This window comes from Xiphias gladius, chromosome 20, assembly GCF_016859285.1.
Source record: "Xiphias gladius isolate SHS-SW01 ecotype Sanya breed wild chromosome 20, ASM1685928v1, whole genome shotgun sequence".
Classification (NCBI taxonomy): domain Eukaryota; kingdom Metazoa; phylum Chordata; class Actinopteri; order Istiophoriformes; family Xiphiidae; genus Xiphias; species Xiphias gladius.
Genome location: NC_053419.1, coordinates 1,642,305 through 1,703,392, shown reverse-complemented (window position 1 = coordinate 1,703,392; position 61,088 = coordinate 1,642,305). Strand labels below are relative to the sequence as shown.

General features: G+C 38.2%; 2 protein-coding genes across 4 annotated transcripts in view; one reads left to right on the top strand and one right to left on the bottom strand.

Moving 5' to 3' along the window:
• The first annotated feature begins 7,997 nt into the window (after positions 1-7,997).
• On the top strand, positions 7,998-39,157 carry LOC120806682 (endophilin-B2-like). Of its 3 annotated transcripts, XM_040158057.1 has the most exons (11): positions 7,998-8,211; positions 10,280-10,421; positions 15,067-15,195; positions 15,812-15,945; positions 16,238-16,330; positions 20,025-20,087; positions 25,838-25,861; positions 25,992-26,081; positions 27,626-27,726; positions 35,890-36,130; positions 38,834-39,157. In XM_040158057.1, the coding sequence occupies exons 1-11, from the start codon at positions 8,149-8,151 to the stop codon at positions 38,939-38,941; spliced, it is 1,188 nt and encodes a 395-aa protein (XP_040013991.1). In that variant the 5' UTR covers positions 7,998-8,148; the 3' UTR covers positions 38,942-39,157. The 3 variants fall into 3 exon arrangements, with proteins under 3 accessions (XP_040013991.1, XP_040013992.1, XP_040013993.1); XM_040158058.1 differs by lacking the exon at positions 25,838-25,861 and having other exon boundaries at positions 8,001-8,211; XM_040158059.1 differs by lacking the exons at positions 20,025-20,087; positions 25,838-25,861 and having other exon boundaries at positions 8,001-8,211.
• Positions 39,158-59,621: 20,464 nt separating this feature from the next.
• The window catches only part of pip5kl1 (phosphatidylinositol-4-phosphate 5-kinase-like 1), a 25,541-nt gene continuing 24,074 nt past the window's right edge, over positions 59,622-61,088 (bottom strand). The window contains exon 9 of the mRNA XM_040158035.1: positions 59,622-60,066. Coding sequence (XP_040013969.1) covers positions 59,622-60,066 — 445 coding nt within the window. The remainder of the gene's footprint in view (positions 60,067-61,088) is intronic.

Genomic DNA, 61,088 nt, shown 5'->3' with positions numbered 1-61,088 from the left:
AGGATAAAATTATATATAAAAAAATATATAAAATGAAATAAAATACATGAAATTAAAGTAAAAAATAAGTATTAGTAGTAGATGAGCAATACAGAAAGAGTGCATTTACAGTGCAGTAATAAGTTGTAAGTTGCCCCAAACGAAACAAAGGAAATAAAAGTGCAGTAGAGAAATCAATCAATCAAAAGTTATTAATTCTGATTTTGAGGTGGATTTGGGGCCACATTGAACATCATCAGGAAGTTGGTTCCATCTGTGTGTAGCATAGTCGCTAAAAGCAGCCTCAAGCAGTTTGGTTCTGTCTCAAGGTTCTACCAGCTGACTGCCTCCAAATGATCTAAGAGCTCCGCTGGAGTTATTTTCTTCAAGGAGATCAGAAATGTATTTTGGCCCCATATTATTGAGTTTATTATTTTTAAACTAGCAGCAGCCCTTTAAAATCTATTCTGTAGGTAACCAATACTTAAGTTTAAAGATTTAAGTACAGGAGTGATGTGCTCAGTTGTCTTGGTTATTGTTAGAACTCTGGTAGCAGCTTTGTGCAAGAGCTGAAGTGTCCTAACAGTCTTTTTCTGAAAACAAGACAAAGGGAGCATTACAATAGTCCACCCTACTGTAGATGAGTGCATGTATGAGCTTCTTTAAATCTTTCTCTAACTCTTGCTATTTGTTTGAGATGATAAAATACTGAGGTATTTATTGCCTTGATGTGGGTGCTGAAGGTCAGATCTGAGGTTTCATAAGTAGTGTTAAGATCATAATTAAAAATGTCTTGTTGGTAAGAGAATATTCACACAAAGCAGAGTTCACCTTCTTTTTCTATTACCTATTAAGGCAGTAACAGAGAAAGCTACTGGCACACTGGGTCTGCGTTTGTCCTGGAAAACATTTATGAGTGGCATCATTCTGGTCAGCTGGACCCAACAGATATAAGTTGGAGTTTGCTGTATTGTATACACAATCAGTTATTCTAACTGGACATGTTGTGCTTGTCCAGTTAGAATGCTTTTATCAGGCTGGTTAGACAGAGGATGATTCTTACGCCATTGTGGAGGAGGCATTGTAATTTAGACACATATTAAGCTGGCTGACGACTTAATTCTAGTGGTGGAGGTCACAAAGGGGGAGTTACAGGACAGAAAATAGGAGTTGGGCGGGGGAAGACACAAGGGTACGTTTGGTCCCAGCATTTCATTCTTTCATCTGGTCAGTGAACTGGTCAGGCACCTTGCTTCTAGCTAGCTTCAGCTAATCCCATGTTTTCCAGTCACTGTAGATCGGTATAATGGCCCAGCGAAAAGGCTTGGGCTGTTTGTAGGCCATGCTTGCATAGTACTCATAAGTAATAAAAGTGTTACAAAAATGGTTGTAGCCTTCTATATCTTTCATAAATTAAAACCCCAGTGATTTTTAAATATCCGGGAGCCGGTTTGTGCACTTTTTAGTATGAGAAAATAAACAAAGATATCCGCAAAATAATGTAAACAAAGCAGAAAGCAAACAGCCAGGCGGCTGAATTGGGAGCAGGAAGTACAGCGCTGCTCACGTGTTTCCCACGTGTTGTCACGTGAGCCCAAGGTACAATCAGAACAGGGACCCACTCCCACACTAACATGGCCCGAACTACTGAGTTTCATCTTCATAAGGCGTTGAGATCATTTTCAGGACATTCTGAATTAGGACATTCCTCTGAATACAGCATTCACAAGAAACGTCCAACTTGAGGAAGTGCTTGGCTATTGACAGCAGAATTAAAAAATAAAAATCTCAACAGTTCCCGTCTGAATGGGGAACAGTTGCGTTTAGCTTAGTGAGTGGAATACCTGCTTGGGCATGGCTATGCACACCATTTTACTGTTTTTAATACCTTGTTTTATTACTTAAATGCTAAACTTTTCAGAATGCTCATTTTAGATTAATGGAGTTAGTACAAAGACACTTATGAGTATACTAATGAGTTCCATTGTTTACCATAACAAACTTGATATAGAGAAGGCCAGCAGTAATACACACCAGATTTGGTGTATGCAGTGACGGAAGTTGCCTTTTTAACGTTAGCAGGAGTTTTGACACTCAGTGGAATGTTAAGTAAATACATTTACAATGTGAATCAAATAGGGCAGCTTTTTTGTTTAAGTCTTCTTGCCTAATTGTGAGTGGAAAAATGTTTTACGGGAAAAAAGAGAAAAAAATTAATATGATAAAATGGAGTCTGTATATTTGTACTGATAGTATTAATTCATTTTTTTCAGCAACTATTATCTCCATTATTCATCTATTCTTTTTTTTTTATTTTCAATTAAACTATTAATTGTTTAGAAAACTGTGAACAATGCCTATCATAAGTTCCCAGAGCCCAAGGTGGCATCCTCAATTTTTTTGTTCTGTCAGGCCAGCAGTCCAGATCCCAAAGAGGATTCATTTTACATTGATACTAAACAGAGATAAGAAGCTATTATTAATTATCAAAACATTTCAGATTTAAATTTCTGTCAGTCAACACTTGAGCACAGTTTAATGTATTTATCTGTGTGTAAATACAGTTTATTTTAGGTCAGTGCTATTTTTCCACCTTGCTTTAATTGGAGCATAGCACGTTGCCATTGTAATTTACTTTCACTTTAGTAAATGACCTGAATGGACAGTTTGAGCAGGGATTAAAGACTCACTTCACCTACAGCTGTGACTGCAGTGCTGATGCTGAAAATAGGATTTGGATGGTGGGTTGCAGCGGGTAGCTTTCATTCACATCAATGCCATTCATTGCCCTCCTGATCCAGGGATATCTGAGACCTTAACATTCATGCCAGTGAAGGAACATACATTGATAGTCATTTTCTCCTCCAGCTGTAAAATGTGTTGGTTTATATGAAACAGGTCAGACACATTGCGCAGTGGTTTCTAATAATAATACACTGGCACCACAGTGTGTGTAGCTCTAGCTGGTTCCCAGTATCAGCCTCTGTACAGTGTGTCATTCTGTGTCTCCTACATACATACATTTCAAGATTATTTTCATGAGTGATGCCTAACTGATTTATTTTTTTAAGCTATTTCATATCAGTTGTATTGGGTTTTATTCACTGACCTGATATCCTGGTTGTCATGTACAGTTTTTTTTTTGTGTGATTTATGGGAATCTAATCGGTACAGTTCTGTTTTTATTGCTATTTCACAGTTCAGTCATGGTGAAAATTAATCTTCGAGTAGGCAGTGGTGTGAGATGAAAAGCTTTATTACAGACTCACTAAATGTTTCGGTCTGAAATCAAAATGTGTGGATATGAAGAGGATTTACCGTGATTTCACATATGGTCAAAACGAAATCTGTTGTGAGTTTTTAGTTCTTAAGAATCACACAGTGTTTAATTAAAGATCCTGGAAGTAGAGGTGTGCACTTTCTGTAGAGAAAGTAGATGATCTACTGGACATCCTCAGTACAATCTCCAACACTTACTCTCTCTAATTTGAAGTCATTGTTTCAGTTTATGCTTTCAATGAAGAAATGATGACTTCAGTGACAGCAGGTAGCTACTGTGGGGTGTTGACTGTTTCTGATTATTTATAAAAGGTGTATGTGCTGAAAATTTAAAAAAAAAAATGTAGTGAAATACTGCTTCAGGAGAACTGCTGTGTCCCAAACCGTTTCAAGTTCCATTTGAAGTCTGTCAACACTCTGTTATTGATTTCTTTTGTAACTGCTAAATGTAATCCAAAACTGAGTGAAGAACATTTGATCCAAACAGTGTGGAATTCCAGTTTTCCTGATATAAATAGTACCAGGCCATTTGTGTAAAGGTATGAATAAGCAATAAAAATGGAGTGGTAAAAATTGGTATCTTGAGTTGTTTTCTCTTTTCACTGCAGGTTGTTAAACCGTGATTACTAACTAATGAACCAGTGGTGAGTGATGATGAAATCACATCTCCAAGCACAAGATCATTTCCACTGAGGACAGGACAGGACAGGACGTGTCCCCCACACTTTTCAAAATCCCTGTTTTGTCCCTCCCACATTTCTGTACATGCACTTCGAGTGCTTGTACATGGGGAATGTTAAAGCACACTTAGTCAAAAGCATCCAACAAACAGTACAGCTGGCCACAATTACAGTTATCCAAAAGGAAAATCAAAACCCAGATGATCCATCCTTAGACATATTTATAATCAAAATTTTAGCAGTCTTCTTATCAAAACTGTTACCAAGAAGACTGTATTGACTAATCCCCAACTCATACCCGGAGTTCAAACAGGATTCATCCCAAGACAAGTATTGGAGTATTGGGAGTTATGCCTTATATTCAAAACAAGAACAATAATGCACATATTGCAAGTTTGGCTGCTGAGAAAGGAATAATAGAATAGAATGGCACTACCTTTTGAGGTTTTGTTTAAAATTTATTTTTCTGATAGGTTCAGTGAATATACTCTAAATCAACATCATCCATATTTACAGTTAACAGAGGGACTAGAAAAGGTTGCCCCTTGTCACCACTGCTACTTGCTCTTGTCATTGAACCTCTATCAGAAACAATCAGAGGTAATGACAATACAAGTAGTATACAAAATAATGGATATATAAACAAAATTGCCTTGTATGTGGACAACATTCTCATCTTCCTTTCAAATCCAAGTACTGCAAATGATTGCATTTACTGATGAATTCAGAGGCTTTTCTGGATATAAAGTTAATTTGCAGAAATCTGTGATTTAAAGAGGTGGTCTGCTCTACTTTTCGATATCTGGGCGAATGACAATAATAAAAATGAATGTGTTGCCAAGAATTTTGTATCCTATCCAAATGTTACCCGTATATATTCCAATTAAATATTTTAAAGATTTGCATAGATACAGTATAACAAAAGCCTGAGATTTCAGTTGACCAAATTACAACTAGACAGAGGGTCTCTGTCCCTAATTTTATGTACTACCACTGGACCACACAGATGTGAAAGATTGGCTAGATAAGGATTCTAAGAGGATCTTTCCTGTTTTAGAAACAATAGGTTGTGAAACACTACTGCTGTCTGACCTACCATTTATAGAGAACCACACAGGTGACATCTAATATGGTCAAAGATAATTTCTTGGTTAAAATATATTATGCTCCTGGTAAGAAAAAATATATAAACACCGTGGGATGGTGGGATCATTACCCCTTCTTGCACCTGTGGTGAACAACCCTCACTTCCACCTAGCCTGTACACATGCTGGATTCGGGGTGTGGTGGAAAGTGGGGTTGACTCGTAACAGAATTGTACTGAAATCATTCTCTCAGTCGCCAACAGAGCTTGGATTTAAAGAAGAAGAACTATTGATTAAATTTCTTACTGTTCATTTTTATAGTGAAATCGTCAACTGGGAGAAATCTTGGTGCTCATAGGAAGACATTTGGAGGACAGTAAGCATAGATGACTAGAAATTAATATTATTGAATAACTTGTTCAAATATGTCTTATGAGGTACAGTATAAGATCATCCATAAATTACATGTGGCCTTGGTTATCAGATCCATGTTTGAAAGTGAATGTACTGCTGTGTACGAAATGTAACTCGGAGAAAGCAACATATTTACATGTCTTTTAGACTGGTCCTAAGATTATAGCTTTGTGGAATAATGTCACAGCAGATTTATTACTTGCTTGATGTCACTGTAAAACTGAAACCCTTTTTAGATACAGGTATCTTAGGTTTGGATGATACTGCAAAACCTGTAAATACAGTGTATTTTGAGAATATGCTGTTATGTGGCAGGTTTAAGCATTCGTCAGATGTGGATCAGTGACAAAGGCCCTTGATGTGTTGATGTGGTTTGACAAATCTCTGAATGTTATTCCATATGAAAGGCCATCGTATTTATCTCAGAACAAATTGTACCACTTCTTAGACATCTGGAAACACGTTATAACTAGCACAGGGAAAGATTCACAAATGAGGCCTTTAATGTACATGAATTTATCAGTGGTGAAAGTATAGTCAAATTAAACCGTGGTTAATTATTGTATTTAGGAGGTAGAGTATATAAGCTTGCACTTTGTATATGTATGTATATATATATATATATATATATATATATATATATATCGTATGTATATATTTATATATGTATATATGTATATGTATATATACGTATATATGTATATATATGTATATATATGTATATATATATGTGTATATATATATATACGTATATAAAAAATATATATATATATATATATATATACGTATATAAAAAATATATACTGTATATATGCCATTAAATATATACAACATTCAAAGTATTCAGACCCCTTCACTTTTTAAACATTTTGTTATGTTGCAACCTTATTTAAAATAATTTCAATTCATTTTTCCCCTCATCAATCTACATTCAATACACCATAATGACAGAGCAGAATATTAGAAATGTTTGCAAATTTATTAAAAAGGAAAAACTGAAATATCACATTGACATAATTATTGAGACCCTTTTCAATGACACTCCTATTTCTCTTGATCATCTTTTAGATGTCTCTACACCTTGATTGGAGTCCACCTTTTGTATATTTAATTGTCTGAACATGATTTGGAAAGGCACACACCTGTCTACATAAGGTCTCAAAGTTGACAGTGCATATCAGAGCAAAACTCAAGCCATGAGTTCAAAGGAACTGCATGCAGAGCTCAGACAGGATTGTGTTGACGCACAGATCTGGAGGAAGGCTATTAAAAAAATACTGCTGCATTGAAGGTTCACAGGAGCACAGTGGCCTACATAACTCTTCAATGAAAGAAGTTTGGAACAACCAGGTTTCTTCCTAGAGCTGCCCCCCCAGCCAACTGAGCAACTGGGGGAGAAGTGCCTTGATAAGAGGAGGAGACAAAGAACCAAATGGTCACCCTAACTGAGCTCCAGAGTTCCTGTGTGGAGATGGGAGAAACGTCCAGAAGAACAACCATCACTGCAACACTTCAACAATCTGGGCTTTATGGCAGAGTGGCTGGACGAAGCCTCTCCTCAGTGAAAAGCACAAGAGAGCTGCTTGGAGTTTGTGAAAAAGCACCTAAAAGACTCTCAGACTATGAGAAACAAGATTCAAGGGAGCCTGTTTATCAGGTAAGTAGATCAAGTCTGTCTGGCTTTCTGTTGAAACACTGTTATCCAACCAGCATGGCTCACCACTGATAGGATTCTGATAATTGATGACACATTTGGACCATTTGATGTCACCTTCATGCATCGATTGACAGCCATTCTCTGATGGGTTAGAAGGATGAGACTGGCTCAAAAACTTTCTAAGGCAATATCTCTGCACTGTTGCCAGGCTGTGTCACAGAAGCCTCTTACAGCGCCTCTCCAACTTAAGATACTCTATGTTTCAGAGAATGTTTCAACTAAAAGGTAAGATAGAGTAAAAAAGTACAAAAAGTTACATACTGTGGCTTTAAAGTCACAACTGAACCATCCAAGGAGTCTCCTTGGTCTTGTTGCGACGGCAATTCATAGCTCGAGGGTGTAGCTCAGTATCTTCCTCTCAACAAAACATACCGCCCAACTTAAATAAGTGTCGACAATTCCACATTATATTTCCAGCTTGAAGTTCATGAATAACTCTTTTTTTATATGAAAGGGTCGATTCACCCATGCATTTATCCATGCAGATAGTTTTAGTTATAGGGTACATGTCTAGGTTTTGAGACATCTAGGATTCTGCCTCCTCCCCATTACAGTGGAGATCAATTGTGTTTGTACTGCTCAAAGTGATAAAATAAAATGAAACACATTTAAAAATTCAGCAGCTGTGCATCTTTGCAGAACCCCTTTGAATCGTCTGCACAGAATGCAGATGAATTCAGTTTTCACTGGGACTGATTTGTACCGCAGACACAGACCCCCATGAGAACTGCTGACAGATAATGGCTGTGCCCATAACCAGAGGTCAGGGTGAAGGTGTAAGACGTGCTGCAGGGGAGACGGGGAGATTCGTGACTCGCAGCGCGGTGTTGCGGGCTCTTTAAACGCAGGGCGGAGAGCAGATTTCCGATTGCCCATGAAGCGGATTACGGTTTCAGTATTGCGTCTGCGGCTACATCATCTCAGCTGATCCGGAGTATTTCCTCCACGGGGACGCAAACAAGCCCTGCCTGTTTGCTCGGCTCCGCACAGCACCATGGACTTCAACGTGAAAAAGCTGGCTTCCGACGCCGGGGTCTTCTTCACACGGGCAATGCAGGTAAAGCCGGAATCATTCGCTGGACCTCCCCGGGGCAGGGCGAGCAGCCCCCGCTTGTATGCAGACGGATTTTCTCGTCACACGGCGTCCTGCATGGACGGAGAATAGCTGCGGGCCACGATGCTCGGTTTATTCAACACACGCAGAGCGGTTCCGGGTGTTTGAAGTTATCGCTGCGGAGATGTGAGAGGGTTTATCTTGGGGTGCATTCGGATTAGCAGCGGGCCGTTGCTGTAAAACCGGTAAAGGTTTGCCAAGCCTCGACCCATTATTGATGGCTGTGGTCCAGTGTGCTACCCATGTCACTCAAGCTGACCCTGCTCCCATTCATCAACGGGGAAGGGCTTCGTTATGGAGCAGACAGCAGGGACAATAGGCTCTTTGCTTGATAATATATTTTTAAAATGGCAATTTAACGATTCCCTGTTGTATTACGAACTGTACATTACGAGTAGAACCAGACCTACGTCCACTCACGAACCAGTAGGGTCAATTTGAAATTTCGGGGCATCCACAAGCAAATTAAATTATCTCGGTGAACCATTTGTATGCCAAATGAATCTAAACTTCCTATAGATAAGTCGACGGTCTTAAGTCATGTTGTATCATTAAGCTATTTTTGCCGATTATCTGGAAAGCTTTTAAGTACAAGATTTTGCTAGGGAGTTCTTGCAAGGGCCACCTGACACATCCCCCATTATCACGGACACGCTTCACATAGCTTCTCTGACAGCTTGTATTGAAGTAAACCGTCTGCGAAATTCTGGGGTGGTACCTAGTCATCCAGCCTTGAATTGACACAGGCTGTGTCCTATAGCCCCCCCCCCCCCTGAAAAAAAGTGCCAAGTCATTTAATCATTTGATCTTGTCCACAAAGTTGCTGTCAGGGTCTCTTTTTCCTGATGTAATATGACAGTGACGGTGAATTCCTCAGTCATCTGTCTGCCTTTAAAGTCCAGCTGGCTGCTGCCTTCTATCAGTCAGACCTGGCAGCCAGTGAGGAAAACAGGAGGAGAAGTCCGACAGCCCTGCCCGATAACACAGATGGTATTCTTTTTTTTTTTTTTTTTTGGCCTCAGTTATCAAACACGTGTGCAGTCAGCGGAAGTGGCCACTCTCATCATTTATTGCACAGTTCCTATTCTGACATTTCAGTTCATGAGAAGGAATAGGTATTCATCATTTTATAAATGGATGCATTAGGTAATTGCTGCTGGCACAAAATAAGATATATTTGATATAATTTGCATAAACATGCCTGGTGCATTGGTTTTACCATCAAGATGTTAGATATTACAGTAAATGGAGGAATACATGAAGATTCAATGGAGAATGTGGATATTTTGGCAGTGCATTTACCACTTCATTGCAACTATACTTATTTATAGCTTGACTGTTCTCCATGGATGTATTCACAAGGTGCAGAATATTTCAGTGGAAGAACTGTGAAATTAAATCCAGTCACTCTCTTAGACAGCCCCAGACCATCCTGCCGATTTTCCCATTTAACCTACCACTGCCACCCAAAGGGGAAGAAATAAGATATACAGGGCACTTTATTTATTTATAACGTTATTTAACAGGGATAGTTCAAATTAATAATTCTGTAAAGGCTAGGGAGTTAGACAAAAGGCTGTTTTTCATTTGAAGTCCCCAGACAGATGTTACATGGTCATCCTAAAAAAGAATTTAAGATAAAAATCAATGATTCATCAAAATAGTTTAAACACGTGCGTGGCAATAACAAATAGAGAAGTGAATATTAGTTGTTATGACTGGGTCGTGGGCCATGACAAACCAACTTAACCATAATTAACCAGTGTTTATTTAAATAAAGAGAGAGAAAAAGACATGGAGTGAGAGGAGCAGTATCAGTGGTACAGTGTAATGCAATGTCAATTATCAATATTGGCATCTGTCTGGCTACCATCTGCATCCATATTCCAACACATTAAAGCGGTACTCAAAAACCCACAAATGTCTACGTGTTCCCAACAAGTCAGCATATACGTGTATCTTGTTTGCTGTGACTGAAGATGTGCACTCAGGGTCTGGACTTGTCTCCTAGTTCACAGAGGAGAAGCTGGGCCAGGCTGAGAAAACAGAGCTGGATCCTCACTTAGAGAACCTGACCACTCGGGCTGATGGAACCAGGAACTGGACTGAAAAGATCTTGAGACAAACAGAGGTGCTCCTGCAGCCCAATCCAAGTAAGTCCTGCTCAGTCTGTGGAAAGACACGTAACCTCCCAAGTACAAGTTAAATCTCCTCACAACTACACTCGTTATACCATGGGGAGTCCCAGTACCATCCAATAACATTTATAGCTTTCTGATGAGTCAAACGTATGACTGCATAAGTTCCAAAAATGATTTGAAATGTAAAATTTGATTTAAAGTGATTGTAAAGGCAATAAAATGATTTGTGTTTGTATATTTTTTGTTTGCATGACTGTATGTTGTATAATTACTGTTGTAATTCATTTATTGAGTAAATCTAACAGAAACGTACTTACCTGTCAAATGACACACCATTTCACATTTACATGACATTATACCTTTTATCTAAAACAGAAGCCTTCTTTGCAGCAGCTCAAATGTACAAGGGATGTTTTGAACATAACTTTGTTTTATCCAACATTTTTCATCTGGCCACCCCCTTTTACGCATAATATTTGTACAGACAGCGTTTTGTGTTTTGTTATCTTTAGCACAGTGATTTTGTTTTGCTTCCAAACAGCTATAAGCATAATACTACTCTTAGTCAGACATGAAACGTTACAGACATTCATAATGAATTCTGGTAGTAATGTCTAAGTTGTGCTCTGTGTATTTTTTATCCTTCCATGCTCCAGTTGACCACACTGGTAAGTCTTGGCCTTATTTACCAGATTGCCGTGTAAGGGAAATGTGTGAAATCCCTCTACTCAGTTCCTCCTCACCATTAATGACTTCAGATGATCTAGAGTACAGCATAGTGTAACATAAACAGTCCTACAATATGGCTAAACTTTTTCATTTTCATTTAGGGATTGATAAAGGTAGATATATGATTGGTTGTGTTGTATCACATGTTAAAACTGAAACTAAAACGAATACATACTAAGAGATCTAGTCTGCTGTACAGTGTATGGACTGACTTAGACTGTGTAGATGAAGACAGGTGTTGAATTACTAATGACTTTCTATGCAGGAAGACACTTGCCAGCACTTGTTTGATTGGATACATCCATTGCTCCCTTCAGGGGTCCTGGATATTCTGAATTAAAAGCTGGTGTACAAACAATGCTCTCAAAAGAGCTGGCAGCACAAACAAAGCAAGGCCGGTCACGAATAAAGTCCTGGGCCCTGATAAGAAACTGTCTTAGAAGTTAAGAGTGCTCTCTGAGACCATTTCTACAATTGCTCTTAAATTTTTTACTCACGTTTCGCTTCAGAGCAAGTTCTCGTGCACATCTTTAAGATCATCTGTCAAAAAGCTGCCTGCAGTTCTGAAGATGAGGCTGAATACACTAATTAATGTCACATATTTAGCTGTATGTAAGCCGTGCTATATATTGAAGATACTGTACATACATCACAAAGTGTAAGTGTTGTAAAGGTCACAAATAAATATTTTATACTTTGAATAGTTCAGTGTGAAAATTAAGCTTAACGTGAAGTAAACCAGATTTGAGCTTGCTGCTCTTTATAGTTCATGTTCCCTGGTGGACGTCAGTTTAAGAAGTAAATTCTAAATGATTAATCTACTGCTAGATGCAGATGTTACTCTGAAAACCAAATTAAACCTATAATGAAGCCGTGATGGTTCCTATAAGCTTCATGAATATGCAGCTCATGTATGAACCTGAAAATATCCCATAAGTTAAGTTTCAGCCAGAAGAGATGAATATTAGATCAGTTGTTGAATTTCTTTTTGTGTGTGTTTACTTTTATTTTCATATTTTCTATATTGAACTCATTTTACATCAAAATATACTTACCAACGTCAGTGTTCGTGATACACCTATAGACTTAAAAATGAACAAAACAAAAATAACTTAAATAAATCATCTAGTATTTGGTTAATCCTACAGGGGAGTCCAGGACATCCACTAATATACAACACATACAAAACTAAAGTTATGTCACATTCACATGCTCCTCGGATCATCCCATTTTCCGAGTTGGGAAGTCGTTCTTCTGACTTCTGCTGCTTTTTTTAATGTGCTTTAAAGTCAGAATTTGAAAACAACGTGGATGCTACAGAGAAGATGGGTTGTATTTTATTGCTCAGAGCATTTAAACAACATGTTGATAGCTGTTTCCAGTATTTGCGTGACAACGAAGAGCAAATAAAAACGGATCAGGTGGTCCATGATGTATGATTAATTTCACACATTGCTAATTGTTAATCATAAAAATGTCTGTATTTGTTCAAAAGTATGTTGGTGTTAGGCTCTTGGGAGAGATGGACATGCAAGTGAGGCAGAGGGATGCTCCACAGGGGCACACAAATCAATACTGGGTTTGATTTGATTGTTAGAGCTTCATCTACATAAAGCATGGGATCCCCTTCTCTTTGGTATAGCGTCCCAGTAAAGATTCATGTCGTCATCCAAGTATGCTGAAACAGTTTGAAGCTTTATATTACAAAGTGATTTTGTCCCGGAGTTGGAGCTGCACCACTACCACTAAAATAATGCTTTACCTTACTTGTACTGCTAATAAATAACTTTTCTAACTAATTAATTTAGTTTTCTAAACTCTACATGGACAGCAACTAAGGGTTAGAACTTAATACCATATCAAAAATGAAATGTTAGCAAAAAAATTGAATGAAGTTGCACCATGAATGAAAAGGTTCCTATCATCAACCAAACATTTACTTTTGTCCGCTATGTTTCCGCGTATATGACGTCAAGAAGTTGTGTACCAAAATTTTCACTGGCTTTCTGAGTTGCTGTTCCAACTTGAGAAGGCGGTGAATTTTCTTAGTTGAGGTTATTACAACACCACATGAATGCACTATTAATCCAAAGAAGGACAGAAGCATGGTGTAACTGTGTTGTTGCTATTAAATCTCAATCAGCCTGATTGATTTACCTGAGCAACCAGCTGGCACACCTGCTATTTATCTGCTGTTATAACCTTGACACCTTAGCCTGCTCCTGATGATGGTTTTAAAGTTAAACCGAAAGCTTAAGAAAACTGCCACCATGCCTCTGTCCGTCTCTGGAGTAACTTTACTCTTGTATTTCTAAGTGTGTTAGTGTCAGTTACGATGCTTTATATAAACCCCTCTTAAGCTTAAGCAGGTTCATATGATGGATTTTACCATCATTTTAGGCTTAAAATGCTTTTGGGAAAGGAGGCCCCGTTAATGAACATTGCATATCCTGAACTAAAACAGTTCACGTCACATTTAGCATAATGTACATTTCAATATCTAATTCCATCTGTGCAACAAAGAACTAATGGCATACTTACCAATGTGGGTCTCTCAGTTTCTCTTTTTAACAGAAATACCATTTTTGACAACTTATTATCTCCTATCAGTTCCACTTTGCCACATTTTCCAATCACTGTTACATTAATGTCAATAAAACTCAACACTTTCTGTATATTTTTCACATTAAAAGCCTGGTAGAACAGGGAGGGATTATAACCAACTGGAAGACTTTTAGTATGAAATATCTGTGCAGAAAGCATTCATTTATTGGCAGTACCTTAACAGCGGCCCAAATGCAGCCACAAAAGTCAAGTCAACAAAACACGTATCTTGTTTGTTTAATCTGTGTGAAAGTGTAAAAATGACAAGTTGTGGTGTTACGAGGGGTTATGACTTTGTATAGATTATGAGCTATAACATATAAATCAGTGAGTGTTATGGGTGTTGGTAAGTGGAGTTTGTTACCTTCGGTCAGAGCCAGGTGAGCTGTTTCGCCATTTCCAGTCTCCATTTCTGAGCTAACCAGCTGATGGCTGATGCCTTATGTTTTATGGACCGATATAAGAGTGATATCAATCTTCACATCTAACTCTAGACATAAAAAGTAAGCCTTATATCCTAAAGATGTTGAACTAAGACTTTAAATGAATTGAAATTATTTGTTATTCCTTCTCTGCAGTTTACACATTAAAGGTCAACAAAATAACAGACACACCTTACAGTCAGTAGGTTAGTCGTTCAGCAATTAGTGAAGCTCATGATATCAATGCACCTCTAGTCTGTTTGACTGTGAATTTCCTCCTTACCATATTGCAGTAATTTGTTGTTTGTAACCAATGCACTAATAATTCAGGCAGTGATTACTGTAAGTCACAGATACAAAAGAAGCTGCAAAAGTGAGTTAAATCAGCAGTATGTGCCAGCTTTAACAGATGTGTGGTAGTTAACATATGGGTGAAATTTCATCTAAAGGCAGCTTATAGGAACACAAGAAAGGTATGTTGTTGCTACCTTGACCATCAGTATCAGATGGAGCACAATATTGGAGTGGCAGGGAGTAATTGTCCTCAAAAACTATAATGTTTATAATGTTTATAACAAAAGAAAACTGGAATAGCAGACTCTCACCAGGTCATTAATGTTACAAAGCTCATTATAGCAAATGTGGCCAGTTATTATAATACCCAGCAGTAAACTAGGGCTCACAGCTCATATCTAATTGTATATCTATCAAGTCAATGTCAAGAGCTTCACGAGAGCTTTATTTTCTAAAAATAATCATTAATTCATTCCTTGGGTGTTCATACACTATTTCTTACAGTTGCCATTATTGAGGCTCCTAAAACTCTGAATCAAACAGACACAGCCAATTTTTTAACACTTGTGTACGGTTTCACAATGGTCTCTTTATCACCTGTTATCCAGGTGCTCGAATAGAGGAGTTCATCTATGACAAACTGGAGAAGAAGCTTCCGTCCAGGATGACAAACGCAGAGCTGCTGGGCCAGTACATGCTGGAAGCTGCCAATGAATTTGGTCCAGCGACGCCATACGGTCAGTGGAGCTGTCAGTGAAACTGATAGTGCTTCAGTTAATAAGACTCTGAGCTATTGTCACATGTTGTCAACTGCCACTACTGTCAACTGTTGATCCCTATGAAGTATTAAAGGGCTGGGATGTGATCCTGAAGCAACTTTCTTTTAATAGCAATAGTAATTTAATAGTTTGCAGAGCATTAAAACTCACTCTGAAAAGCTACTATGAAATTGAACAGCATCTATTTGGATATAATGAACAAGACTGTAGAACCGTTCAGTCTGTTCCTGAAAGCGTTGATGTTTTTCGTAACCATGTGGGTTCAATTTCAGTTTTCTGGGACTAAGGTCTTAAAAGTTATAATCCTTAAGATTTTTATTATAATTAACCCCAATTTTGATACCATTATGTACAGGAGTTATTCAGCAATAGCAATTAATTGTATTTGCATTCTGCAATTGCCTTTTTTTTTTGTCAATTTAGTAGTTTTCATTATTACTGAGTCCATCTTTTCCACACAGGATTCAAAGTGCCTACCCACACACTAGGGATGCACACTAGTGGAGGTGATTCAGTCACGAGTTCGTTCAGTGTTACATTGTCGGATGACACAGTTGGTTGTCCTCCTTACTAGGTAGCACCCTGATCACGGTAGGAGAGTACCAGAAGAGACTGGGGGGAGCGGAGCGCGAGTTCCTCCAAACCTCAGCTGCCACCTTTCTCACTCCTCTACGCAACTTCCTGGAAGGAGACTGGAAGACTATATCAGTAAGTCTGACTGGTCACCTTACATGCTAATTATCCTAAGTCCTTGGTGCTTTAAGATATTAATTCATATTAATTCATATTAACAGTATCCAAGGGAAGAGAAGTATGTTGCCATGGATTATCATTGTTACCTCTGCACTTAATCTGATTTTTTCATGTTTCCTATGAAATGTCTTGTATACAGAGCTAGTTGCCTCTTTGTGCTGTTAAATGGATAGAAACCTAGTGTTGCAAGGTTTGTTCCCTGCAACAGATCCCCTGTTTCTGACTGGATCCTTCTTGTCCTGTGCAGAAAGAGAGGCGGCTTCTGGAGAATCGACGGCTGGATCTTGACATCTGCAAAGCACGTCTGAAAAAAGCCAAGCAGGCAGAAGCCAAAGCAGCAGTGAGTTTCATCTTGTCACTGTTGTTTTTTTAGGTGCTTCTGTGCTCCTCTTCTTTCTCCTATGGTCTTCTGCAATAGTATTTTAATCACAGTAACCATGGGATCCACAGCAGTTTAACTGTGCAGATTGATTGGAAATGTCTTCCACTTCTCAGGCAGATTATACTTAATAGGAGACAGAGAACAACACTTCATGTGGTGTGGTATTTGTGTCCACCTAAATCAAGCAATATTCACTCTCTTTTATCTCCTTTTTGGTCTTCTCCAACTCCTCGGGAAAATATCTGGTTCTTTAGCTGCTAAATGCTCAATTACGTTCAGCTAGTCTCTGACTGTGTCTGTCTGCTGTTTGCTGCTGAGCAGGTAGTGGACAGTGGGTTTATTAGAGGTTTTTTTCTGAAAACAGCTACCTGCTGATGGAAACCAGACTGATTGGAGCAGTGAGAACGAAGCAATACAGTAAAGTTGTGGGATGTAAAACCAAAACAATGAACTGAAATATGTTAAAAGACTCACTAAGGGGAACTGTGGAGTTGGTGATATTTCTCTTCACTATCGGCACCCCGTTTCATTTTGTATGTAGCAATTTAATCCATTATTAACATAAAATAATTGCTTACTGCAGCTTTAACAGCAGCCATATAAACAAAATTGAATCTCTGTTACAAGGTAATTTAGTTGCTGAAGTTGTTTCTGCTACAGTTATGTTGTACTTTAGGCCATTTTGATTTTCTGATTATTAATTCAGCATAAATCACTATTTTTGATATAAATATAAAAAAATACCCATAAACTCATCAAGTTTCCAGAAGTAATTCATTGGGTGTTCAGAAACACAACCCTGATGGGATAATGTTGCTCTCTAGCTGCTGTATGTGGACATAGGCAATTGTTTGCTAAGAGATTAGACATTCTGGCTGTATATCTGTCAACTAAATTTTCCGCCATCTCCTGGCAAAAAATGGATGAATACAGCTTCAAAGTTGACAAAAGATGCTTACAATGAGTTTTGGCCTCACAGCCTGAATGTTTTACGTTAAATAATCAACTCAGTTGATTTTGTGGAATTTTGTGCCAGCTGTTCTTTACCACATTATAAAGGAAGGATGCCAAGGAAGGCACGTACAGTAATATCAAATGTGTTAGGGTAGAATAGCAAGAAGCACACAGCTTTAACTTAGCAACTAAGATATACAGATAGGTGACGAAGGAAAAACCTGAATAAATTGGTGGAGAAACATAACAAATGCAGACGCTTCCACACAGGTGCACTGCATGGTACAATTAAGGAATTAACATCCAGTCATGTTCTGTGGCATGTATAAAAATACTGAGCATGCCCAAAAGATTCTGTTTTGTATCAAGATGGCAAGAGGAAAAGATCTAAGTGACTTTGAAAGAGGGTTCAGTGTTGGGGCACAGATGGCAGGAGATTCAGTCACAAAGACTGCTCAACTGGCTAGTGTTTCAATAGGAACAGTGACTGAAGTGACATCTGCATTTAGCTTTATCTGAAAGACATCAGTAAATAGTCAGAAATTGTGGTCAACGGCACACAGTTGATGACCCTGATGCTAATGCATTACTGAGATATGTAAGGAAAAACAGAAAAGCAACTCTTCCTCAGATGACTGAGAATGTCAGTGTAGGACATGATCAGACTGTGTCAGCTCAAAAACAGTCTGTTTCAAATTTCATAGAGAGGGATATTATAGTAGGGTTGCAGTGCATAAACCTCTCATTACAAAACTGACTTGACATTTGAGAGTCATAAAAAAAAATATATGCTTTGGTCTATAGAGATGTGGAAAAAAGTGATATGATCAGATGAGTCAAGTGGGCAAGTGCATGTGTGGTGTACACCAAGAGAATGTTACAGGCCTGAATGCTTGACCCCCACAGTGAGGGGATCTGGTGGCTCTGTTATCTTGTGGGGGGCTTTTTGCTGGCATGGTTTGGGTCCAATTGTCCCCTTAGAGGGAAGGATCACTGCAAATCAATATAAAGTTTAAGTGATAACCAGCACCCTATTATGAAACATTTCTATCCTGATGGGAATGGTGTGAAGTGGGATGAAAATTTCATATGCTATGGCCTTCGTAGTCACCAGATCTCAACCCAGTTGAACACCTATGGGATATTTAGACCGACATGTTAGACAGCGCTCTCCAACACCTTCAACAAAACACCTAATTAAGGAATATTTTTTGGAAGAATTTTGTTACATCCCTCCAGTAGAGTTCCAGAGACTTGCAGGATCAATGCCAAGGCGCAGTTAAGCTGTTCTGGCGGCATGTGGTGGCACAGCACCTTACTAAGACACTTAATTTAGTTTTTTCTTTAATTTGTCACCTGTCTGTACATTTTCATGTTCCGTCTTTAGAATAACTTGTGTATTTATTTTGTTCATCCTGTACTGCAATAAATTGGTTACTTCTTCAGATGGCATGGCTGCATTGACCAGACAAGATGATCTCAAAGCTTTTCAGATGCTCTGCTGGCTGCCAGCTCTATAAGATAAGCTTCTTAATGCCTTGTGCAGTCTGCGAGATGCTCTGTATGAAGCCATCACACCTTGATGTCAGGAAAGAGGATTCGCAGGAAGATGATGGGGTGGCACATTACTAAATGCAGAAAATTTGAGAATTGAAAAGCCAGGAAAGGAATTTGAAAGTTTTATTTTGTCCTTTTTTCACTGGTTACATACTACATCAAACACTTAGAGCAGATGAAAGTCATTTAGTACCACTCAGGTAGAACTACTGGTGACATACACTGGTGAAATGTCATTAGCTAGAATGACACAGTCAGCAAAATGCCACAACTATCAAGCATGCATGGGCCTGTATCAGAGTTGTTAATTACAGGCCATATCATTAGAATCAATGTCCACGGTTTGATCTTTGAAAAAAAAAAAAAAAAGTAAGGTTACGGCTTTAAATTTGTGTGGGAATTTTTATAAATGCCTTGTGTTTGGTGCTCAGTAGTCTAGAATCAGCATGGATTATCCGCAGATAATCTATTTATTTTTTACATGGTGTATTTGTGCTGCCTTTTTTGTCACCTTGATGACCAAAGTAGTTAGAAATAATAGTTAAAAATAAAGTTAGTCTGTTTAATAATGCATGGATTTTTTTCTATTAAAAATCAATGGAAGATTTAAGTTTTCTCTACGTTACCATCTCTTTGATCCCGTTTAGTCTCTTAGTGTAGTTAACTTTTTCTCTTTTTATTAGAAGTATTTATTACTACTATTTTAAATCCATGGTTGGGTAAAAATGTTTCTTGTGTCTCTGACATAATTATCATGGAAGTCTCTTATCATGTTATTATTTTATTCTGCTCATTTATAAAAAGTACATATCTCTCTTTCTTAATTGTCATTAGTACTTCTGTCCTTTTGCTTCATGATGCCAGAAAACCTGAGTGAATCCCCAAGATAGCTGGATAACACAGCAATCTCACTTTGTGTTTTTGATTACTTTGAATTACACTTGAAATACTGGGACTGTCAATTTTACAGTGCCTTCTGCTTCGAACCTTTGAACTTTTTCTCAGTGATCTGCACTTGTGTTTCTTCTGCTCGGTTTACTTTATGCCTGTCTGCTTCTGGCTAACTTTTTTTTTCTGATTAATGATTGTAACTGCATGACTGTGTAAACATGTGTTTCCTCCTCCCTGTTCTTGTTTGTAGGCTGCACCTGATTTTCAGGAGACAAGGCCTCGAAATTATGTTCTTTCTGCCAGTGCTTCAGCGGTAAGAGTCCCCAGAAAAACAAATGCAGGGACTGTGTCATTGAGCAGTAAATAGGCTAACATGCTTATAGGCATACAGCACCTGAACACATACTGAACTGACACTAATAGACCAACAAAATGTTAAAGCCAGACTGTGTCGCTTTTGATAGAAGAAAAAATACATATTTCTCACAGAACAATTTATAATTTTCATGACTATGCAAGTATTTCATGTATTTAATCTTATTTTCAAACCACAAAATGATCCTCAAAAGTTATAACTTTAAAATTTTCACCAAGTGGTGCAGTGTTTAGCACTGTCACCTCATAGCAAGAAGGTTCTGTGTTTTGCGGTTGAGGCTCTGTGTGGAGTACGCATGTCCAAAAAAACACCTTCGAACCCCCAGCCATCGTAGTCTGTAAGATAACTGTAGTAACAAGAAGCATGTCAACAGATTAGCTTGTTAGCATTAGTGCTAGTCTCCCAGTAGTTTATGATGGCTAGTTTTTGCTAATGTTTCTACTAATTTGGCTACTTTTGTGGCCACATTGGCCACTGTTTTATGAGACACGTCTCCAACCTCTTTTTCTCAATGATGTAGAAGACAGCAAAGTCTGACATTTTACAGGGCTGGACGTTGTTTTACTGTCAGTTAAATTTTTGAAAATATATTGGTACATTTTCTCTCAAACCACTTAAAACAAAAATGATCAATGGTTCAAGGCAGACATACAGGGAATCACTATTCCAACTTGTCTGTTTCATATGTAAATATGTATAGTATATCAAAACCCAAGGAAGAGGCACCTGGAATCAATTTACAACAGATCAGTTGAACTGTATTGTTGCCTACCTGCAGTGGCTGTATATTTAAGCAGCATCTCTAGTGCAGTAATGATGCACTTGTTATAAATTCTGAATAATATATTGTTTAAAATGAAAAAGATGTGAAAAGGCTGCATTTCTAATACTTACTCTAACATTTGGCTGGTCAGACTGTGATAACAGCAATGCTGCATGACGTTTACAACATAAATATGATACTTAGGCTATGACGCAAGCATGTTTCAGCATGTTTAATTTTTGTTATTGTTGTTTGAATTCGCTGATTGCTTTTATTTTTATTTTTTATTTGTCACACAAACACTTTGATAAATATTGGCTATTTTGAATGAACCACAGTTAAAGCTCCACACCAGCATGAACTTAGAATGACATGTATCTGAAAAGACTGTTTTGAGCAGAAGACATAACAGGGTTGTTGGTGTGTCACTTAGCATCTGACCTCTGACCTTCTGAGCTGCGATTTAGACCGGGTTCAGCTAAACCAGAACTTGCTGGGGTTTAAAATGAAGCTGTGTACTAAATTGGACATGACTGCTGTGTCAAAATGAGAACTGGTTCAGCTGCACTGCAGCTAAGCCAGACTTATCATGAATAGCCTAATAAGCTCTGCCCACATGTGATTCAGAGGAACACGGTTGAATAATGCTGATTTTCTGTATAAGCTGACCATACTGCTGAGGACAGAATTCAGACATACTCCTGGAACAATATACCATGTCTGTTTCATCACCTGTAGTCCACTTTTGATTGTCAAAAAGTACATCTTTATCAGTCTATAACTTTAATGCAAATATAATCATAACATTTTTGTCCTTATGACATTTACACTGTCCCCTCACAATCTACTGCAGTATCAATAATCATTTAGATATATTAGCTTATATTAAAAATGCAGAAGGAACTGGTCATACATCTGGTATTCTCTTTTTCTGTAGCCTCAGGTGTGTGAACAGTTCATGTGTCTAACCTAAATACATTACTTACTAGTGCTGGGGGACTCATCAGTAAAAGCAGCAATACAACAATGTAAAAGTAATCAAAACTGCCCCCTGAGTGTAATTACATTATTGGATTATTAATGCATATTAATCCATGAATGTTTAAGCAGAATTTTTATGCTGTGGCTGGTTAAGGTGGAGTTGTTGGGTCATTTAATCGATAACATTGTTATATTTTATAAGTTGATCATGTGTTTTGTATGCAAAATCCTGATCTGCAAAGTAACTGGTAACTAGCTATAGCTATAAAAGAAATGGAGTTGAAGTATAACGTAGAATAAAATGGAAATCCTCAAATAAAGTACAAGTATCTCAAAATTGTACTTAAGCACAGTACTTGAGTAAATGTACGTAGTTACTTTCCACCACTGTTACTGACAAACTGATCTCATATCTGCAGGTACTGGACCGCTGCTGCATTAGTTCATACATGATTCCTCTAACTAATCTCCGATAATCAGTAATTATCAGTGTAAACATGACCTGACGCAGATATGACAACGTTTACTTGTAATTACATACTTACTGTATACTGGGTTAGTGTTGCCTTCATAAGATCATACATGGTGAAAGACTGGAACGTTTAGGAATCATTACAATGATTTGAGCTGTAGAAATCTACATTTACACTGAATTATAAGACCTCATACCTCTGTTAAACCATGTCAGCAGCAGGTTTAACTTTAGATGCAGTGAACTCTAGTACCATTTATGTGATTTCTACAAGATACAGAAGCTGGTTTACACCAAAACTGCTGATGCAGATTAAACAGTTAAACTTTAAAGCACAGTTTCAGTCATGACAGAGCAGCAGCCCCGACAGATTCAATTTCTTTCTACTTCCTCTATCAGAGAAAGAAAATGTAGACATCATATTAAAATTAGGAAGAAGAAAGTTAGTACTGCAGTGAAATATTATCATGTTTTATGTGTTGTTGTTGTCTTATCACAATGTGTTGAGTTAAAAGGTTTGAGGCATGTGTCTGTTTATTTGTTGGCTCTGTAACTGAACCACCTGCAGAGTGGCTGGGAGAGCTGGGATGTGGTGACGGATCCCAGCGTATCAGAGCAGAGGAAGGTTGTACTCATAAACATCTGTTAGCAGTAAAATCTAACTAGAACCTCCTTAGTTTTGTGCTGTTCATTTATGGTGGTAGAAATGTAAGAGGTTTAGTTAGTCTCCAGTGATTTAGTGTATGTTATGTGGTAAATATTTTTTTTCAGTTTGGAAAAAGAGGAGATACTAGGGACACATTCAGTTTTGATGTAGCTATATATAACGAGTAAATTGTAAGTTTTAAAGTGATGCAAAAAAGGAAATGAGGGGTGAGCAAAGGCCTTTATTATACAGGCAATTTTGCGAAGGCCTGACATTATGTCAATCTGAAATTATACAGTTGTGTTGTCAGTTTCTAACATTTAACCTCGTTGTTCGTCCTTGTAAATTGACTATATTATCTATATTATCTGTGCACTCTGTAACTGTTTTAAAAAATGTAATTTACCTTATTGTCTCCACCACTTATCCTGGTTTTCTAGTTTATTTTTGATGTAACCTAATGTGAACCAACACATAGTCGAAGATATGAAACATTTCCACCTGCAAATATAAAATATCCATAATGTGAGGTTCTGTCTTTATTTGAGATCTTAAATTACACACATTCTTTGGGTAGAATGTAGTTTATAAAAGTTAAAATAATGTAAATTCAACAAAATTAAAGTTTACCAGAATAATCATCATAGGATAAAATCCTGGTTTAAACATTCAATGCATCCTGAGGTGTCAAGCACAGAACATATCATTTCAAAATAGAGGAGACAGAGAATTAGAGTTAAAGCTTCGGCCTTAATGGCCACAGCAGCACATGTAGCTGCAAAAACCCCAATCAAAAACAATGTTGTGCGAAAGCAGAACGGAATAAATGGAACATATATCCATCTCAGTTGTAATACTTGAGTGGCTCATTCAGTTGTGTTGATTACATTTTTCATGATTGGTTTGAGATTGGTGCCCTTTTTTTTTCTTTTCTTCACTTAACAGGAATGGAAAATCTCGTTTTTGCTGAACTGACGTTTAACTCAACCCGCGGTTGTGTAGTAGTGTACTCTAGAGTGTGTCAGTGCAGCGTGACATCACTGTTGGGTGTGGTTTCGGGTGCAACAGAGACACATCTGTTTGGTCTGAGGTACAACCGAATCAAAACTTTGAAGTAAAGGGGGCAGTCTACACTGCTTTTTAGTTTTTTATTGGATTATTTTTTTGTAAGATATGAAAACTAAAGTACAGGTATAAAAATCAGTTAGATACACCACTTATTAGGCCCATTTTACTTACTTTTTTGTATGGTATTTAAAATCAGAGACATTAGTGAAAAAACCTTCTCAAATTATGCTGTGTGCATCACAGGGCTGTTTTTAGGCATAGACAAGGTTGGTGGTTGCCAAGGGCACCAAAGAAGAGGAATACATATTTTTGTAATTAAATCTACTTTTAAATGTCTGTCATAACGTGTTGCATTTCACTGTCAGATAAACCCACTGCTCATGCAGGAGGTGGAGAGGAGTTTGCAGGCATATCATTTACTGAAAGTGCCACCTGCAGCTCATTTTGTGACCCCGTGCTCATTTGCTCACATCGCTGCGTAGAAATCATGTATGCAGGGACATGAATAGACAGGTGGTGAAATACTTACAGTATGTTCCATGCAACATCATATCCTGAATATGATCAAAAGTGGAACAAGACTCATAGCCAGGATACTGTACATGTATGTGTGCAGGTGCACCCTTAACTTAAGTAACATATAGTAATTAGTCTAACAAAAGCTACAAAAAACCTAATAAAAGTTGTAATGATCTACACTTTAAGAGTATAGTGAAACTACGAATTCCCTGAGCCAATATACAGGCAACTCTTCAAATTTATTGGCCGCAGAGGAAAAAAATTCTGCACGTTATTTCTAGATTAACTGAATCGCCACAGTGCACAGTGCACTCTACCTGGTAGCCTTATTAGGCTAAATTAATTATAAAAAATAGCTAATATTTGCAGCATATTAAATCTTTTTAACCTAATTATTTTATACTGAGGTGATAACAGACTCAGAGCCAACCAGCGTGCACCTGCCCATATTCATATGATTTCCAAAAATAGAACTATATCAACTGGTGATCCCAGCTCAAGACCTAGACCTTTAGATGAATTTAAACTGAAAGCTTCAAGTGTAAAACACGAAAGTTGACGGAGCATCCTAACACAGACAAGTTAGCCTGTTGTTTTTAGACGATATGCCATGTTGGCCTGTGATATGCAAACTAATGTTTGGAAAGTTTACAATTGACTTTTTGATCATCTGTTTTAACAAAAGCAGATGACATTGTGTCAGTTGGAGCTAACTCTTCTAGACTCTAGTTTGGAGATTAAACGTTCACTAAACATTAAATAAATTAGACCTAGCAGTCTCCACTAGGTCGGGTGAGTTCAAAATTGTCCCGACCCCATTTTCACAGGTAGGTTGTCCCTCCTACCACTGAAAAATAATAGATAAATCCTGGAAGGATATTTATGTAGATGAAATCAACTCTTTAATTATTTGTTTGATCCAGAATTGGTGTCTGAAAACTGGCCTGGGATCAGGGGTTAAGATCAAGTTTACTTTCCATAAACTGGTTAGATTCAGGATAGAAATTCTCATAATAACTAAAACAGCCTTCAACTAAACGCAGTTTCTTGAGATGAAGAAAATGCTACATTTTCCTGAATTTAGATTCAACAGATCTGTTCACCCCATTAAATCCCCCTCATAGTTTGAGATTGGCCAAACTGAAGCACAGACGAAGCTCATAGTTGTTTAGAATTTGATGTTTGAGTCTGAGGATGATTCATGTCTGTTTTTTCTGTTCTCATGCTGTTTCTCTCAGCTGTTGAGTGAGGAAGTGGACAAAGTAAGTAACTTGACTAGTGTAGATTGTGTGTGGCTCTCTGTGTTTGTGTCTAAATGCTCCAATTAGAAGCGTGACGTTTTCTTAGAGCCATTTTAATACTTTCCTCCTGTCCCTCAATTTCAACCTGCAGGCAGAGCACGAGCTTCGTGTCGCTCAGACCGAGTTCGACCGACAAGCTGAGGTGACCAGATTGCTGCTTGAAGGCATCAGCAGCACACATGTAAGTCAGTGGTGTCTGTCATTTGACTCTCTGTGAGTCTGCAGTGATGGCTTACATCTGGACAGGATGGGCTGCCCACTCTGTAACAATACAGAATAATTGTGAATAATTGTATTGTGTTTGTCCGAAATATTGAAGAGATTTTCAGAATAATTGACAATTACTGAACACATTCCGTACCTCAAAGGATAAGCCATAAGCTTTGCTTTCCTCTCACTAATGACATCTGACCCTCCCACTGGGCCAAACAGAGCTAACGTAGTTAATGTCGCACTAGACAAGGTTCTGTTACTGAAGCTCAGTGAAACACCAACATTTGAAGTTACAGCAACTGGAAACAAGCTAGCTAAGGAACTAACCCTGTTCATCATTACGTCACCAAGCCTCTAGCATAGCATATTTCAAGAAGACTCATGAATGAATTTGGTGCTACAACTTAAAAACAACAACAATAACAACCAATAAATCTAACATATGGTAGGTATATTATAGGTTGTTTCCAGTATCTTCAGACCAGATTTCTTAAATTTGAAATTCAACCAAATAAAAGATTCATTATTTCCCCACCAGAATTCTTGACACTGTAAAGGAGGCTTTGAACTAGCATTTAGACCATGTTTGAACTAAATGTAACAAAAAACATTTACAGAAAATGTAAATATATGGTTAGTAATAAAATATAAAATATATTATTTTACTATACTTAAATACACTTATATAGTAACTAATAAATATAAATATATAATAATACTATATTATTGTGGTATGTGCTGGGGAGGACATGGACTCAGGACCTCATTATAAAATCTGCCAGGCTATTTCTTGGCTCTGAGCAGTTTCCAGGCAACCTGTGGAGACTCCAGGAAGTTACTGATTGTGTCTAAGAAATACTCTGGTACATTACCCTATAACCCCTTTGTAGAGATTAAACAAACAAGATCTGACATGATAATATGGCATGTTAATTAATGAGTGTCAGAGGTGCTGGTTACATTTGGACAGAACCAGGCTAGCTGTTTCCCCATCTTGATGCCAAGCTAACCCCCTGCTCGCTGTAGCCTTATATTAAACAAACAGATGTGAGAGTGGTATCATCTTCTCATCTAACTCTCTGACAGAAAGTGAAATAGCATATTTCCAATAAAATTTAATTATTCCTTCAAGAGTTAACTGAAAAAACTTTGTGATTACTTGTCTTTTTTGCTTATTTCTTCGTGCATTGTGTTGTGCACTCACCTGTCTGCCACCAATGAACATACTGATGGAAGTGACACATGAAAATTGACACTTGTGAAAGGGATAAGAACTGGAAAATTTGAGGAATATTTTCTTTAGCATCATATAATATCTTTAGCACATCTACATGTCAGGAGGAACATTGCAATCGAACTTGTGCTGGATACACTGTAAGTGTGCATTGAATTACACACCACCATTAGATACATTATGAATTCCCAGGGGACTAATTTTAGTAGCATTTACCATGCATGTGTTATTAAGATATCGGTTTTATACTGAGTTTATCTTTTTCTTACTTTGTTCAGCTCAACCACCTACGTTGTTTGCAAGATTTTGCGGAGGCTCAGGCCACTTACTATGCCCAGTGTAATCACTACATGCAGGACCTTCAGAGGGACCTCAACAGGTGAGGATTCACTACTGTTAATAGCGTCAGCTGTAACATTTGTATGACAGATATAGATTAGATTAGGATAATGATTACATTGCTCAGACACTCAAGTAAATAGGTAATTAGGACTAATGATTTTTTTTTTTTTTTTACAAGGCAGTATTTTGGCTCACACTTCCTCCAGCTCACAGAGCTGGAAGTGCGTATTTTGCTTACACCATTTAATGATTACACAAATGGAAGTATATCTCAAAACCACATGCTGCCTTTTAGTGTGAGGCAAGGAAAAATCAAAGGAAAGAAGCCTGGCGAGGGTCTCTTCGATGCCCACGGTCTTGCTTGCACGGATAGGTCCCACCCGAAGCCTTGCTTGGCATAATCCTCCACTGCTTCAAAAACATTGTTGTAGGTGATTGTTCCAGAGTCAAGGTGTAAAGGCATCTTGGTTAGCGGGCTTTGGAAGCAGATTTTGTTTCTCTTCTGTTGCACCTGCTTAGTGTAGTCATGGTTGAAATGCACCCTCTTGTCTTGCACATACATTTTCTTCTTCCAGGCAGCGCACTTTCTCTTTGGTTATAAACTGCAGAAACTGAACCACAGTTGAGCACGGTGGTATACCAACAGTGGGAGCCAGTGCTCGATGAGCCCTTTCAATTTTTAATTATTTTCCCTGATATAAGCCCAGTGTGTTTCCCAGTTCTGTCTTAATTAAGTCTTCAACAAGCAGGTGCATGGAAGAGCCCTCAACTTTTTCTTGGACACCATATATACGAATGTTGTTACACTGGGACCAACTTTCCAGGTCCAGCAGTTTGTCCTGCAGTGCTCATTGGTTGTTGAGTAGTTGGATTAAATTGCCTTTGACTTTTTTTTTCCTGCCATGCCTATCTCCACTTGCCCCAGGCACCGGGTGGCTTCCTCAATTTGGCCAGTGGCATTGTAGTAGCCAAAATGTGTATTTAGCCTGTGTTGTTTATTATTTGTTTAGGCTGCCCATGTTCTATTTCGTTACTGTCGCTTCCAGTAATGGGTGCATGGGTGTGGTTTCAAATTATTTACCTGTTCACTTGTGTGTCAGGATTCAGACAAAGAGGTTGAATAGGACTCCAATATTTTCTGCTGACTGTCAGGAATTACTTTAAGTATTCCCGTATAATAATTGTTGGTCTGTACTATTTTTATTTTGAATGAATACCATAAAATGATTTTGGACTTCAGTATGGATTTTATGAATGCATCACAGTTAAGAGCCTACTTAACCTCTCAGCGACCTTTTTAATGGACAGTAGTCGCTACAGTTTAGTCAACAGAAAGTGGCTGCATCCACGACACAACTGCATGGATGGGATTTTGCATTGGACTGATCACATGGACGCCTTGGATCTCGTAGTTTTTTATTGAATGGACATTTTTGGAACATTTGGACTGTTTCCCCTCAGCGGCTTGGATTGGAGAAGCCACAATTGACTGATGCTGCAGTGGAAACTCGCTTGTTGACAGCAGCGCATCACAGCCTCTGTGTATTTGTTGCAAGATTCAACGCAATTGTGTTGTGCGTGCTTGTTTTGCCAAGCCACTGTGGAGGTTTTGGGCTGCTTTGACTGCTTGTAACACTGTGGCTGCTCTGTTATGTTAAGTTGGAAAATCACATTGCAGACAAAGTTGAGTCGTTGAGCTGTTGCAAAGGCAGTTTATCTGTTGGGTGGTGTTTATTTGTTGCTGTGTATTTTTGAAGTACTGTGCATGTTGGAAAATGGCAAAATGAACGAGACAAATGAAGAGACAAATGAATGATGAACTGGAGGAGAGGAGGCCAGTCAAGGTTACAACCAAGGCGTTGGCTTGCAAAATTAAAACTTTTCAGAAGGATGTCAAATGTCAAAATATTTAAAGGGCTCATACATGAAATTAAAGAGTCAATGAAACTGGATGAAAATGCAAAAGATGTGCAATCCAAACTGGAGAAACTGATTCAGCTGTAAGAAAATACATCTGAGGAGCCACTTCTCGAATTAAAGGAGAAAATTCCCCGAATGGATGTTCACCATGACATTCCCTCCTCCCAGTCAAACATGAAGGCAACATCTGACAAACAGGATGAAGTACAACCAGGTGACAGTGTGTCAAAAGTTGGAAGAAGGAGAAGCAAACAAAGTTCTTCTGGCTCAAGCTCTAGAGTTTCAAGTATTACATCTGCATGCATAAAGGCTGAGGCTGAAGTGGCTGCGCTTATTGTGTGACAAAAACTGTTTAAGGATAAGAACCCCTTGGATGAACAGGAGGAGCAGCTAAGGAGGAAAAAGGAACAGCTGGAGCTGGAAGCAAACATTGCTGCTACTCGGCCAAAATTAAGGTATTAGGAGCCTCAAAGAGATCCGGTATTTGAAGTAACTTATCAAAAGTATGTGATGGTATGGAGCCATATTTTGAGAGATGACAACAGTAAAAAGAAAACACTTAATGTTAAAAGCAGATTCCTTTGTACCACAGTTACAAGCCATGCATACACATGGACAATTCTCCCAAAGCACAGTGTTACCAATCCACTCGCACCAATAATAACCACAGACAAAGTCGTAACTCAAATCCAATCCCTCATCACCACTCCCTTGACACTCCAATCAAACATCAGAAATGTAGGCGAACATGCACATGGGACATCTTCGGCTACATTACCACACTTCGGTACCAAACGTTCATTAAATCCTTTGAGCAAGAACAAGTATTGAAAGCAAGAACGAAAACTATTATCTGGAACAGTACACGAGGACAGCCAAGGGAACTTGTAAATAGTTGCCTACATATTGGCTTGGACAGAGGATTAAGGAAAGCTAAGTCTTTACTACATCAGCATTTTGGCAACGAACATAAAATTGCTAGAGCTTACATGGAAAAGGCTCGTTCATGGTTGTCAATAAACATGAAAGACACAAAAGGTCTACATACATACACACTATTTCTAAGAGGATGTTGTAATGCTATGGAAGATGTCAACTACATGCATGAGCTTGAAATACCTGCTAATATGCGAGCCATAACAAAGACGTTGCCCTACCAGCTGAGGGATAAATGGAGAACTGTGGCCTGTGATTTCCAGGAAAAACACAATCAAAGAGCTACTTTTAAGGATATGATGGATTTCCTTGAAAGGCAAGTGAAGATTGTAATAGATCCAGTATCTGGAGATATCAAAGACACTCCAACAGTTAGCAAAGATGAAAGGAATTCCAAGTCACAGCATCATCCAAGAATGAAAGGAAGTATCTTTGCCACCACTGTGACAGTTACGAAAACTGAGAAAGGATCTAAGGAAAAGGATAGCTTGCCTGCTGTGAAGACCTGTTTTTTATGTGGAGGTGGACATGCTTTGGAGATATGCCCATGGTTGAAAAAAAAGCACATAGTGAGAGAATTGCAGCCAATGTTTTGGCTGTTCATGTAGAGGACACATCAGCAAAGACTGCAGGAAGCAACTCAGCTGTAAAATATGCAGTTTAAAGCATCCCAGAATACTGCATATCCACCAAAGAAAGAAGGAAATGGACAAAGAGCAAGCAGAAATAAAGGAAACAGCTGAAAACAGTGATGTAGCCTCTGTTTAGACAATTGCCTGTACAAGTTAAGGACAGGAAAGGGAATGCAACAGTACATACTTATGCATTTCTTGACCCAGATAGCACTGCAGCATTTTGTACAATGGGGCTAATGAATAAGCTTAATCTTCATGGAAAAAGATCAAATATGCTTTTGAGAACTATGTGTCAAAGTAAGGTCAATGAAACCAGAATTGTTTCAGACCTAAAAGTCGCTGGACTGGACAAAAGCAACTTTTCTGATCTCCCAGACATATACACTGAGATGATTATGCCTGTGGAAATATTCCACATCAAAGGGATATTGACCAGTGGCCTCATTTGAGGAGTGTTCATCTACCTGAAATCGACTCTGAGATAGAATTGTTGATTGGCTCAGTTGTACCAAAGGCTCTGGAAATGTCAAAACCATGCTTGGATGGAAGGTTAATGGACCATTAGGAGGAAAAAATGATGCTCACAAGCTCAGCAGTAAGTGTCAACAGGACATCAGTTTTGAAACTTGATGAGCTGTGGGAACAGCAGTTCAAGACTAACTTTCCTGAGTGCATCACGGATGACCAAGAACCTTGAAGAGAAGATCAACAGTTCTTGTACTTTATATCAAAATCTGCAAAGCTAGTTTATGGCAATTGTTGCATTGGATTACCTTTAAAGGAAAGGGAAATTTTTGTGCCTGCCAACTCTCCAAGTTGTGCAAACATTTTGCCAATAAGAAATTTGCTGAGGACAATTAGAAATTGTTAGTCTCACATGCAGTACAGTAAAGATATGTTAACACAGTTAACAATCCAGCAGATATGGCTGCTCGAGGTTTGAATATCAAATCTTTTCTAAAGCAAGGAATATGGGTGTCTGGACCTCAGTTTCTTCTTCAGCCTCAGGAAGAGTGGCCTCAAAATCCTGATGGATTGGAAGAAATCTCACAAAAGGACTCTAAAGTCAGTAGCATAACTGTAAAAGCTGCTCAGATAAAGTTTAAAATGGTGGATTTAACAACCTACTTAATCCTTTACCTCTCATCCTGGACTCATTTGAAAAGGGCAGTGGCATGGATGCTCAGACTTAAAAGACTGCTTCTGTATCGTAGCAGAAAGAGGAATCTAGGAGGAAGCAAGTGGCATTCCTGCTCAGCATCATCCAGATAACATCAATCAGAAAGATCTGCCACAAAAGGAGACAGAAAGTCTTGAAACTCAGGAAAACAGTGGTCTCACAGTTGAATAACTGGCTAGTTCTGAGATGGAGATTATCTGCTTTTGCCCGAAAAAGAGATTTGCAGATGAAATCTCAAATCTTAGGAAAAAAATGAATGTTAAGAGGGCTATCCAGATTCATAACCTCAACCCAATTCTCGAGAAAGATGTATTTAGAGTTGGTGGACAACTTAGCAGTGCATCAGTGCCAGAAGAAATGAAATATTCTGCAATACTGACCAAAGAATTTCACATTTCTGATCTAATTCTTTAACATGTTCATGAAGAGGTGGGTCATGTTGGCCCCAATCATATGTTGTCCAGACTATACCAAAAATATTGGATTCCTGGCACCACTGTCAGTCAGAAAAAGTTTGTCAAAATGTGTTGTTTGTCGAAGTATAAATGCTACTCCTGGACAACAGCAGATGGCAGATTTGCCCCTGGATAGAGTCTCTCCTGATGAACCTCCCTTCACATATGTTGGATTTGATCATTTTGGACCCTTCGGAGTGACGCGTGGAGGGAGTGTTGTAAAGTGCTATGGTTTCAATTTCATGTTTAGCTGTAAGAGCAATTCACATTGAAGTGGTATCATCACTTGACACAGACTCTTTCATCAATGCCCTTCGGTGTTTAACAGCCAGATGTGGTCAAGTGAAGGAACTATGAAAATGGCACTTAATCATGGAAGCTCAGAGTGAATTAAGGGAGGCAATTGAAAGCTGGAATCAAGGTCAGGTCCATTATACTAAATTGGATCTTTCATCCCCCTGCTAGCTCACACCATGGAGGTGAATGGGAAAGATTAATCAGATCAGTGCAAAGATTTTTAATTCAACTCTATGTGCAAAGCTTTGAAGAGGAAGGTCTCCACACAGTTTTATGTGAAGCTGAAGCTATCCTCAACAGTCATCCAATCACCAAGGCTTCTACAGATCCAAATGACCTTGAAGCACTTACACTGAACCAACTTCTGCTTCTTAAGACCATACCATCACTGCCACCAGGACAGTTTCAGAAGGAAGACATGTATGCTCACCGCAGGTGGAGGCAAGTTCAGTATTTGTTGTGGAAAAGATGGGCTAAAGAAAATACTTTCCAAACTGCAGGAATGATAGAAATGGTCTAACATCAGACGCAACTTCACACCAGGAGATACTGTGATCATCATGGATGACTCTGCATCTCGAAACTCCATCACCATATCTTGGCAAAATAGAAAGTAAGTCGAAAGTCCATGGGCAAGTAATTCAATGTTATCAGACACACAAATGTGACACCGGTACCTGCTTGCTAACCAACCAGTTGGGGTTAGTAATCACAAACATTAGCAAATGGGACAAAAAAATACCATCCTATTGGCTCTGTGAAACATAGCAAAACTAATGTTACCCACCTGTCAAGATGGAACAGAGCAACCTCTGCATCTGTCTTCATGCCTTTGAACTCCTGGAGGTCTCTCCACCATAGTTAAACTGGCCATCAGGACTACTGGGGAAAATCTTGATGGGCTGTCAAATAGGCCAGGGTGGACCGTTACAAAAATAAAGTTTTTACCAGCCGCATCACTCTCTTTACTGGCCCTCTCTATGTCCCTGTCATTGGTGTGCGGGCTGGTCCCAACTGATCATTTCAGGGCTGAATTTCTTCCCTAGTCTAACCATTTAGTCTCCACCGTTGGAAAGCTTCACCAATGTTAGCCCGGGTCTTGCCCCTCACCTGATCATAGCCCTTCTTTTTCAACTTTTGTTCCTCGGACCTTTGCATCTTGACTGTTAATTGGCCATCTCTCGTTCTATGTTGTGTAGCACGTTAGCATGTGCCAGAATTACCTTCTCTCTTGCTCCCACTGTCTCCTTTTATCCCCCTCCCCCTCCTGTGCATGAGCACACTCACCCCAAGGTGCTGATTAGCTGGAACTGTCAGTTCGAGCCACCGTGTTAATATCCCAGTTACAGACCCAGGGGTTTGTATGAACACCAGCTTTTTTTTCAGCACACACACAAAATGGACAGCTAGCAGACCATGCGGAGATGTTCACTGAATTTGACAAAAAGTGTATTATATTTAAATCGCTTAATCTACCTTTAAGGGAAAATTGAGGGAAAAAGCTAAAAGGACAGTTTAATGAATTAACACTGAATTTGATTTCTACATATATAATATATAAGCCTAGTTTAAAATCAATCCATTAACCTTTTCATCACCATGGGCTTTGTACAGCCATGTGCATGTAAATATTTACTGTGGGTAAAAAAATGAAAACCACTGAAAGAATTATTTCTTGTATAAAGTACTCTTGATGATTGTTGGGAAATGAGGCTCGGGCCTTTTTTCTGAACAAATGCAGATGTTTTTTGAGGCCAGTGTGGGGTTGTTCTCATATAATATATAATATATTAATCATGTGACCAAAACTAAAAAGTGTACCAGAGATAACTCGAAACCAAACAAGAAACTAGAGTTGTAATTACTTTCTGCAACATAAATATGACATGTTGTGTTTAGTCTTAGTTTTATTTAATTGCACAAGTTAAAATCAAATAAACTGCATAAAAAATAACGATGGAGAATTATGTAAAGAAACAAAAAAAAGCCCAAAAGGGCTTATTCATTACTTAAAGTAGGACTGAATCTGTGAGTTAGTTTAAAAATAACCCATGAAATGATGTGGAAGATTGCCCTTTCTGAATAAAAGTACATGCTAGGAAAACATTAAAACTGTTTAGGGACCCTGGGGAAAAAAATTTGTTGATTTGATTTAGATCTAGACTGATTTGATATAGATCCCCTGACTTCCTCTAGGGCCACAGTGAGGTTGACATTTTTGGTTTTTGTTTAGTGCTAACAAAATTAATGTTATCATGCTAATTAACAAATGTTAGCATGCTAATAAGCTAAATTATGGCAGCCATGGTAAACATTACTTGCTAAACATCAGCATGTTAGCATCGTCACTATGAGCATATTAGCATACAGACATTAGGATTTAGCGCAGCACACAGTTGCACTTAAGTACAATCTTACAGAACCACTAGTGATCAACTCAACTTCTCATCAGTGATCAGACAAGATATATCAAAATTTTCACATATGAAAAAAGATGACAGTAAGATCTGATTATAAGCAAGCAGAATGCAAAAAAATATAACCAAATACATAAGATGTATCAGAATACAAAGACAGGATAAGCAAATGATAGATCTATTAAAATACCCCAGAGCCAAGCTTCCAATCTGTTTTCACTTGTTTAGGTGGAAGATTCTTTGGACAGTGATCACATCCGTCTCTTCTTTTTGCAGGATAACATAACAGCTTCAAAAAAACAAGCTGGAAATCCAGTTCAAAGGCTCTTACCTTTCATTTGTCTTCCAAATTTAATGTAGATGTGCTAATGCCGTCGGTGCCACCCACTCCTCCGCGGCTGTCTGCCCCAGCCCCGCCTCGTCTGCTGTCCTGTCTGGACTGTCATCTCCCGGGGCCACAGTATCCTGCTTGTCCAGCCAAAAGCCCAGCACCCTGGCTATGGAGCAGACTCAGTTACCTGTCACAGGCACCAGAAAGGCTAAAGTCCTGTATGACTATGACGCCCACAATGTCAGCGAGCTTTCCCTCTTGGCTGATGAGGTACAGTAGGAAATTCTGACCCCACAATAACGTCTCCATTACACAAGGCACATTGTTTGACTCAAAAACAGAAAGCAGTTACAGGATTATTTGATGTGTGGCTACCACATGTACTGTATATGGATACTAGAAAATCTAATCACACATTGAACATTTCTGCTTATTATTACCTTTAGGCTGAAAATAAAAACTAACAACATCAAACTCTCATTTTCATGCAAATATACTGTATCTATTAGCTTATCCATATTCCATATTCTACACCTGCTTTTTTTATGCAGGGTCACAGGGGACTGGGGCCTTACCCAGTATGCACTAAATAAAAGATAAGTTCACATTATTTCAAGTCTTAAAATTTTTTTTCAAGTCTCAAGTCAATACTCACATGGACACATAAACATTGAAAAAATTATTGGTCACTGTAATCGTTCCCCCTGTCTATACCGGCCATGAAGTAAGAGATGAGAGACAAAATCCACAGTCCTTATTTAGAGCAAAAACACATTTTAAAGTTCATCTTAAACATATATGAGGTTTCAGTAGTCTAAGTGTTATGAACATATTAAACTACTGTCTGTGAGGATGGATGAAACTTATGCAGCTATTACTGCAAGCAACCTTTAACCATCTTTTGGCAGCTTTCAGTTACAGCCATGAAAATCTATATGTGTTTAAGAGCCTTTATAGTTTAACCATGCTGTGGGTATGCCTGGTCCCCACAGCATGGTGGCATCTGCTCAAGCTCCCTAGCTGAATTGACATGGAGCACAAATCATGGCCACGTCTCTCAAACCAGCACTGTGCCTGTTGGGGTTTAAGTACACATCTAAACAGAAGAGCTCAAGTTAAGTGACAACACCTGTGTAGGACCATCTTTTTAAAGGGCATTTAATGGTGAACTATTGCGATTTTTACATTTCAAAGTCTGTTCACAGGTGTTAGGCAGTATTACTGCATATGTGAAAACAGTAATATAATGCATTTAGTGTCTCCAGAGGGAGCTGTGTGAAGTCTCATAAATGTCCCCAAGTGATGTCACTTGTGTCAGTTTTGGTTGGGTCTGAAAACTACAAGTTTGAAAAGTAAAAAAATCTGGGGCTGTGGAGTCTCTCTGGAACAAGAGGTAAAAGGAGGGACAGCCAACACACTGAGTGAAAGCAGCATGTAGTTGTGGCAACTGCAGCTTCCATCCAGTGAATGATTTTTGATATGTAGTTGTGCCCTTCCAGTGGCATGCTGGTTCGTGGTGCCCCGGCATTGATCAGACGCACTTTAAATGTGAAAATGTGATTAGCCATAGAAAAGGTTGTCCAGAGTTCATGTACTGACATTCACTACAACAGGCTCATAACAGGGGCAGTATGTGTTCAGGTTGTATGGCCACCGGGGTTGTACAGCCTAAGTAATACAACCATAATAACTAAAGACCCTGTCTCTGCCTTTCTGCTGTTCTGTATGAGACAAATGATAATTAAGCTTTCAATCTTTATCTGATCATGGATCACTGCGTGGATAGCATTACAAATGAATCTGGTTGTATCATTCACATCGTACAAACCAGGTGACATACAACTGATGAAAAGAACTGTACAGAAAATAGGACCCTCAGTCCCCACACCATTTAAAAATGTATATATATATTTTTTTATATATATATTAACTCTAATGATGAACTCAAAAATATACATCTGTATATTTTGCCAAATACTAATATGTAAAACCCAAATGTGTGCATTACTTTATAATAACACATACAGTAAATTATTAGGCATATCCATATGTAAACCGTATGTATATATTTTGACGATGATTTCATTAATGTGACTGTTTTTCATTTGAAAAAGTAACTATATTGAAACAAAAAACTTTTCAGTTACCTTTTAATGTTGTTAATTTGCCTTATTAGTAATAACAAGCCATTAATTTAACCTACAGACACTGCCTTAAAGGATGTAAGAGTTTTAATTTGAATGCATTTATATCTGCACCATATAAAGATGTAAAGGCTTATCAAAGTGAAAGCGGTAAAGCCCAAGTTCTATTACTTAATAACAGTTAAGTAATACGAGTTTATGAGCCAGACCCTGCTGTGTGAAGGTGCAGTCACACCAAAATACTCTCACCACTAATTTCAGTGATGAAAGAGGTGAAACCTATTTGACTGCTGATGTAAAGTGATCCTGCCTCAATTGCCTAAAATGAAATGGATTGTTTATATCCTTGTTATTCAAGTACCAGGAAAATAATATAAGAAGCAAAGTAAGCAACAATGTTGGCAGAGAATAGAGGGACAATAGAGGAAAAGTAATGACAATGAGGAAAAGTTGATAATTATCAGCTGGAGGATTGTTGAGGTCAGCCTGCCAGCCATGCTATGCTGCCCACTCTGTTTACTGTCCCATCTGCTTTTTGGCCCGGTCTTACCACACCTTTGGAAATGATTGTACAGACACTAATAAGAGGAAGTGGAAGCAGATAAAGAAAGAGAGGAAAATGAGACATGAGGTCAGGAAAATAAACAAAATAAATAAAAACACACACACACACTGCAATTAAGAGTCTGTCGAGGGATATGATGCAAAGGTCACCACATGTTGTGCAACTTTTTTCGTATTCTATTTCTTTTCCTTTAAATAGCTTTATTTTGTAAACCATTTTTGCCAAATGTGTCTTAAAATGTCCTCCTTGGTTTTTTTTCTCCAGCTCATTACTGTATACACCGTACCAGGAATGGACCCCGATTGGTTGATTGGAGAACGGGGAAACGAAAAAGGCAAAGTCCCTGTCACCTATCTTGAACTCCTGAGCTAATGGACCAAACAACAGGACACACACACACACACACACACACACACACACACACACACACACACACACACACACACACACACACACACACACACTTGCAAAAACCTCTATCTACTATCATATGTGAATTTAGTACACCTAATGTAAATTGATCTGTGGCTATTCAAGAGGCATTCAACGACCTTGTAAAATCCATTAAAGGATACTTCTGAATTATTATGACCTGGGTCTTATTTTTGTTTTTTGGGCCATCTTTTGTATCTGTTATGATAACACTGCACTCACCAAAGAAATTGCTGAAATCCAGGAACACAGGGACATGGCTCGACGGCAAGTTCAATGGGGCACGAAACACAAGCAGTCAGAAAATCAGACAGGTTTTGAACAAGCCAGCAGTTTAGCCTGTAAGTCTAAACCACTTTCTAGAGAGCAGAAGTGAAACTGGAACTTCTGGGTCCAACAAATCTTGGAACATAACCATACTCAGCAGTATATCAGTTTGTATAGATAAGGATTATATAGTAATATTTATTTTTTAATGGCCTTTAACAAATACCATTCCCTAAAGCGCAAGACCTTTGTGGTTAATGTCACCAGCTTGACGGAATGAGGTGGGTGCATTGACAGGTGGAGTGGCTGCAGCTAGTTCAGACATGTCTGTAGTAACAGCAGAACATAGAGCAGTAAAAGGTTGGAAATATTCTGACTAGTGCCAGCCGGTTTCTACTCTCTGTACTCACATATACAGTAATTTAATACAGGCCAATTCCCAATATAGCTGTTCTCATCTATGTTTTTCTGTTTCTGTAGTGAGATAACAGAAAAAGTATGAAATACTGTGACTAAAACATGATCCATTACGACTACATGTTAAGCAGTGGTCACTCCCAAGACATTTCCAAGCTGCTGATCTGCATTGCTAAAATCATTTTATAACCGCGACGTCTGACAAATTCACCATACATATTAGTTTATTAGACTTTGCTGTGGTTTCTACTATATAACCAGTAAAATGATCAATCAGAGAGAAAGTTAGAAGCTCATTCACGTCTGTGTCAGCTGCTGTGCGGTCAATTAAATGAGATGTGTAGAGAGATGTGCTCACAGGACAATACTGGCGGAAAGTAGCTACGGTTTGTCCAAAAAGTCGTAAGATTTGTCACTAGGTACTTTTTTGAAAAAAAGTCACTAAAGGGGTCTGAAAAGCCAGCAAATTTAGTAACAAAGGTGCTAAATTGGCAACACTGCCTGCAAACGCCCCCTGATGACGTAATAGAAATTGTTTGCGCCAATTCATTTTGTAAGAGGTCAGTGGGGAAACTCCAACACTCAGCCGGCCGACCAATGGTGTAACTTCATCACTCACTCAGTCAGTCAGACAGTCACAGATAATTGCATTTGTAAGGCTGGCCTTGCTGTTGCGGTCCAGCCGAAAAAAACCCAAGTTGTAATAAACCAGAACTATCCTTTGTAGGATAATGTAGGGGCTAGCTTTGATAAATTATATCTGCTTGCTGCCTCTACTTTCCAGTCAATTTTCAGCTGTACAATCTCCAGTTGTGACAACAAAAACTGTTTTTCTGTTTCATTATCTTTTCCTAAAACTCAATACAACTACAGTACATCTATCATCTTCTGAGAAGGGCTTTAAACTAACATGGTATCGAAATTCTGGATTTGTACACCGTTGTTGTACAGCAAATCTCATAGAGCTGAAGCATACAGATTGGGAAACTTGGAAGTTTTTGCTTCAGTTTTTAAATGCAGAACTTGATTGGTAAACTCAGCATTTTACCAGTTTAGTGGCACTATCCTTGGGTGGTTAGAGTGTGAAATAACTACAGTATACGGTATGTGTTCCTGTAGAAGCCATTTGTTTTCATTTTGGTAACATGATCCTGCTTAGTCGTCATGTTTTATTGATTGGTTGACAGTTTAAATGTGAATTTCTTTAATGTGTATGGAGAAACATAATACAAATGTACGTCCAGTATGAGAACCAGAAACACTACAGCTCAGATCATCATCAAGTCAAACCTCAAGGTGGTTTTTAAGGATGATTACAAAGTGATGCTGGTCTAAAAAACTGTTTCAACAACACTAAAAATAGATCACTGAAGCTAAAAAATGATAATTGACTTCCTCTTCGCGTAATAAATGCGCAGTGCAGACTGTAATTTGGATGGTGCAGGTTGAAAGAGAGCTAACTGCATGCAGATAGCAGAAGTCCCAGGATAGCTAATTAGCTTAGAGAGCTGACAGAAAGTTGAATAGGGATACCCACATTGCTACCTTATTCTACAGTACTGAACATGGACCATACAATGCCACGTCATCACAGCACTACATTCACTAACCATGCATGACAAGTAGAATATAGAAATCATAATGTTCACCAACTTGTTTCAGGGAAGGGTTCACTCTGGTGGACGTTGATCTGATGTGCTCGGCTCTAATCCAGCAGAACAAAACAAAGGGAGACACCACCTGTGGCAATATTCAGCATTAAAATAGAACCACATAACTAAACTCTGACTGTTTGAAGACAAAGGCCGAAAGCCTTGCCATATTACACTTTGTGTAACTTCCTTCACAAATGTGGCTACAGAAAGTTTAAAATGAAATGATGAGAGTAGCACTGCTACTCTCATTTGAAACTGAGAGTAGCAGTGCTTGGTAACTTTGTGGATGATGTTAGAAGTTATGTAGGAATCAATTTTACCTATCCATCAGCTACATGACATTTTTACTGTCAGAAAGCTCTCCAGATTTATGTCTTGTTTGCTTATTTTAATGATCTTTGTGAATATGTAATGTACTTCGATTGAACTATTCAGTACAGACACACTTTAAATTAATTTGACTGGCAGCATGCCAGCTCCCTGAATGAAGATACCCTCTCAACTTGCAAAACATGTAGCTTGAAGTTAGGCTAACTGGGCCATCAGGCCAATAGGGCAAGGTAAGACTGAAGCATCCACCATTGCTGAAAAGAGTTTCTTTATTTCTACAAAGTAGACCTACTTGATAGGTAGGTCCATGGAAGTCCTTGCAATAAATTTAGAAGACATTTAGAAACAGAGTGATAAAGCTTGCTGTGATCAGAGTTGACCTGAAGTGCAGAGCTGATGTTCAGTAAAAAACTTACTCATCAACTTGTGAGAAAGTGGAGTTTTGTACAACCCTAAATGTTTGTGTCTAACTAACTACAAATGATGTAAAGTGCTTATTTGGATGGTTTACCTCACCAGTGAGACTGCAATTAGTGTGAGTCCTAGCTGTGTGTAATGTTGTAAGGCTTCCAAAAGGAATCCCCAGGGGGATTTCACATCCCCACGTGCTAATGATAGATCAAGAATATGCAGTAGTTTAGTGTATCTGAGATCACAAATGGCATGGACATTCATAGTTCCCAAAAGATGACACCGAATGTTTTTGTGACCCATTGACTTGTCTTCTAGGGCCACCATCAGGCCAGATCCTCTGGCATGTAAGGAAAATTTTAAACTGTCAGAATGCCATTAAACTTATACATTCATGCTTTCCTCTAGCGCCATCCTCAGAACTAGCTTTACATTTTTAGCTTTTAGCTTACTAATAAAGCTATAACGACCAAGTTTACACCGATCAGTCACAACATCAAAACTGGGATCTGGTTTTAATGTTGTGGCTGCTGTTTATTTCTACAGACTGGAGCCAGCTACAAGTGGGCCAGGCAGGTCGTAATGGGATAGCAGCTGCAAGTGGGCAGGATCCCCAAATGGAAGTCCTTCCAAGGATGGTCATTAAATTTACAGTGAAATGTAGGTTGTAGCGTCTTATCTTCAGTTATGGGACAGGAGTGAAATACAATATGTGAACACGGTTTAGTTATGAGAGGTATTTGAATCATATCCTTTAGATGTGATTGGATCTCTCTGAAGTGATTGGGGTTTAGCAGATATGGTGACACGATACAGAGGTGAGGAGGTATATGAAGAAATACAAAGCTAGCTGCAGAGGACTTGCTGCTAACCTGCTCACACACCTCCCTCACCTGTGTTGTTAGACCAGGAGGAGGAAGATAATGATTAAAATGAGACCTCAACCACATTCTTTGTTTTCTCAGGTTTATCAGCTGAAAACCAAACACACATCTAAAACTATGATACTGCTGTGCTAGCTACTTACTAGCTAACAGTCAAGAGCAGTTTTTTTATGATGAATGGTTAGCTGGTCACCTGAAATCACATTTGATTGAATTTATTTATTTTAACGGCTCCCGGGGGCAGGATGAGTCATCAAAAATATTTATATGTTTATGTTTTACAGGAAGTCTGTCTTAAAACAATAGTCAGGTGCCCATATGAACATTAAAACAGGTTTTTCTTCCCGCAATCATTCCCCCTGTTCATATTGGCCATCCAAAATCCACCATCCTCCTTCTGTCAGATGTTTATCTTAAGTTAATATGAGGCTCCACTTTTCCAAATTAGTTAAATCAAGTGGATATCTTCCATAGTTACAGCCTTTTTAGAACAAAATTCCCTGTTTTTTATCTATCCTTCCCCAGCCACTCAACAGAGAAACTGTCTGGGGTAACACAAAGAGTACATTTTATACTAAAAAGGTTGTAACTTTGGAAGAGTCACTTGGTTTGACCAACTCAAACTGCTGAAACCTCATATGAGGTTTCAATAATTGAAAATACATTTGGAAGGACTCTTTTAACGTCCAGTATGAACAGGAGGAATGATTAAAGCAAGCAAAACCTCTTTCAATGTTAATATGGACACCTGACTATTGCTTTAAGACAGTCTTGAAAGTTTGTGCACCTATTCTTTAACTGCTATCATTTTAATTCACAGAATACACACCCAAAACTGTGTCATCGGTCTAGTGTGCGTTTGTACCACTTGGCTTGCATTGCTTACAGCTGCCATCATATATTTATTCCCTAGCATTTCAAGCCCTGCCCATTTGGAGCTGCTTCCTGGTCTATGCCTCTTGTAACAACAGCAAAATCATCAATATTTTTTGCTCTATTGGTATTTTTGTGTGTTGTGGTAATTGCAGCCTCTAGGGGCCTCTAGCAATGCTTTGACATTCAATCTTCTTTATAACTTATTGGATATTTGACTGTTGAAGTCTGTCTTTATAATGATTATAGTAATTTGATAAAATAATCTTACCTTAAGGTCGAGAGTTTGTAAACATGGATGACAACTGGGCAAACTCCTTCCACTTATGCAAATCATGAGAGGACAGTTGAAAGCTTCAGAAAAAAAGCTTCTAAGTATGACTATTTTGTTACACTGTTGAATATTCTTTTTCTTGCATAAACAGGCTACCTGACAAGGACCATGTTAAAACAAAGTTAGCTGACTGAAGGACATATCATTTGTGACATGCAAATTGTAGAAACTAGTCTGCTCTAATTTGATAAAACACCCCATTTATTGCACGTATGTGTGTACATGTATGTAAATAAATACAGGATTTCTAATCAGTTGTTTTTAAGAGCCGTGTTTCCGGTCACTTCCCTGTTTTTAATTTAGTATCGTTTATTGTTGTCCATTTTTGCCATCCCTCCACTGATTTGATGTACAATAAACATTCATGTGTGTTACAGTAATATGATTGTCTGCTTCTTGAGTATCCACAAACACAGCACTGTTCAACTGTCTTTCACAAAAGTTTACTTTTAATGTTCTATTTAAATAATTAGTATGAAGAAATTGAATATTTTCTAGTTTCATTAGTAACATGTTTTTATCAGCTTTAAAGTGGTATTTGGTTGAGTGTAGGAAGCATTTTTTTGAAAAAAACTACACAGTGAGATGAAAGTTGAGAAATCGGGCAGGTTGACTCCACTTTGTAAAATGGTAAAGAAAGAAAAATAAATTAAACTTGTATTGACTGATTTTTTGGTCACTTGGGGTCAGTGCAACAACATTGCCATATCATCACCTCATAAAATTCATATGGCTATTCTGTCAGCAAACATTTGGCTACTTACACATCAAAAAGAAAAATATTATTTATTTGGAGTCATATTTCTGGCCAACTGATCAATCTAAGTCCAAACTTTTTTTTATCTCTTTTACTGGTCTCTACCAACTCCTGAGAGAAGTATCTGGCTCTTTAGCTGCTAAATGCTCCACTATGTTCACCAGATAGTCTGTAACTTCGACTGTCCTCTTTTTGCTGCTGAGCAGGTCATGTACTAATTTTCATATTATGAAACCAGTTTGAGACAACTTTTGCTTTGTGACATGGTGAATTATTATGCTGGAAGTAGCCATTAGGAGACAGTAAACTGTGGCACGAGATGCACAATGGTCAGCAAAGATACTCAGACAGATTGTGTCATTTAAACCATGATTGATTGGTATTAAGGGGCCCAATCTGTGCCAAGAAAGCATTTCCACCACATTACTCCACCACTACCAGTCTAGACTGTTGACGCAAGGCAGGGTCTATCTGTGATGCTATGCTATAGCAGTCATGTCCACATAGAATAATAGTATGTAGTACTCAGAACTACAGACTTCAAGTACGGATAATGTTGATTGTTTATACTGATAAGTTATGCCGTGAAAGTGAAATTAGTGAGCCATGGATGTGTCGTTTTCTTGTGCAGAAAGCTTTTTTGTTGGTGTGAGTGGAGTTAAGAAATAACACTGTATGATATAATTTGGGCTGTAGTATACTTGGGCTGTGTTTTATTTGACTCTATATTTCCCCTTTTCTGTCTATTATTTGTGGTTTTAAAAACAAGACAACTGAAAATGTGTAGATGTATGACATAGCAATAAGCTTTACATGAGGTGGAGTTCTGTAATCGCTTGTTTATTCACTTCATTCACTTTATTAAACTTATTCCTGTGGTTACACAGGTTCTAACCAGGACAAAAAAGACTACATCACTCTGCTCCTCTGAAACCTCCATTGGTTACCTGTTGCTTTCAGAACACAGTGCAAAGATTCTTACCCTGGTATAAAAAGCCCATAAAGGCCTTTTGTATGAAATGCAGATTAGACTGGCCAACCAAAACCCAGCTGTAAATACGCCACCTCCATACAGACCATATCACATTTTGCAAGAATTATGTAGTAACCAGAGATTTGATTTCTTGAATTAAATCCTCATAATTTGTAGAACAATGCATGATTATTGTTATCATTATAAACTCCTGTATAGTCTTAATAATGATAATGATAATAATTATAATAATAGATCTATATAATTTTTTTAAGTTACAGTATTTATGAAGTTGTGAAGTGGAGAAAATATCAGAAATGCCTTTTCATATAACATAGACCACTACAACACTACCAAAGTAGATTCTCAAAAATGACTACACTGACTGAGTCAGCACACACAAGTATTTCCAACAAAAAGTGAACATTGAGGTAGGTACCTGGTATTTATTGCAGTTCCATTTGCTTTGTATTACATTGTAATGGTATGGAGGAGTCTGTCGCCTTACCATAAATGGAAATAAGCCAAGCTATGTCTGTCTGAGTTTTAATATGTGAGTTATATGGCCAGTGCATGGGCAGCACGTGAACATTATATATGTTTCAATCTTACTGGATGAAGTGTTTGCGTTGAAGTAAAGATAACCAATTGGGACTAAGTTCTTTGTCTCAAGAAACACTATAAAGCTGATTGTAGGAATCTTTCTATTGAGAGACTCTCCTTTGACTTCTTGTGATAAGGTTTGATTGTCTCCTATATTGTAACTTAAAACATATTTCACTTTAACCCTATCATCGTGTCGTGAGTTTAAGTGTTCAGAGTCTTTTGAAGAAAATCTTCTGCAACAATCCTCTCAAGATCTGTCAGGTTGAATGGGGACCATTGATGGACAGCCATTTTAAGTTCTCTCCAGAGATTATCAATTGGGTTCAAGTCAGGGCTTTGGGTTCTGGGTCACTAAAGGACATTCACAGAGTTTTCCCTGAGCCGCTCCTGGGATGTCTTTGCTGTGTGCTTAGGGTCCTGTTGGAAGGTGAACCTTCAGCCTGGTCTGAGATCCTGAGCACTCTCTACCAGGTTTTCATTAAGGATATCTCTGTACTTTGCTCCAATTCAGCTTTCCTTCAACCTTGACCAGTCTCCCTGACCCTGCAGCTGAAAAACTGCCCCACAGCATGATGCTTCCACCACCATACTTCACCATGGTTTCAGGCAGGTGATGAGTGGTGTCTGGAGTTGGGCCAGAGCGGGCGACATTGAATCCTATTTAAAACAGCTGGCTAAGGATAAATGTAAAAACAGTAAGATTGTTATTCACGTCGGCAGTAGCGACACCCGATTACGCCAATCAAAGGTCATAAAAATTCATTTTGATTCGTTGTGTACATATGCAGACAATGTCAGACTCCGTAGTTTTCTCTGGGCCCCTTCCTAATCTGACCAGTCATGACATGTATAGCTACATGTCACTCAACCACTGGCTGTCGAGGTGGTGTTCAACAAACAACATGGGCTTTGCAGATAATTGGTTGACTTTCTGGGGAAGACCTGGTCTGATTAGGAGAGACGGAATACATCCCAAGGTGGATGGAGCAGCTCTGATATCTAGAAATCTGGCCGAGTTTATTAGAAAGTCAAAACTATGACAACCCGGAGTTGAGACCAGGAGGCAGAGTTGCAGTCTTACACGCTTCTCTGCACTTCGATTTCAGCAGTCACCCACCCAAAACCCTATAGAGACTGTGTCTGCCCCTCGACCAGCTAAATTAAGTAACTCAGAAATAAACAGAAGAGGAGTTGTACATAAAAACCTAATAAAAAGTAAGACCACCACTGCAAAAGTACGACAAAATAGGAGAATTAAACACTAGATCTCTGCCATCTAAAAATGTATTAGTAGACAAGCTAATATCAGATCATCAGATTTACTTAATTAGTCCTACTGAAACCTGGCTGTGTCATGATGAATATGTTAGCCTAAATGAATCCACTCTCCCAGTCATATCAATACTCACAATCCTTGAGGCACTGGCCGAGGAGATAGAGTTTTAGCCATTTCATCTCAAGCCTAATAATCAACCCTAAACCTAAACTCAATTATAACTCATTCGAAATCCTGGTTCTTAGTCTTAAATACCCAACCTGGAAAACATTTAAGCCTATTCTATTAGTTATATTGTACCATGGTCCTGGCTCATACTCTGAATTATCAGAGTTTTTATCAAGTTTAGTCCTTAGTACAGATAAAGTAGTTATAGTAGGTGATTTCAATATTCATGTGAACGTTGATAATGAGCCTTAGAACTGCGTTTATCTCATTAATAGACTCAATTTGCTTCGCTCAGAGTGTAAATAAACTCACTCACTGTTTTAACCACAACCTCGACCTTGTTCTGATTTATGGCATCGAAACTGAACATTTAATAGTCTTTCCACAGAATCCTCTTTTATTGGGCCATGATTAGATTACTGGACTACACACCACTAGGCAAAAATGTCATTACTAGATTTCTATCTTACAGTGCTCGGTTTCTTTTCAGCACTGTAGCCAGGCTGATGGAGAATTATAGTTCTATTGATCCATGTATTCATATAGCTCTCAGTAGTGATGACTTCATGAGCTACTTCAATGATAAAATTCTAACTTTATGAGAGACAAAATTCATCACCTCCTGACCTTAACCGACACCGATTTATCTATGAACACAGGAACATTGGAAAAAGCTGTAAAACCTGATAGATACTTAGAAAGTCTTTCTCCCATCGACCTTCACCAACTAACTTCAACGATTTCTTCAAAGTGAAGTTTTACCCTTAGTTAGCACTTCTTAATTAGATATAATCAATCTGGCTTTATTAACAGGCTATTCACCGCATTCCTTTAAAACAGCTGTAATTAAACCTCTTCTTAAAAAGCCTACTCTTGATCCAGGTGTTTTAGCCAACTACAGACCTATATATAACCTTCCCTTTCTCTCTAAGATCCCTGAGAAACCTGTCGCCAACCACTTTTATGACTTTCTACATAATAGTTTATTTCAGGATTTTCAGTCAGGATTTAGAGTGTACCATAGCACAGAACCAGCACAGGTGAAAGTTACACATGATCTTCTAATTGCATCAGAAAAGGACTTGTCTCTGTACTTGTCTTGTTAGATCTTAGTGCTGCATTTGACACTATCGACCATCAGATACTATTACAAGGACTGTAACATTTAACTGGCATTTATGGAACTGCTTTAAGCTAATTTAAGTCTTATTTATCAGAACGATTTCAGTTTGTGCATGTTAACAATAAATCCTCCATGTATTCAAAAGTTCTAAGGAGTTCCACAATGTTCTGTCCTTGGACCAATTCTATTCAGTTCAATTCAATTCAATTCAACTGTATTTATATAGCGCCAAATCATAATAGAATGCGCCAGGGAAGAAACCATTAAATTATGATGCTGATCCAGTTAAAGGGGCAGATCCAGGAACTTTTTTTTATCACTTTCTTTAACATTGTGAGATAGGGCATTTTTCAAATTTTTGTCAGTATTTGGCCTTGGCAGAGGTATGCAATCTACTGAGTGCCATTCTAGTTGTACATTTGTTCAAAATTCTTAATATTACTTAGCACTTCATAATTCACACAATAACCCTTGAATACACAGAAAATATGGAAACCTTTCTAATATTGTGTGAAATCCATATTTTCACAATTCATCTCTACAGTTTCCTTACATTCTTCACATCTTCACTGCATTGTCATCTATCTGTATATACTGTATATCATCGAAACCTGAATACGCAGTTATTTTAAGGCTTAACAGGAAGTACTTTAAAACATACAAAGCTTATAAATGAGTGATGATAAATAACCCAAAATTAATTAATAAAAAAATATATTAAATAAACATTATTGAGGCTAAATCAATGAGCACATACACAAAAAAGGCATATTCTGATCAAGGCATATATTCTATGTAAGATAAGCACCAAATGATTTCGTGATCAGTTTATAGCCTACTCCGATCCACACGCTGACATGATCTCCTTCCAACAAATCAAAAAGCTGCCCCACAAACACATCCTGAACCCTTCTGAGGTGCATGCTATACCATCCCAGGTGTCCAATAGGGGTTGAGTCTTGTTTTAACCCTCATTCCACTTGTGCAGTGCCAAATCAAACTTCTTGAACTTAGCAGTTCCATCCTCAACGTGGCAGCTTAAGGTAATCCTCACATAGATAAAATAGACACCTGTCTCAGGAATCACAATGGCATCTTTTTCTTTGTTGTATTTAGAAACAGTCAACTTCTTATCGAAGCAAAGCAGCTCTGATGAAATACAGTAACTTATTATGTGGGCCTGTTTCTCATTGGCCATATGCCAGGAGACTCATCTGACCTTTGTGTGTTCTCCCAACAATTCCAGCTGAGTGTGCTGCAGCATTTCATTATACCTATACGGATGCATGTACATGTAGATTCACGCTAGGTTGTTGTGAAACTCACTGTCAAAAATGTAGTTTACTTAATGTTTATTCATCTTCGGGTTAGCATTTCGATCCATATACATGGAATTGACAACAGATAAATAAAATATGCATATAACAATAAGACATCAAAGTATAAACTAGCATAAACATGTTTGACTCTATGTCAACCAAAACAAAAGCTTCATGCAAATAGCAATGAAATCTCAAGAGAAATACTTATTGAGATGAATGTGCAATCTTTTGAAAGTTAGTTTGAGGATTATCTCTAGATCAAAAAAGTGAGGAGAGAGGTTCAATGTAATGCTGTTGGTTGCTGTTTGCTTGGTCATAATATTTCAGGGAAAGCAAAACACTAATCTGCATCAGGCGACACAAGCATGAGAACATAATCTTAGTTGCGAAATACAGTAGGACACAAAATTAGATACTGAATATGAAGCTTCACTAAGGAGAGTGGAGAGCAGTAAGGAATACTTAAACTTGTAAACGGTAACTTGTAAACTAATCCACTGATCCATTGTATTACTATTATTTTGTTAGATGAACTTAATGACATAGTTTACCTGCAGGACGCAGTCTCCCTTGCTTGGAGTAGGCTGGATGTTGCTCAACTGTGCTCTAGGAATAAAGGAAACACATTTTTATTATAGTTTCATCATGAGTAATAACATTTTGGTCAGATACAATTTAATCAACTACCTCAAACTGTGGCCATTATATAGATTATATGATAGCTTGTTGAGAACCCAAAATGTGATCTCGTCTTTACAGTGATACCAGGCAGTAAAGTGCAAGTAAAATGGGCTGAAACCTGGAAGCAACAGGTTGTATGGTAGGAAATTGCTTCATCACAATCAGTAGGTAATATATTTGGTCCGCTATCATATTTTTTAGTGAACTGATGGCCCTGTGACAGTGAAATATTCTGTCAGTGGGCTTTACATGTTTACATCATCACTCATTCAGACACAGCCAAAGCTCTATAAGAGGACAAGGAAAACTTAGCACATAAGGATGTTTTGTAACTTACCCTCTGTCCGCTGGACCCAGGGTTTTCACATTTGCCTTAAATCAGCACTGATGGTAAAAATGATTAATGCTGTACAGCTAAGCCATAGGAGCAGAGTGTAAAGTCTAAGGCGCGTCTACTGTTGCTTCATCTCCCGGCAGTGTTTGATGAGGATAAGAACATACTTGTCCTTGCTTGTAGCCTCAGCTGGCAGAGTGCATCCCATCAGTGGCTGCAGGTCTGATCTCTGTCCAAGTGGCTTTGAACTGGCTGCTCCTGCAAAAAGGTGTTTACTGGTGACACATGCAGAGTCTTATATTATCAGGAGAACAGTGGGGCTTTAGTCGACCTTCTACACCAAAATTCTTTATTCTGGAATGACCTCATCTGCCCATTAATGCAGATGGGGAGGGAGAAGAGAGAGAAGATAAGAACAGACCAGTTTATGTACAGTGTCCAAAACACGTGAATAGGATTACCTCTCATGTATTGTCGTTACATTCCAATCATAGAGCTAAGCATCAGTTTTTCTTAAAGATAAATTGCTAGTGACCTCTTAAAAAACCCAGAAGATCATTTACAATCCTTACTGAAGTTTTGAGGGCGTCTCCAGAATCTTCAAAGACTTCGAAGCCTGTCTAGATCAATAATATTCTGTCTGCTGCATAGTATAAAAGATTTTCAACCCAAGTTTTCAATTGATCAAAAAGGAAGCCAGAAGTGAGTCCCTTTCTTGATAACTTTGCTAATTTCACGTGATACAGGAAAAATATATTGGGTTATTATGTATGAGAATATAAGATAATGGAGAAAAATATTACTATAGAAAAATGTACTTGAAAATAATCTAATTTAAATAAAAAATATAATCTAATTTAAATAAAAAATGTCTAATTTTTTTGATGTATAAATCAAGCAAGGAGAGATATGTCACTTCTGGCTATTTTGTTTCTTTGGCTGATAAATGTTTTAGTTTGTGCAGCAGACAGGTTCTAGATTGGTAAAAGAGAGTCTTTTGGGATTATTAAAGTGTTGTTAAAGTAGTATTCTCTTTTGCCACTTGGGGGCAACAAGCTGTAAACACAACACTGACTTATTATCACATTATAAAGCTATTGGTGAAATTGTTAGCAAACAGCTGCCTATTTACACATCCAACAGATAAAGAGAAACACGATCATTTATTTTCTGCCTGCTCAAAAAGTCAAATATTAAAGCTGCATGCAGTGTTGAACGGGCCCTCGCACTTAGAGCCTGTGTAGAGAGTAGTATATGCGGTGTCAATGCAAGGTTGTATGACACGGCTCTGAATATGTATGATTGTTGTATACAAAACAAATGAGTTAATCATAACCTACTGTGTCCACCAGTTGCATATTTTTATCATGTATCAAAGCAGGGATGTGCAAAGATAGACCCTAAAAGGGGCTTGAGCCCCTGTCATTTGACCTTAAACTTGACAAGCTTCACAATGTAGCATAATCAAGGTCTTAATACTTGTCTGATCTAATGTGAAATGGATCTGGTCACCCTGCTATGAGGAGTACATTAAAGTACAAAACATGTAATTTCCTGTTGCCAGTAGGTGGCGCTATGACTAAATCTAACTATGGGCATCTAAATGTCTTCAGGTCTGGACTCCTATCATACATATGAAGTTTGGGGCAGATTGGACAATGTATATTTGAGTTATAACAACTTCCTGTTTCATGGCGAAACATCAAAATTTGCCATTCCGTGAATCTAATGACCTTCACAATTTAGCATGAAGGAGATTAGATTGCTAATGCATTGACAAAAATTTGAAGTCAATCTGATCAATTCTCTAGGACGGGTTTCTTAAAATAAATGGCAAAAACTGCACAAAATAACACAGTAAATTCAAGATGGCTGACTTCCTCTTGGGTTTAGGTCATGGCTCCAGAAGTTACTTTGTAAGTCTTGAGATGTTACATGTGGCTACCCAATTTTGTACATGTAGGTGAAACGTACCACGGGGGCTACTTTGTTGAAATTTTGTAGGCGGTGCTATCAAGCCCTTTTGCCCCACCCAATCCTGAGACCCATTTCAGATATTTCTGCTACTTCTAACAAGCGTACCAGTTTTTGTGAGTTTTACGAGCATCCCTACCCCCCCATGGCAAAACATCAAATTCTGCCACACTGCCAGGACAACACCATCCAATGAAAACTCACAGTATTCACAATAAAACATCATCAAAATCTTGAGGATTTTCTGACCACGTTTGAGGTGGATGTGATAAACAAGCTAGGAGAAATACATCAAAGTAAAAAACATGTCATTTCCTGTTACCAGTAGGTGGTGCTATGACTATATCCGAATATTGGCATGTAGATGTCCTCAGGTCAGGAGTCTTATGATACATCTGAAGTTTGGGGCAGATTGGAAGATGTATAATTCAGTTACGACAACTTCCTGTTATATGGCAGAACATCAAAATTTGTGATGCTGCCACAGAAACGCCGTTCAACGAAAACCCAAAAGCTTCTCAATTTAGCATCACAGAGGTCTTCAAATTGGACTGACCAAATTTGAAGTTGATCTGATCAATTCTGTAGGAGTTACTTAAAGTACAACACCTGTAAATGGCATAAACTGTGCCAAAGTTGCAAGGTAAATTGAAAATGTTGGGTTTGGGTATGGTTCCAAGAGGCTTTTTTTTAAATGTCTAGGGATATTTCATGTGCCTACTGAATTTAGTAAAACATGGAAATTTTCACCACGTGTGAAAGGTATGCAAAGTTTCTTGAGTTTTCACCCACCTGTTGACCCTCAAAAATGTGATTAATTTGTCCTAAGAATAATAAAAATAATAAACATAGTAGTTTTGATACGATCCTCACACCAGCGGACATTAAATATTGCACATTTCTTATTAATTCCTGTGTCCACAATGTGGTGCAACACAACATGCACCAAACATCATTATGTTGTTGTATATCTAGTGTAGACAAGATCATGAAACTTTTATGTAAATAAAATGATGAATGTCACAAAAGGCTAACTTCCTGTTGCCAGTAGGTGGCGCTATGACTATAACTGAATATTGCCATGTAGATGTCTTCAGGCCGGGACTCTCAAAAAACATGTGTTTTTTGGGGCAGATTGGACAATGTATATACGAGTTACATCAACTTCCTCTTTCATGGCTAAACATCGAAATTTGCCATGCCGTCACGGACACGCCAGATCAGACTGACCACATATTATGTTGATCTGATTAATTCTGTAGGAGGATTTTGTTAAAGTATAATGGAAATTCAAATGGCTGATTTCCTGTTGGGTTTAGGGTATGACCCCCAGAAGCTTTTTCATAAGTCTTTAGATGTTACATGTGGCTACCGAGTTTCGTATGTAGGTGAAACATGCCGCTAGGGCTACTTCGTTGAGATTTTTCTACGGGCTACTATCGAGCCTTTTTGCCTACAACAATAGTATATCTTACATAACATACAAAGAATAACAAAGGACATGCTAAAAAACAAAAGAGATGCACATGATGCACAGGTTAATCATGAAGACAACAACTGCTTTCACAGTTTGGTAGTGGTGGAAGAATTATTTTGAACTTTTTTGAGTAAAAGTCCCAATACCACAGTTCAAAAATACTGTATTACAAGTAAAGGTCCTGCATTCAAAATTTTCAAGTAAAAGTACAGAAGTATTATCGGCAAAATGTACATGATTATCAAAAGTAAAAATGTTCATTATACAGACCGTCATATGACAGTCTCAAACAGTAGAAACCCACCAGAAAAATATCTAAGCTCAGTTGAAAATAACCCACCAGTCATTATAGAACTGTGGAACGTGTTTTGCCATTCATTCATTTTCAGTTGTGGTTTTTCTGCCAGCATTTCTGCCTGTGAGGAATGCACGTCTAATACTAATGGTACTAATGAGGATGTGGTTGTGGTGGCTGGATTAAAACCACTCTCCTGTTAACGCTCATTCATGCTCTATACATAATTATATTTCAGACAGTGTTTCCCAGTCTGACCTTGTCATAATTTACAGACAGGCAGAGTGTAGCCAAGTAAAGCAGACATATGTGCCTAACACATAGCTCTTACTGGAGCTACTTGGTTTAATGTGGAAATACTAAATACCATGGGATTACAGCCAGTCCACTGGGAAAACTCTGAACCAGATGGCCAGACTTTCTTAGGTCAAAAACTAGAGTATCACTAAAAAAAATTAAACATTTACTGTAGCAAACGCTGCCATGTCAAGAGATTTAAAGTACTGTACACGTGGCCTGAAGTCAAAACTGTCATTAAGAGAGAGAGAGAGAGAGAGAGAGAGAGAGAGACCTAAAATATTTTTTTGCACTGGATATTTTTCATTATATCACATGATGCAAGCCATATTGTTTTTGGCCACCTGAGGGCAGAGGAGCACCACAACAAACTGACACACAGAATTGTGACATTTTAAAGTTGTTATTGCTAACATGTTGGCAAACAGCACGAGCGTTTGGAATTGTGTTTCTGTCCACATGACAAATGTAGGTCCAGTATCCACTCTCTCTGTTTTGGTGTCCGCCAGCTCATAAGGGAAACATCTGGCTTGTCAGCTGTTTAATCTTCCTTCACCAGTTGGTCTCAATCTGTGGCTGTGTGATTTGGGGCAGGTAGTGCACAGTGGTCAGAGCTTGTTTGCTAAAAACGGCTGCCTGCCCTCAGGCTATGTTTAAACTGGTTGTTGAAGCCTCTTTCAAAAATACAGTATGCTTGTGATGACTCGAAAACTGCAAATTTTTTATCCTTTAACCATATAATGTACATTAAATCTTTAACCGTGAGGAAATTTACTGCATTTTATTCATCCAGAAGTAATTACTTGCACCATTTATGTAGTGTATCCTCCTCATGTATTTTTATTTACAGAAATAGATATAGATTTCACATGGGTGATATAGTCAAACCAAAATATACAGTATGAGATAAAAGCCAAATGCTCTGCACCTTTCTTGTTTCAGTTCAAAGGCTGAGATAATCAGGAAGTTAAAAAAAAAACCCACATCCCTTTTTTGGGTATTGCCCGCAGTGAATAAGTCTTGTCTCATCAGTGGATGCGCTGTCTGTGTGAAGTGGAAATGGAAACCAGACACACAGCTTAGCTCTTATACATCCTTTATCCATTAGGTTATGGTTACAGCACATATCTTTCCCAGTATTTGCAGACATAACGCACAAGCATGTATTGTGTAAAAGGTTAAAAGCAAGGAAAGAGTTCTGTAAAGCTGCTGAATGAAGGTGCCTAAGTCGGTGGCATTATCAAAAGTGATAGACTGTCAGACATTAATACAAAAGAATAAAGTAAAATATTTAAGCAAACAAAACATTTTAAAAATTTAATTTAAATTTTAAATTAAAAAAAAAAAATCTTTGTTCTTTGTCATCATATTTATAGGCTAATGGTGAATTAATAGTCAAATTCTAAAGGGGCACTGCTTAATTTCAGGGAAGAATGCAAGAATAACAAAAGATTCACAATGTGATACACGTGTAATAAGACAAATGTTCTCTGCTCCTTTCAGACCTCTGACCTACAGCAATTTAAGTCAGGAACTCAGGTGGACTAAAAAGTGCACATCAGTGACCCAGTAGTGGTCGGGTTGAGTTTTCCCGAGGACTTCTACTGCTTAAGCCCTAATTCTACTTTCCACATCTGCTTGTCTCTAGCGTAAATTTCACCATCTGACAGGCAACATAAGCAGTGGATGAGCGTATGGGTGCAGCCCGAAATTTGTCTGTGCAGCTTGTACATGCAGACCGAATGCAATAAAAAATATGGAAACATGTCCATGTATGCAGAAATCCAGTGATAAATGATAATAAACAAAATCACAGCTGCTGTTCAAGTATACCCATCCCTGTATGGCTAGGTGGCCACCAGGAGGTCCTCATATGAGCAGTTTGCAAGTGTTTAGTCTGTTTTTCCTTTCTTTTAGAGATAACTGAAGTTTTTATTTAAATATTTAAAATTTCAGGATTGCACCTCCCTTAAGACAGAAGCTAAACTGAACTGGTACTGTCTACATTTCACACAGATGTTGAGTGTGAATATTTCAATATTATTTTAATATTATAACTGTTCAACTGATTAACTGTTAATATTTTGGGGGCTGAGAATATCTACCTTAAAGTATAATTCTGGTATTTTTGAACGTGGGTCCTATATCCCATGTTTTTGGGTCTAAATGATTAATAGAGACAAAAATGTCTGGAATCAGTCCAATATTGAGCGACAACACTATAGCTGGCAACTGCAAAACTGCCACAGTGTAATTAAAAGGGGCATTTGTCCGCCTCAAGGTACATCCACTAAAAGTGCTTGTTTTTGCCACTCACAGACTCAGACTGTTATTACAATTGACTGAAAACATTATGGAAAAGATCCCTACAGAGATAGACCTTTATGTTTACATTTCGCTTCTTCTGGTCTCTGTTGTAACTTTGATGCAGAAAAATGCCCCTTTGGGTTACATTGCAGCCATTTCATGGTTGCTGGTTATAGTACTGTCACTCAATATTGGACCAATTCCAACATTTTTGTCCCTATTAATCATTTAGACCCAAAAAGATGGGAATATACCGCCCGGGGAATATAGGTTTAAAAATACCAGAATTATCCTTTAATTGCCGCGTATCCTGGATTATTCTGTTACTTCACAGCACAAGAAATTCCAAATGGCATTTGTATTACTTTTCAGTGTCAATCAAAGAATGCAGCACAAATTTTAATAGGGGGATACAAGATTTGGGGGTAGATGATTTTATAGGTAAGTACAAGCATGCTCATGGACCTTTTGTGCCTAAATTGCCTTTGTATTGCACAAATATTGAAAAATGAAAATATGCCAAAAAGACTGAAAGTCGACTTCATTCAATGATGCTGGAACACCTGGATTGGTGGCTTGTTCCAAACAGTCACCTTTTTAATCCTAGACAGTCCCAACTTCAAGGGAAGAGAAATGAAATCCACTGCTGCCATTACTTTTGCTTCAGGACGCTCTTTGCTTGCAAAAAAAGGAAGTACAGTATTTATTAAACCCTTTAATGCTCTTACTTTCTGTAAATAAAATGGCCATGAAATAGGGTTTGGAAGTACATGCCGGAAGACATTTGCATTTAAAGTCTCTGAATCCCACTTGAAGTCTGTATTTTTACGCTTTTCTTTACGAAGGCACATCAGAAGCTTTTTTTTTTTTTAAAACAAGAAACTTTCCTGACCTCTTTATGGTGCGTCACAGGGCACGTATGGAAGCCTTTTTTTCCTCTAGGAAAACTGCTCAGACTGTAAAAGATGATATCTCTGGAATTATACTTGTGTCAGGTTGGGACATTTTTAAACAGGCAGGTTTTTTTGGAAAATTCTTTTTTTTACTTACAATCATGCAAATAATTATTTAATTTCAGTATTAAAATCTGTTCTGTGCTCACTAAATTTAAATGCACATCTACTATTAACCACATAAACTCAGAAATAATCTCTCTCACTCAGTTTCACTCATTTGCCCTTTTTGCAAATTCCCTGCAATCTCAGACCTTTGGGCACTCACGGTGGCTTTCTTGCACATTAACATCCCTGTTACAGTGTTATGTGCTCTCAAGTTTGCCAGCATTTGCAACTTGGAAAAGTGTTACAACATGCTGCAATTTCAGCCAAGTGGAGAATTGGAGGCTGTAATTTGTGGCTGTTTTTTTTCAGCACTAGGAGAATGGTAACTGGATGGAATTCTTAGTTGGACACAAAGTGGGTTTCAAACATTTGCAGTTTGTTTGTATATTTAGCTGTTGTACATAAATGATTATTTATGACATGTCTAGTGCAGCAAGGAAAACACACAAATAAATTTAGTGAGTAAAGAAAAGATTTTTGTTTGCTCAAATAAATTTCTGTTTGCGCATTACTAGTCTCATTGTATTGTGTGATGCTAATTTCTCTACCAGCAGAAAATAATTTTCTGTGCTCAAAAAGTTCACTGCACACTTAGAAATAGAGACACAAATATAACACCATAGATGTCAGGTTTGTGTTTTGGAAATATGGAAAGATAAAAGGATCTGAACCATGGAACAGATGTAGGTAAACTTGTTTTCACATGAATGCATGTGTGTGTGGACTTTGGTTGACTATTTGGTTGTTTGGACATGCTTGCTGAGAGTTGGTTGTAAGTCTCCACCACTCATACAGGGTCTACTTGGTATGGTCCTGTACCCACTGACATAGCCTGAGGCAGTAAATCTGTGGACTGACTGTGGAGAAAGACCGGCCCGGATGTCTCAGCCTCTTCCACAAATGCTCCAGCCTCTTCTTAAAACTGTAAACTGTGAAAATGTCAATGATGCCGATGAAGTAGCGCTGCTCCGGCCCATCAATGACATGCAGAGGATTCTTTAAGTTGGGCAGTAAACGTCGGTTTTGGGCCCTGAAGTCAGGAAGCTCAGTAGCATCACTGCCTGGCCCAGCATGCTTTTGGCACATTTCAAAGTTGTTACCACTTGATGCATCTCCTGTTTGTAGTTTCTTCAAACACCCGCCATCCGTTTCAGATAAAAGTAAGATGGAGTCATCACCTGGGATTTCCCCGGGGACAGAAACTACACCTGTGTGGACAGGGCTGGAACCTGGATTCACAGATCTAAAATAACAGTCACAGGGAAGAGAAAGGGTATGGCCTTGTTCACAATTCATCTATGTGTTGAAATGTTCTGATTTGTCTAGACAGGCAGATGATACATCAACTTAGTAGAACAGATCAATCTGCATCAAAAATAATTACATTAATCCTTGAATACATATAAAATCAATTTATAATTCATGGCATAACTTCCAGCAAATGAGGCAAAAGTTCAGAGGAATCAAGGAAAGTAACTAGGATATACATAATCTCATCTGATTACATCAACTTGGATGCAGTATTTCCAAAGAATAGCATGTTTTCAAATTATTAAATGTGTTTTTGCTTCATTACCACAAGCATTGAATGCACCATTAAGTTGTCTTAGCCATACAACAATGAAAAACCTATTTAGCTTTAACAGAAATAACAGGTAGCATGCTATTGCTATTACATAACAGTGTTTTTACCACCATTTATTGTGAGCATTAGCTTTATTGTGCATGAACCTATTGTGTAAGACCAAGAATGCTTGCATGCTAGCAACTCTGTGAGGCTTAGGTACAGTGATGCTTTAAGCTAAATGCTAATGTCAGCATGCTAAGACGCTCACAATGACAATACTAATAGACTGATGTAAAGGTATAATGTTTACCATGTTCACCATCTTACTTTAGCATATTAGCATGCTAACATTTCCTAATTGGCACTAATTACAAAGTACCGCTGAGGCTGATGGGAATGACGATGAAGCTGATGGGTATTTGGTCAAAAACCAAAGTATTAGACAATAATAATTGTGACCACATGACCTAACCACTAGATGAAAAGTCAGAGGATCACCAAAGTGATCCGAATTCATCCTGAGGGGGACATGTACAGTATATATGTACAAGATTTCATGACAACCCCCCTAACATTGTAGAGATACAGTATTTCAGCCGGGACCAAAGTGGTATACCCACCAAAATACCAACATTGCCATGTCTAGAGCTATGCTGCTAGCATGGCTAAAATAGTCATTTGACGGTTTAACTGATGAG

Excerpts from the sequence above, each read along its gene's own strand:
- LOC120806682 (XM_040158057.1), top strand. The coding sequence starts at position 8,149 with ATGGACTTCAACGTGAAAAAGCTGGCTTCCGACGCCGGGGTCTTCTTC. Across the intron at positions 15,946-16,237 it reads GAGACTGGAAGACTATATCA|AAAGAGAGGCGGCTTCTGGA; the intron begins GTAAGTCTGACT and ends TGTCCTGTGCAG. Across the intron at positions 36,131-38,833 it reads TTTCCCTCTTGGCTGATGAG|CTCATTACTGTATACACCGT; the intron begins GTACAGTAGGAA and ends TTTTTTCTCCAG.